The following is a 56,833-nucleotide window of genomic DNA, read 5'->3' on the forward strand; positions in this document are numbered from 1 at the left end:
GCAATGATTCTGACTGGTCTTCCTTTTGACTTCAAACGATTGCAATTTCCAGTTCGCCTTGCGTTCGCAATAACAAGTCGCAAAGCCATCGCTTAGTGTTTGCGGGATAAATTTCAAATAGATTATTTAGAAAATCATTGTTTTTCACATGGGCAGTTATACGTTGCCTGTTCACGAGTTGGAAAACCATCCGCTTTGTTTGTGTTGACGTCAGACCAAAAACAAAAAATGTGGTTTACCAAAGAGCACTTCAATGAAACGGATAATTGCGGATTCACTTTCTTTTACTTATAGAAGTTCAACTAAAAAACACTTCATTTTTGTAATCGAAATAAATTCATTACTGTTGTATAATAAAATCAAATTTTTCCTTTTCAAATATAAAACAAACAAAAAAATTCTTCATCTTTCTCACGAAACCATCTGGTGGCGAAACGGAGTTCTTTCGGGTTTGCTAGTAGGTATATAAAAATATTCAGAAGATCTTAAAACAACTGTGCCTTAACCTAAGGCCCTTAAGGCAATTGCTTGTACTTGCCGTACAGTATTAAACATCCAGAGAATAAAATTAAACGATAATTAATATAAACTCAATTGATGAATGATTATTAAAAATTGAATTAATTAATGATAAATTATAGTAATACTGTAAATTTTATCATTTGTATTTTTAGATCTAAAATATTTGCTAACTAACATTCTTATACTAAAAAATAATTAGAAACGGTTATTAAAAACGCATAACATGATAAGAAGGCTTGTGTACCTGGAAACCGTTAATATTCATATATATCTCTATATAAATAATTTATAAATTAATCATCTGCACCCAGTATTTCTGAAATATTGAGTATAATAAATAATCAATAAACTAAACAATAAGAAATTTATATATAATAAAATGATAAAATATTGAGAGAAATAACTAGTAACCAAATAGTTCCTTTCAATTTCGATTAGAGCTTATAGAATATTTGTTCACCAGTTTCATATTTTACAATATTTCTTCTTTCTTTCTCTTTCTTCCCTCATTTAATATTGAATAATTTGCTACAAATTCTTTAATTACGAATATTAATATGGCATCAGATAAAAGCAGAGCTTAACACATTAAATAATTCAAAGAAAGTTTGTTAATGTGTATTGTGAGTTTGATATTGATCCGGTAAGTACATGTAATTAAGGAAAATAATTGCTGTCTAATATTCCATTAGCCAAATGGTAATGGTTTTTGATGAATGATAAATGATTTCTATAATGTCTTTTTATTATATTTCAGCAATGTGAATAGTCGTTGCTTTAAAAGATTTAAGAAAAAGCACTTCAAATTTTATTATAGCAACGGAAATAAACAATGAAAACAATCCCAAATGAAACATAAGTTAAAGTTTTTGAGAACTCTACATGAATCATTATAAAAGAATATGATTTTTACACATTTTTCTTCTTTTTGGACCGTTTTCCGGCTTCATGTAAAAAAAATACTGTATTCTATATTAAAATGCGAAGTAATATTTACAAATACAGTGGTACCCCGCCTTACGAGCATAATTCGTTCCGTAACCACGCTCCAATGTCGAACTATTCGTATCTCGAAGCAATTTTGTCCGTATAAATGCATTGAAATGCTATTAATTCGTTCTAGCACAGTGTTTTTATTAATAATAAAAATATAAGAGACGTTTATTGCTAAGTTCAAGTATATATTCCGCAAAAACATAGCAAACTTCTAAATAAAAAATGACTAAATTATCATTATACTAGTTTTTGAGTTAAAAAAAAAAATATACAATGAACGCTATTAACTTCCCGTGGTGCAAGTTATAGTAATCGCAAAAAATCTAAAATGAAAATTTTTATATATCTTTACGTTTCAAAGATTTCTGAACATTTTGGCATACCTTAGAAAAAATGGAAATAAACGTATGTGTGTGTGTGCGGATACAAATTTTCGTGGACGATTTTGGGAACACGGATGAACCGATTTGAATAATTTAAAAAACATTCGACTAGTATTGAGACGGAGACGTGCTGATTAGTTTTTGGCGGAAGCAGGTCTAGCAGTTCCAAAGATACAGAGCAAAAAGTGCCAAAAACAGTAACTAATTGTCAGTTTCTAAGAGAATGGGGCGTCCGATTTTAATAATTCTTTGTTACATTACTTGTATTGACAACAACTGATTAAATTTTTGAGAAAGCAGGTCCAGCGGTTATGGACTCTCAATAAAATAAGTTAAAAAAAATCCTTTGGCAATCAAAATGTTTATTGAACATATGTACATCCAATTATCAGATATTTTATAGAGATTTTAATAATGTGTACACATTTGCGTAATTTTTTTTGGGTTTCATACCAAGATTTTTAATTACGTTATGGGAAGTTCCAGCAATTCGCCCTAAGGCACAATGCCATGCACCCCACTAGTTTTTCTCTTCGACTCATTTTAGTATTGCAAAATTAGTTGGACATGTCTCGTCAAACAGCTCTGATTCTCGACCAGCTGCATTTGTAATATTTAGGTAATTTTTATCCACGAACATTTCAACTTTGTCCACATTGCACAAACAAATGCATAACATTAAAATAAATTATTTGATCTTGTTAACTTCAAAATAATTAACTTCCCGTAGGGTAAGTTATAGTAATCGCGAAAAATCGAAAATTTTTATATATCTGAATATTTTGGCATACTTACAGAAAAAATGAATGTATGTGTGTGTATGTTTTTTTGTATAGCGAAGGAAATGCCTTTATGCAACCCAGACTGGTCTTTTGTCTGGGTATGTCGGACTCAATACCGCTCTGGTATAATACCGATTAAAACCTCTGCTTTGCCCTTGCCTCTGGTCCCCATGGAAACCGCCGTTAGGCATTACTTCGTGGGGGAGGATCTAGAATGTTATAATTCTTAACTTGTTTAATACTCAAATTTTAAGTGGGCGAGGTCTCATTTGTCCTTTCTCTTCCCATAGAGCACAGGTCAATTAGTACCTCTCTCGCAAATCTGTCTATGGTGTTCCAAGCTGCTTCACTTCTCAGCATCACTTCAACAACATTACCTGGGGTAATTCTGCGGCTCAATGTCTCTTCCACATCGTCCCGTGCAACACCAAATCGCGAGCACACAAAAAACATGCTCAGCACCCTCGATTTCGCCCAAACAATATGGGCAATCCGGCGAGCTATCGTGCTTGAAGCTACACCGCACGATAGGCTCGAAAACAGCCGTGCCCAGATAGAATTTGCGTAGTATAATAATTTACTTCTTCATGCTTGCGACTTAGCCAGGCTTTGATGTTAAGAATGAGACGATGCGTTCATCTGCCCTTCACTGCGACATCCCACAGTTGCTGCCATCGGTCCGCTGTTCTGCGGTTCTAGAATCTCTAGTCTCAAAAGGTCATCATACATAATATTCCACAGCAAAAAGGGCCTAGAATAGCGCCCTGCGGCACACCTCCTGTTATTCAGCAACTTTTAAAATTGTGACGATATAAATATGAAATTTTAACGAGGCCCATTATTCAAAATTTTAATGATTTTGTATAATTAAACAATTACTCTTAGGTTTTCAATGATAATAAGCCTTCTTTCTCTTAATGAAAAGTTTCATCAAAATAGTCAAACGAACAAACACACATACTTTTTCTAAACTTAGTCTTATTCAATTTAGCATGACTTGAAACATAAAGAATTAGCCAAATGGATTTTCTCCTGCAAAGTTAATAGTCTACTATAACAATCGATCAGGAGTGAGATTTAGCTATTTAATGAAGTTTTCAATAACTACTTTCATCACTAATCAGCACGATATCCAAATGATGTCTTTCAAATAGTTTTTGAATTCTCAAAATGGGTTCAGATTTTTTTACAAATATGTAGACAAAAATTTTTGGCACTTTTCTGCTCATTCTAAAGAAATGGCTAGGCGGATCGTCACGCAAAACTAGCCGACGCAAGTCTTTATCGATTCTATCGAATGCTTTTAAGACGGTTCAGTTTTTTCAGAAGTTTTTGAAAAAAAAAATACTTCGACTAGAGGTAAAAATTGGCTAGCATAAACACACACACGCACACCCATACATTTTTTCCAAATATTGCCTCATTCGGTTCAGAATGAAACGTCGAGAACACGTTAACAAATTAGATTTTCTGGCGAAAACAAACATTGACGTTTATTGCCAAATTTGGTGTGTGTATGTATGTGAGCCCATTTTTGACCCCTTTCGTCGAAGTTTTCTCAATAATAACGACTGGACCGATTTCAAAAATTTAAAAGCCATTCGATGTAACTCTGTGAGGACCAGCGTCAATTAATATTCCTCGAACATTTCGTCACGGTACGGAAAGTTCCAGCAATTTGTCTTTAAGCCACGATGTCAACACCACTTGTTTAATTTTATTTTATTCATCAAAGTTTGCAAATATGGTAATCAAAATTTGTGTCAACTAGTGGGGTGCATGGCATCGTGCCTTAAGACAAATTGCTGGAACTTCACGTACCGTAATCAAAAATCTTGGTACGGAGCCCAGAAAAACTACACAAAATGTGTACACATTATTAAAATTTCTATAAAATATCTGATAATTTGACGTACATATGTTCAATAAACATTTTTGACCGCCAAATGACATTTTTTACCTGCCTTCCCAAAAATTTAATCAGTTTTTCATCTTGTCAATACAAGTAAAATGTTTTTTGAATTATTAAAATCGGACGTCCGTTCTCTTAAAACTGAGTTACCGTTTTTGGGACTTTTTGTCCCGTATCTTTGGAACAGCTAGACCTGCCTTCGCCAAAACTAATCAGCACATGTCCTTATCAATACGAATCGAATGTTTTTTGAATAATTTAAATCGGTTGATCGATGTTCCCGAAAACATCGACAAAAATTTGTATCCGCACACAGAGACATACACATCTGAGCAGGGCCGGATTTAGAAATTTGGCGCCCCGGGGCACTGACAAAAATGCCGCCCCATCCCTGAAATTTTACGAACTTTCGCACTTTTTTTTAAAGCAATCGCGCTGCTTCAGTTGCGTAGGGACAAAATATAGAAGCGCGTAAGCGCCGCGTCGCACTCAACTGATAAACAATGTTACAGAACGCATATAAATGTAAACAAAATTTATGCTTATTATTATAATATCTTTAAAATATCTGATAATTTAATGCGCATATGTCTTATGATCACTTTTGTCCGCCAAATGTTTCTTTCTCAAATTTTTTTATTGGATCATCGAAACCGCTAAACCTGCCCCCCACAAATTTAAGCAGTTATTTATTCTGTAATAATGATATTGGACGCATTTTTTCTCAAAAACGAAACTATCATTTTTGGAATTTTGACCCGTATCTTCAAAACAGTTGGATCTGCCTTAGCCAATAACTAATCAGCACGTCTCCTTATCAATAGGAATTGAATCATTTAAATAGGTTAATCCATGTTCTCGAAATTGACTAGAATAATTAAAAAATATTAGATTTGTATTTATGGAGAGACGTGCTGATCAGCTTTTGGGACAAGCAATTACGAAAAATGGTAATTGAGTTTCGATATTTCTTCTCTGAAACAGCTACGCAGCGCGATTGCTTTGGAAAAAGTTCATAATTTTCAAAAAATTTCAAAATACGAAAAATGTCTTTTAAAAGTCTGTTTTTTCATTTTTCAAAATGTTTCAGTAATTTGTCAGACACAATGCCATGAGTCAGTAGTAAACTTGGAAGTGCACAAATTCGTCATTTTAACATATTTTTCTTAAACTTTCAGCTTGTTTACGGATCTTTATATTAGCCAAATTGCCAATTTTAATAACTTATTAACCACTTTGATAATTTGCGTTCAGAGAGGGAGGCAAGGCAAAATAATAAATTTTAGTTATCGGTTTTTTCAATCCAAATTTTGCATTGCAATCGTATTATATTTTATTAATTATATTTCTTGAAATGAAAAATGTTGTTAAAAAAAGTTGATTATATTGTATAGAATTTTTTTTCTCACTGTCCAAATTTTGCCGCCCCCCAAAATTTGCCGCCCTGGGCAGTAGCCCCGATTGCCCCTACTGTAAATCCAGCACTGCATCTGAGGTATGCCAAAATATTCAGAATCCTTTGAAACGTAAAGATAAATAAAAAATTTCATTTTCGATTTTTTTGCGATTACTATAACTTATCCTACGGGAAATTAAAAATGGCTTTGTCAATATATGAGTTTCACAAATTCAAAAGCCATATTGGAATAACCTAGATATGGAGGAGCCGCGATTAGATTTGCAAAAAGATCGGCCAAACTATTAGAAATGACTTTGGATTTAGCAAAGAGTAAGTGAGCAGTCTACAAAATTTCTTTAGTATATTATATATCGTATTTATGACATGAACATAGAAAATGCAAATTTATAGTATGTATTTTAAAACCGAAAAAAAGTTTTGTAAATTGGCTACGCCCATGACATAAGCCACGCCCGCCACGCCTCTTAAACACTGCTAACTTAACTCGACACCGAAAGCGCGGTGAACAATGCTGGTTTACACTTGTGTTGTGCTTGTTGTCATAAGCGAATGCAAAGGTATGCTGCGCATGGTATTGATAACAGAAAATATATTCTTAAAAGAATTCACAAATACAAACATTTATGCATGTATGAATTATATTAAATTCCGTATATCATATTTGATTAACCACAAATACTTTTCAGCACTTGGCATCAAGATTACGAAGACTTAGGTTATATAGTTCGGCGGTCGAGAAATTTTTCATTTTTTGGAGGATATACTTACTTAAGTATACAACAAAATGGTAAGATATATATATATATATATATAAATATATATATATATATATATATGTAATTATTGTTTTATTAGCAATACATCTTAATTACTGTCATCTACTTTTTCCTAAATTTTAATTAAGTATTATACATATCTGCATGATGAACATGAACATTTCATAAAAGCTTTTTTATCTTCTATTAATTTATATTTTCGTTTTATCAAACATTTTCAAAACACAAAACAGACTTAAAGCACAAATCCTAGTTATACTACTACACCCTAGACAATATATTATGTATAATACCCTACACACAATGAATTTTAGTATTTGTTTTCATAATGCATCTCGTAACAGGTTAAACTATTAATTACTAGTTAATATATAACAAATTGTCTATGGTTTGTAACACAAAAAAATAAATTCAACATAGCATATGTCGATGTTTCAGGAAACAACATCCGAAGTATCAAGGTCTCCACAAAACAACATTCAGCGTATTGTGCCATTAACAAGAACAGCAAAGAAAGCCAAAAGTAGAAAACTAAAGAGAATTCGTTCAAAATCAGTTGCAGCACGTGCCAAATATTTTGTATCATTTAATGAGAAGCTATCAAAATTTCATAATTTCATCAGACATTCAGACAAACGAAGACCCGACAAAAAAGTTGACAATGTATTGTCCAATAGTTTCAGGTCTTTGAATGTTTCATCAATCCGTGATGAAATTAATGAAACCATTGAAACAGTTGATGATCTGCATATTGATTCAATGCCTATTGAGAAGGATCATGATAAAATTGTTCCAGAAGAAGCGTCCGGAAAATTAAATGTCACATTACGTGATTTTAGTTTACCAAAGAATAGATATTGTCATGTTGAATTGGAATCGATGTCAGAAAATGGTCAATATATAATAAAAAAAATTGAAAAAAGGAATTTAACTAAGTCATCTAAACATGTGAGTAATGTGGTGCATAGTTTGGATTCCTTGAGCCTACAATGAGAATATTATATTTTGCAAAATTATATATTTTTTTGTATAATCGATGGTAAAATTTAAAAAATAAAAAAATTTAAGGAATTTGTTACAACTAATCATTCCATCATCCTAGAGAGACAAAAAATGTTTCAATTTTTACCTGTTACCATATGAATTTGTATTCCTTAGTCCTTTTTGATCTAGAACATTGAATGTTTTTATTTTTCTTCATGTCATAGTTTACATAAATAAATTTTCTAATATTACTATCTAAGTATTTTGTTTTATTTAGTGATCTTTATACATTATTAAATTACTTAACACTTTATTTAATTTGTTGATTCTTTTTTGGTACTCTAAAACAATCTCTTTTAAAATGTTCACACATTTGCCTGACCTGCAACAAATTAATGAATTAAATATATATATATATATATATATATATATATATATATATATATGAGTAAGTTCTTCAAGGGCATACATCAAATAAAAGGCACTTGCCTTTTATTTGATGTATGCCCTTGAAGAACTTACTCATATTTCTCAACATCAAAACTAACTTCTTTAACATATATATATATATATATATATATATATATATATTAAATGTTAAATATGAACAATACAACATTCAGATTTATAACACACACTATTTGGAAATTACAGACCTTTCGAGACCATGGTATGCCTCATCTTCAGTGTAATCTCAAAACAGTTATTATATACTAACACATTCTTTAATATTTTATTTAAATTACATTTAATTTTTGAAAATACAAAAAACACCAACTATGTGAATAGATACAGAAATATTTTAAACAAATCTTAAGTATCGAGATGAAGGAACAGGATGGATATTATTATAATGTAAATTTGGGTTGTAATTGTTCTTATATTGGCCAGACTTGTCAGAACTTAGATAAAAAGCTCAAGCATCATGAATTGCAATGCGAAAAAATAGATAATAAAAAATTTAAGAGTACGCTTGTGGACCATGCTAATATCAACAACTATAAGAGTTATTTTGATAATCTCCGAATCTTATTCCATGAAATAGACTTATTTAAACGGAGCATAGCAGAATCAATGTTAATAGTTCGGATTAACAATATCGTAAATTTGAGAACCAACACAAATATTTTACACGACTCTTATATAAACATTATTAACAATTTATATTTTTTTTCATTTATCTTATTCTCTTCAATAAATTAAACTGTTTTCACATTTGTTGCTTTTAGTATGCGATCGCGCACTCCATTTGTTTACATTATAATAATACCCATCCTGTCTCTTCATCTCGATACTTAAGATTTGTTTAAAATATTTCTGCATGTTTCACATCTTTTAGTACTGTGTCAAGCTTTGCAAGTGATAGTTGGTGTTTTTTGTATTTTCAAAAATTAAATGTAATTTAAATAAAATATTAAAGATTGTGTAGTATATAAGTAACTGTTTTTAAATTACACTGAATATGAGGCATATCATGGTCTCGAAACGTCTGTAAGTACCAAATAAAGAAGTGTGTATTAAAAATCTGAGTGTTGTATTGTTCAGATTTAACATCTAATATATATATATATATATATATATATATATATATATATATATATGCAGGGCCGGTCCTACCTTGAATGCAATGCATGCAAAAATGCAGGCGCACGTCTTAGGGGGCGCCAAAACGAGGTTCGGAAATCAAATTTATAATATATTATTATATATATTTTTTTAATATAAAATCCAGAATACTTAATAGATTATAATAAACAATCCAACTTAACTATGAGACACAAAAAGCATATTCAGTTTGCAATGTGATATCAATAGAAACAATTAACCAAATAATAACTCTGCAAATTTGTAAATTAATGTTTTGCTTATTGTTTAATGTACTTATTAATTTTTTTCTTCGTTTGAAGTTAACGTGGAATCAAAAAAGATATTATTTAGTGCGGTAAGAGCAAACTTACGAAAGTTTAAATTAATTATTGGGCGTTATTTGTGAAAAATTGCAAGCTGACTTAGTTGAAATGGAACTTTAATAAAGAAACATATAATATAATTATACTAAAGAAAATGGAAAAAGGAGAGCCTTGATTTTCTTAATAAATTTAAATCAATGTATTTTATACGCTTTTAGATTTTATCTATTTTCTGTGTACTAAATCCATAATGACTAAAAATTAAACAAAAAAATTTGACGTAAATGTTTATATAATTTCAACGAAAAACTGTTAAAATAGTTAAAATTATTGGGGGGGGGCGCTAAAACAAATCTTGCATGCGGGCGCTGAGAACCCCAGGACCGGCCCTGTATATATGTATATATGCATGTATTTTTCTTACCACACACACTCCATAATGTATATGAGCCACTGTCACTAATACGGTAATGGCATACAGGACAAATCGTTCTTGCGCAAAGGACAAAGGATTGACTGTGCAAATATATGATGCTATAATTACTGGTAGAAGTAACCAGTTCCACAGATCGCAGCGGGTGTCTGTCATTTGAGCAACAATAAGGCGACACTATATAAAAAAATAAAAATGCAGGATATTAAAAGGAAAAATATAAAAATATGAGATCACCTACTGTTGCAAAAAATCAATATATAAATATTTTTATATAGTAAATATAATATGTTATTACTTTACATATAGATATATTTACTAAATACTGTTACCATTAAATTAGTAATGCAATATTTGATACGTTATGTTTGCATTGTACTTAAAATACACAGTTTATTGTATGACCAGATGCACCAAAGGTACAGAATATTGTAACGATTTTTTGGTCAAATTTTTAATAGTCTATTCCACATTACAGCAAGAAATACAGAGTAGTATAAATTTGATTCATAGAAAAAATAAAATAAATCAGAGTCATTTATATAACCCTCGACTTGGACATTATATTGCAGGAACCCTAGTAGAAGTAGGTGGGGAAGTCCATTTGCACTGGGGGTTGTGCAACCCTTTGACGACAATACCAATTGTCGTTACAATATAGTAGCCAACGATATGTTGTTCTCATAAAGGGTTCAACTATACTCTTCATATTTGTCACTTATATTTGTAACTTAAATCGGAAAAGATAACTTGCATGCTTAAACAATTTGATGTCAGGGCGAAAGTTAAATTTGTGTGAAGTCAAAAAGGTTAATTAGGATACTTATTTTCAAAAAGACTTTGCCGAAGAAACCGAGAAAGCTCGGAAGTGAATTTCGAGCAATCAGGCCAAAGGTTTGATGGTTTTCTCTATAATTATATTTAAATTTCAACCCAGAAAAAAGTAAGATTTACTCATCTGGGATTTACTCATAAAATTCGTATAGTTATAGCGTTGATTGTCAAATGAAGTTTCTTAGAATATTATAGGTTTATGAGAAGTATGGTTCAATTAAAAAAATGAATGTTAAAATATTGATTAATCAATCAATGGCGTTCGAATCCCGCCAGCGTACAATACTTTTTTCAAACCACTTCTCACAGGCCTATAATTATTTGTTTTACTAATAGGAGTTTCGTTTTGACTATCTTTTTGTAAAGTTTTATTAATCAAGTCAACATGAGATATTATTGTGAGATGATATTTAATCATCTTCATATAAGTAACACGAAGAAAACATTTATTGAAAATTTCGCTGAATCGACATTTACATCCTGGATATAGTTTCTTCAGTGAAATTTTTTGAAATAACCATAGATTCAAAATCGTAATGTACTAAAATAAAGCATAAGAAGAAAAAAAAGTACAAATTATAGTGTTCAAACTAAACTGCTAAACAAGACTTTTAAATTGTACCAAATATGTACTTAATTATAATTTAGCTTTCAAGTTATAGGTTGAATAGGCATAAAAAATAAAAATGCTTTTAAAGCATGGAGAATGAAATTAAAAAAAATCTCTGTGAAACAATTGAACCACTCGAACGTGACCAAATCCAAGGCCTAAAAGGTCTTACCTTTTATATATATTGGTACAAAATATGTAAAAAAACTATGTACTTATATTTCATAAATATGAATCTAGTAAATATTTAATTATAATGAAAATATATATAACAAACTGATATGAATCGCAATCGCACACGGAAGTTTTTAACTCACAATAAGCCTAATAGATGAATTATGAAAATGGTAAAATTAAAAAAATCCATTGCTTGTTCTATAGTAATTTAATAATGTAAAATCATAAATTCACACTTCATTCTCCTTGATTTAAATACTCACGCAAATATTTGAAAAAACTGTGCCAGTCATAATATAAAGGGCTCGAGGATCTATATCCGCGACTTGATTTCGAGAGTATGTTGCCCAGTACGCACTGGATACGAAGAGTAATATCAAAGGCCAAAGCGGCCTAACTGCCTCCAAAGGCGGCCTCATTTTACCGGTACCTTCTTTGTAGGACCTATTAGAGAGAAAAAAATAATAGAATCACATAGAAAATGTTATAAATTACATCAATTTTTGTCTCAATTTTCATCTACACGAATTTATAGAGTTAAACAGTGAACAATTATCTTTATATAAATAAAAGATTTCATAAAAAACACTATCTCAAGATTTTGGTAGAACGTGAAAATTCACCAAAATATACACTTTTCTTATGTAAGTACTTCGTTTATCAGGTTGTTAGAACTTTTATATTAGTTTTACTTCTAATCGTTAGAAGGTACATATTCTGACGTTATGTCCCTTCAATGAATTATGTGTGAATTAAATTTATTTCGTTTAATTTCAAATTGATGGGGCAATTCTACCATAACACGGCCCATAACATAGGGTTGTCGTGGCATGCTTGTTATTAGTGAAAATTATGAAAATGGTTATCTATTTGCTGTGCGATCAGGCGTATTTTACATATAAACAAGTAAAAAAAGAATGTTATGATAACAGAATCTCGATCATGCATTATCATAACATTCTCCGTGCTTTGTTCCTTATTTTACATATAAACAAGCAAGGAAGAATGTTATGATAACAGAATCTTCGATCATCCATTATCATAACATTCTCCCGTGCTTTGTTAATATGTAAAATACGCCTGATCGCACGGCAAATAGATAGACATTTTCATAATTTTCAATATAAAGAACAAGGATAAGAGCGCGTTGCTTTGATATTGTTATGAGATCTGTTATGGCAGAATTGCCCCATGAATATATAGTTTGCTTAAATATTTGCTGTTTTTGATTATTATCATATGTTTATAAGATTATAGATAAAAAAACAGTATTGTAAATGAGCATACTCAAAAGACACAAAATACCATGTATTTTGTTATTACAAAAATTTATGATATGATAATATTCATTTCATCTTCATTTATTTTTGTATAATTTTAATAGAATTGAGAGTCAAAAATACTGCCATAATAGTATATTGTTGGTAGTATTGCCCTAGAAACAGATCTGAAAAATGAGTTAGTTCCAACTCGATTCAGGGAAGAAAAGTGTGAGAGATTTTCCATTGCCATATCATACCGTAGTGCCCGAAATTGCTATTTTCAATTGGAAATACTGCAATATTGGTATTGGTAGCATTGCTCTAGAACAGGTCCGTGAATTGAGTTAGCTCCAACGCAAGGTGTTGAATAGTGTGAGTCCATTGCCGTATCACAAAGTAGTGCACTAAATGGCTATTTTCAATTGAAAACATATTTTTGATCTATATTTTCCGGTGAAAATTAATATCACTACCCCATGATATTATGTCGTCCAGAGGGGTGGTTCACACTTACAACCCTGCCCACACAGTGCGCTTAATCGTTACTCCATGAAACAATATTTTAACAAACGATCTATTAAAGTCGATTTTCGATGGATATTTCTGAAACATTTGTTTTGTATGGCTTTTGTAAAAGAGATTTCAGTTATTTGAAGTTTCGTTTAATAATATTACGCAACCATGACCTCAAATCTAATTGTAAGTGATTTTTTTTAATTTGTACGCCGCACATCCAATGAGGGGAAAGACAAAGATTTCTAAATGCACTTAGGGCACTGTATTCCTTTTTACAAAATATTTTTTCTATCCATTTTTTAATACAATATTCTTATTTAAAAATGGGCACCCAGTAAGAGCAATCAAGCTGAAAACTTATAATTGACTTAGGGTGTAACGTTCAAAATTTATTTTTATATTTCTACATAAGTTGTCTTGATCGTCAATAAACCTGAAATCTGTATCTATATGTTCAATAAAATTTATTTCTTTAATAATAAAAAACGATTGTAATTTAGTTAAATTTTCAGGCTGACACTAAGAAAAAAAGGGCTAATTTAATTTGTTGACTTACTTGTATATATTCCAAGCTATCACAGTTTGACTAGAGAGCATCGCCGAAAAATAAAGTACAGATTCAAATATAAGCGAAGGTCTTAAACCTAATGGCAAAGGGATGGTCCAAATCCACGTGCCCACAGCCCACGTTAGTAGCAGAACAAACGTCGCACCCTAAAATGTGTTACAAATTTTAGAAAATATAAAACTATTTTATTTAAAAGCATTTATTATCTATTTATTAATCATAAAATATATTCAAAAAATTGTGATTAAATATGATAATTAAAGGATAGAGTAAAAAGGAGCCTGTGGTTACAATATTTATATATGGTCTACTTCACTTGATTGTTTAATAAATGTTCTGGCTTAGAAACAATCGATATTTAAATAAACTTTTTGAAGAAGTGAAAAATCTTGCAGTTCCATTCAAAATAAATAGTTAAGCATTAGTTAAAGTCATGAATTTACTCAAATTTAACAAAAACCAGATAAACCGTCGACACATTAAAATAATAGTACCTAATTACCAAATGAACCAAACACTTTAAAAAATGTTCAAAAGAAGATTTAATTAAATTGGATGTTGCTTAGTTGAAACACAAACAAGAAAAAGTTAAAATAATACAATAAATTTAAAATAATAGTATGCAGGGAAACTTCACTTTGCATTGCTTATGTATTTTTTCTTGAATAAAGAGTTATTTTTTATCCAGAAAAAAATCAACACAATTTACATATTTTCTGGTGACAGACAGTTATTAACTTCCCGTAGGGTTTATCCGCAAAAAAATCAAAAATAAAAATTTTTGTATATCTTTACGTTTCAGTAGTTTCTGAACATTTTTGGCATACCTTAGAAAAAATGGATGTATGTGTGTGTGTAAACACAGATGAACCGATTTGAATGATTCAAAAAACATTCGATTTCTATTGATAAGGAAAAAGTTCTCTTTGTTTCTGGCCTTTTTTGCCCCGTATCTTTGAAACGGCTAGACCTGCCTTCGCCAAAAACTGATCAGCACGTCTCCTTATCAATAGAAATTCATAATTTGAATTATTCAAATCAGTTAATCCGTGTTCACAAAATCGTCAACGAAAAATTGTATCCGCACATATATACACACACACATCCATTTTTTCTAAAGAAAGCCAAAATGTTCATAAACTCTGAAACGTAAAGATATTTAAAAATGTTCATTTTCGATTTTTTTGCGATTACTATAACCTACCCTACGGTAAGTTAATTGAGAACAAAATTAAAACAAAAACAATTTTTTTAAAAATTTCAAAATTATCAAAAATCTAATTTTTCCAAAGTTTTCAAAAAAACATAAAGCAATTTTAAACATTTTAATTTTCTCCATGGAAAGTTTCGGTAATTTGCCTTAGGGCACGATGCCATGCACCATTAGTTATTTATTACAATCATTACTTCATCAAACAATGATTCAGTTGTTGGAGAAATTTAATTCCAAAATTATATCTTCAACTTACCACCATAGTAAAATCATATCCCCATGGCAAGAATAATACACCGGTGTTGTACTTTTCCCAATGCGTCAAATAAAAATTTACAAATACATTCCACACAACAAAATACATTCTATACGCCGAGAAGTCTTGTCTTCCAAACATACTGCAAAAAGAAACAAAACACATAATTTATAAAATGTGAATTAATAATACAACATTATAATTTCCTAAGATATTGCTACAAAGGAAAATATAGAATTAAAAATAGAAAATGTATTTTTATTACATATAACATAAAATTTATTCGACAATTAAATTAATAAACATAGAACAAATAAATTTGATTAATTTTCTTTAATTTTCGCAATATTACCAAAATACATAGCAAATAGTTTCGAAAAATTTAACTTGAATTGATCTTTATTCAATAACTATTTGGAATTCAATCTAATAAAAATATTCCAGATGTATGATATAGATAGGATAGGGCGGGGCGCAAAAGTCCAATTTGACTTTGAGCAATCATATTGTGCAAACCAGACCAATTATATCACAAAAATAACATATCAAACGAACAACTATTTGATTTTGTTCAGTAAAACCCCCAGCTAATTCATCAAGATAAAATTTTTTTTTTCGCTGTTCTTCAAAAAATTGTAATCTGACATCATAGACGGGATGATTTAGGACGGAGTTTTATAGGCATTTTACAAAATAATAGCTGCATTACTCAACCAGTACAAAATATAAATTTCATAGGTGCATTTTTTACAGAGATAATACTGGAAATATCCCTGAGCTAGTATTTCGTCAGAAAAATTCATCAGCAGAGTTGGAATAACTATTTATTTAATTTATCCCTTATAAAATAGCTTTTGTAATTTAACTATTTTTACTTGCTAGTTCTTATTTTTACAATTTTGCCAGGGTAAAATTTCAGTTGGTCCATTTTACCCGACCCAAGTGTAAGTATCTAACTTAAAATTAACAATGCATATTATAAAATTATTAAGTAACGTATACTAGTCCAGTCATTTGGTCGTTTTGCCGGTACAGTACTCCGGGAATTCTGAAAATTGGTAATTTTATAGATTTCGAGGTGCTCTTTACGAAAATCAACTTTGCCACCTCAAATTTGAACGGCAAGTTGCCGCCATATAGAAAAAATGGCGTCAAAAAACAGATTTTTTAAAATATCTCCTTTCTGGCTTATTCTACGATAAAAGTATCTATGTACGAATGAAACTAGATAAAATTTCCTACATTTTTTTAAAAAACCGTTTTTTGTAAAATTGATAGTTTGAGAGTACGGCCGCCTCAAAGTCTTTGCTGCTCTCGCGGTAGTATTAAATCTCTCCATATATGACAGCACTTTGAACTTGACCATATTCTTTCTAATAAATGAATATTTTCCATGTTAAATTGAGCAAATAAGATCTAGCAATAAAATAATTCAAATATTTTTCTGTTTTTTTGCTGATTTTTTAACACTTCAAGCTACTTACTTATAGCTACTTTGCCATTGAAGTGTTAAAAAATCAGCAAAAAAACAGAAAAATATTTGAATTATTTTATTTCTAGATCTTATTCACTTAATTTAACATTGAAAATATTTATTTATTAGAAAGAATATGGCCAAGTTCAAAGTGCTGTCATATATGGAGAGATTTGATACTACGGCGAGAGCAGCAAAGACTTTGAGGCGGCCGTACTCTCAAACTATCAATTTTACAAAAAAACGGTTTTCTAAAGAACTGTAGGAAATTTTATCTAGTTTAATTCGTACATAAATACTTTTATCGTTTTAGGAAGGAGATATTTTAAAAAATCAGTTGTTTGACGCCATTTTTCCAATATGGCGGCAAGTTGCCGTTCAAATTTGAGGTGGCAAAGTTGATTTTCATAAAGAGCACCTCGAAATCCATAAGATACCAATTTTCAGAATTCCCGGAGTACTGTACCGGCAACAGCCTTTTTTTGCACCAAATGACTGGACTATACAGTATACCCCGCCTTACGAGCTTAATTCGTTCCGTAAGCACGCTCGCATGCCGAATTGTTCGTATCTCGAAGCATTTTCTCAATATGAATACATTGAAATGCTATTGGACCTTTAAGCCCTGCCCTACCCTATATGTAATCTATGTAATTCAATAATTTTCCTCATTAATTTTAAACAAAATAATAATGTTAGTATGGCCAATTATGTAAACTAAATAAAAATAAGCAATAATTTGTTTATATTTACCTATACATAAAAACTGGTATTAATACCGAAGACCAGGAATCTAGGCCATGATCAAATAATTCTCCTAATGGACCACTAGTACCCGTCCGCCTGGCTTGTTTTCCATCTATGCCATCTAATAAACAAATTCATACATATTGAATTATGACTATTAACTTTAAAATATATGTACATTATATAAAACAATAACAAAGCTTACATACTAAATATAATCAATTAATAGCTACATTGTCATTAAAATAAATATAATATTCGTTTATCTACAATCGGCTTGAAACTAAAAATATAAAGTATTGCTAAAAATTATTTGCTGATTTCATATATGCAATAGTTTTTTAATTATGGGAACTAGAAAGTTAAAAAAGAGTGCGCGTAAGGTTTACACGCGATTGAAGTAAAATTTATTTGCTACTGTACAATAACAATTTTGAATAATGATTATTAGTAATATGGTAACACTCGTGATGCACATATTTATTAGTGTCAACCATTATACCCATTTATATAATGATAAATTATAAATTATATATTTATAATAGCATTAAAAATATGTATAATGTTTAAAAACAATAATGTAATTAAAGTCATACTTCAAATATGACATGATCGGTTTGTCATTGTAATTAGCATTTAGAAACGACCCTTCATTAGACAAATCAAGTACTTGCTGATTAATAACTTCTATAATATACGTTCGCACAGTGGATTATGTTAAAAAACGCCTAAACAAATATTGTTTTTGCAACTTTACTCCACATGTAATAATTGTGTTTGAAGAACTTCATGTAATTTAAATTAACATACATTCATTGACTGATGGTATTGTTTTTACTTTTTCGAAGGCAATATAATCTCATTCTTTGAATAGCTGTAATATCTGTTACGCCTAAAAAATATTTTCCATTTCAATAACTTCAAAGATTTATAGAAACTACGAATAATATAGAAATTATTTCAATAAGCTTATGTTTCATACACGGCGCAAATGCTGCATTTGTTTTATTATTTTCATTATAATTATTTACGGGGACAGGGTAAAATATTCTTCTGATTCAGGCATTTTTCATTAAATCAAGATTTGTACTACGATGTAACTTTAAAATGTTTATTTATCTATGCCGATTTACTTGTTGATATCGGTACGCATACAGCGTTGATGCCGGTAGTACCGGCGTGTTTACGGTCGTTTTATGTGTACCGGCCCGGTCAAAATTAATTCTCGCAGAATGTGGCTGGTTTTTGAATATATTGTGTTAGAACATGCAATTATCTGTAACATCAGTTCTTGTGTAGCAGCCGAAGAGTACACATCGATTAAATAACTAATATTATTGTGATGTTCCCAGTGACTAACGGTTCGGGCGGCCGGCCGCCCGATCCGAATTCTGATACCTGCGTTTCTGATATCGGTGCAACGATACCAGAGGCGACGAACACTTACGTAAACAAATTAAACGCAGATATGGAAATTTGTGATATAGTGAGTGAGAATTTAAGTAAAAAGATCGCTAATGAGAATAAATTAATGAAAGAAAGTTTAAATTGTAAAAGTGGATTTAAAATTAGAAAGATTGTTAAAGGCGTCAAGAAAGCTAATGGTAGTATAACTAAAGCAAGTAAAAAAGAAAAAGGGTTATCAAAACAAACCAACAGTGAAACAAACAAGAAGGCAGTGAGTGTATGCGAAGAAATAATGGAAACAAATATTGAATCGAATAAAAATGACAATAATGCAGCTAATGATATTAAAGAAAATGAAGTTACAGTCTCAGATAATGAGGTGAATAAATTAACTAAAAATAGTATTCTGAATAATATAAATCGATTTGAAGATTTTGACATGGGACCATACATAATTTATGTCGAATCAACAGATAAAAATATAGGACGTCTACACCCTATGGCGTTAGGAAAAATAATACATAATTCAGGTTCACACTTTAAAACAGATTTGTTAGAAGTTTCAGTTGTGGGGAAAAACAAAGTGAAATTGCAATTTAAAAATGCTAATACTGCAAATAATATACTAGATGAAAAGATTTTGGAAAAGAAAAATCTCAAAGCATATATCCCGAAATATTTGCTTACCAGACAAGGTATAATATTTGATGTGGATTCTGAATTATCAGAAGAAGAAATTTTGGACGCGATTGAATCCGACATACCTGTCCTTGAAGTCCTACGTATGAAAGCAAAAAATACTGACGTAACGAAGGTTAAATCACAATGTGTTAAAATAACGTTTAGAGGTACAGTGCTACCTAACAAAGTGGCAATCCATTCAGTTAAATGCGTGGTCAGACCATTTATTCAAAAAATTGTGCAATGCTATAGATGCTGTAGATTTAATCATATAAAGGAACAGTGTAAAGGAGATCAAAGATGTATGAGATGTTCCGGCAAACATAATGTAGTCGATTGTAATGAACAAAAAGTGGAATGTGCATTATGCAGAGGAAACCACCCTGCAAATAACAAAGAGTGTCCGGTATTCATAAAAAATAAACAAATAAAAGAAATGATGGCATGGCAAAATATAGCCTTCCATGAAGCAAAAAACGCGTTAAACCAAAATAAATATGCTAGAGTGGTGAGAACAGGGTATGCTAGTAATGACTGGAATAGGGATTTTCCAGTTTTTCACACAAAACAGAGTGGTTATGCGGGCAAATCAGACAACAATTTGGACAAAAATAGATTTGAAATATTATCAGATTTAGAGGAAGTAGGGGAAGCTGAATATGCTAATACTATACAGTTTAGTAAACCAAAAAGATTTACCCATAAATCTTTAACCAAAACTAGGTCGATTCCAAAATTTACATCGAGAAATAATATTGAAAATGAACGAGCAACAATTCATAAACCTAGCACCGAACCCAAATATAATCCAAGTAAACGCTTGAAAACAAACACTGAACATGTACAGGAAGAAGATAATAGTAATATCATCGGTAATCAAGATAGTAGTAACATCATTGGTAATCAAGATAGTTCCATCGATTTACTCGAAGACTTTATAGATAACATTAAACGGATTTATATGCCGAACAATACTGAACACTATAAAATATTAGTTGAGATATTAAAAAGGATGGAGAGGTCACAACTTAGACTTGATAAAGATGATAGTGATTTATGAATCCTGTAAACCGATAATATGAGTGTTATTACCTTATACAATATGAGTATTTTACTTGTAGTAACCTTTGATTGGCATGCAAAAAAAAAAAAAAAAAATAAATAAATAAATAAATAAACGATTCTATATTCACATATCTCCTTATGATTAAAATTTTTCAAATTAATATTAGATCACTATATTCAAAGAAGTTGCAATTGGAAGCCTATATGAAAGCCAATCAAATTGATATTGTAATTTTATCTGAAACATGGATGAAAAAGGAATATAAATATGATATATCCGGATACTCTTTAATACATACCAATAGAGACGATGGATTCGGAGGTGTAGCTTTATATATTTGCCATAGACTACGTTTCGAAACTATAAATACCGAGATATACAGCAACACAAAAATTCAAATTTGTGGGGCCAAAATCATAGTCAATAATAGTACTGTGTTTAATATTTTTGCGATTTACTGTGCTCCAGGACACAGGACAAATCTTACTTATTGGACTTCTTTATTTGGAAACATATCGCCGCCTTTTTTAATTGCAGGTGATTTCAATGTGCATCATACGAGTTTTGGCAGCATTCATAATAATCATGACGGAATAATTTTAAGCGAAGCCATTAACTCAGAGGGGTTATGTGTTCTGAATGACGGATCGCCTACGTTATTGAGAAGACATGACAGAAATCCTTCTGCGATAGATTTATCTATATGCAATCCATCTGTGATGCTCAGTGCGGAATGGCACGTCACAGATGAAACTTTGGGATCGGACCACCTTGGTATATCAATTCGGATTGGAGTGAGTAGGGTTAATATGAATAACAATACTATTAGAAACAGGCATATTTGGAAAATTAAAGAAGCTGACTGGAAGAAATACGAGCAAGTGACAGATAAGCTATTGTCAGAATTGATATTTGATAAAGATCCATCGGCTACGTACGGTAAGTTTGTTAAATGCATAAATCAGGCGGCTTTGTTAGCAATTCCCATGTCAAGACCTTACTTCGGTAAAAAAGATAGATTTCTGTCAACGCCTTGGTGGGATGAAGAGTGTGAGAAATTCAATAAGATGAAGCTAGAAGCTATTAGAAAATACAAAAGGTCTCCAGTTTTGGCTAATTACATCGAATATAAAAGAATTTTAGCGAAATGTCGTATAACGTTCAAAAAGAAAAAACGGGACAAGTGGATTGAATTTTGTAATTCTTTTACAAGATCAACTTCATCTAAATACATTTGGGATAAAGTAAAAGCCTTGAAAAATAGAGTAGTGCAAAGAAATCCTTTTCCTATAGATGAATCAGATAAGTTCCTTAACAATATTACCCCGGCCTCAGCAACAAATGAAGTAATTATTCCAAGTGCACAAGAAATGGATGTACTGGAAGGTCCTTTCGCAATGCAGGAGCTTCTTTTGGCACTAAAAACAAATTCGAACACTACACCGGGTGCGGACAATATTCACTATCCAATGTTGAATAAATTATCCAGTTTTGGCAAGAATATGTTACTACGGGTTCTTAACGAAGTTTGGACCACCGAAACAGCTATTCATGAGTGGAAAAATATAATTACAATTCCAATTCTTAAACCAGGCAAAGATCCTTCAAGAGCAGAATCATATCGTCCTATATCGTTGTCTTCATGTATAGCGAAAACATTCGAACGACTGATCAAAAGAAGATTGGAATGGTGGGCGGAAAGCAACAGGATATTTTCTAGTTGCATGCTAGGTTTCCGTAATAATCGGGGCACGATTGACGTTATCACATCCTTGGTATATGAAATCAAAATTAATTTAGCAAAAAATAATCTCCTGATTGCTGCAAACGTGGACTTAGTTAATGCTTATAACTGCGTTCAAATACCTATATTAATGAAGATTCTGTCTGATATCAAGATGCCAAGAAGATTTATTCTTCATATACACCACCTCATATCAGACCGCAGAATCAATCTCAGGTGTAACAATTTACAATTCGGACCACGTAAAATGAAAGAAGGACTACCTCAAGGATCCGTTCTTAGTCCGCTATTATTCAATCTATATACCTGCAAGTTACAATCCGCGCTAGATCTGGAAGTCAAAATTATGCAGTACGCGGATGATATTATACTTCTACATAAGGCTAATACTTTGCATGAGGCTATTGATAAAATGAATATAACAATGCAGCTCTTCCATAATTGGTGTATATCGTTAGGGTTTTTAATGTCAGAAAATAAAAGTACAATAAGCCTCTTTACAAGACATAGGAAGTCTATAAATCCAGACTATATCAGCATAAACAATAATGTGCTGAAGGTTGAACCTACAATTAGATGTCTCGGGCTACTTATTGATGACAAATTAAAGTGGAAACCACACATCGATTATCTGGTTTATAAATGTGAAGAAGCACTGAATATTCTCAGGTTTCTTAATCACATTAATTATGGTGCTGATATCAAGATTTCTCTTAGAATATACAAGCAATTAATATTATCTAAGTTGGATTACGGTAGTTTCATATATGGCGACGCATCCAAAAGTGTACTTAGCAAACTAGACACAATCCAAAACAAAGCTTTGAGGTCTTGTTTGGGGGTCATGCGTTCCACTCCTATCAATGCATTACATGTTGAAGCTAACATATATCCTTTACACTTGAGGAGGAGATTGTTGGCTTCAAACTTCATCATAGATAGAATGAAATATAATAACGTAGTATTAAAGAATGTGAATCAGATCAATAATGAACTCAACAGCCCATACTGGAGAAATAGGAAGAGCCCTATTCTAGTAACTGCGTATAGTGAAGTGGTTGAAAAATGTAATCTCTTACAAACTTGGACAGCAACCTCAAGATTTCATTTCAAGTACAATGTTACTTCTTCTAATCTGAAAAATATAATTCAAATCGATTTCGCCAATGTGCACTATAGTGGAGATACCAATAAATGTAGGATGGAGATCGAAGAAAGTATACAGGAAACATTTGAAGACTATGATATATTTTACACAGATGGTTCGAAGAATTCAGATGGTGTCGGTGCGTGTTTTTACCATCAGGGGACAAATTCCTTAACAAAATATAGATTAGATAAAGATGCGTCAATATATACAGCGGAAATGTACGCTATTAATAGGTGCGTAAAGTATATTGTTGAACATAATGTGAAGAAATCGGTCATAATCAGCGATAGCAGGTCTGCTCTTGAGGGCATGTTGTCGTTGGGAAAGGACCCGTCATTATTAACGATAGACACATTAAATGACATACATGCGATATTATTAAAAAAATGGGAGTTACGCATTATATGGGTAAGAAGCCATATTGGGATAGCTGGCAATGAAGCGGTGGATAACGGCGCCAAAGATGCTATAAATACAGGGACTGTTGTTGCGGATGGAATATCATATAGTGACATAAAAAGATGTAACAGAGCAAACATTCGGAATATTTGGCAATTGGATTTCCAGTCATCGATAAGAATTAAAGGAAGTTTTTATGGTATGGTACAAGGAAAAATTCCAGCCAAACCATGGTATGACGGATTCACGGAGTGTCGGCCTTTTTATGCTACACTATGTAGATTAAGACTAAATCATTCATACGCTCCGTTCCACCTAAGCAGAATTGGGATCAATATCGATCCTAGTTGCTACTGCTTGGGTGAAGCGACTAGGGCGGATGCAGAACACATCATTATGGAATGTAAACGTTGGGAAAAGGGCAGGCAAAAACTATGGGAAGAAATTATTAAACATAAAATCTGCCTTCCAATTAATTTCATAACAATGTTAACAGATGTAAGACTATATGGTGCTCTGTATACTTATATAAAATCTAATAATATAAAATTATAAATAAAATATACATAAATACATACATATAAAATTACAAATGAAATATACATAAGTCAGTGATATATATGTAAGACAAGACTAAGATATAGTGTAGATATGATATGATATAGTAAATGTTTAAATAAGTTTAACTCATGTATATGGCTAATATACTAGTTTATAAAGCCAATAAATCATAAATAAAAAAAAAAAAAAAATCTGTAACATCATGAAAAATCTGTTCGACCTTTGATTCAGAGTCTGTCCTATATTTTTCAACAACAGTAATTACTATCTGTTTATCAATTTCGGTAGAATAGTATAATGGAGTAATTCACATGATATTTTGCTTCCGATGATTTAGGTCCTACATTTGTCAATAACATGTCTTATTTCAATGCCTGTATGAATTATAACTAAATTTTTTGATATTTTAATTTGTTATTGTATTCGATACTGATAAGAAGTAAACAAACAAAATATTTCGAGACATTGTTTTTTCTACCTTAATTATGATTTTACTGAAGACACAAGACAATAATGATGGTGTTCAATAAATTCACCTTACCTAGAGTGTAGGCTACAAACAAATTCACTCCTACAAATAGCCACACCCATGGAGGTATGCCTATTGCCGAATCAAAGAAGTAATCATACCAGCAAAAAAAATTCAATACGGTCAGTAAGAATCCGGCAAATGTGAGGAGATTTGGAGCTATCCATCTTGGACAATACTAAAAATATAAAAGATACTTGAAAAAATTGTTAACAATTAAAATATTTCATATTTAATAGTATATTTCATTTACCTCTACACACCTGTCCCAAAACGGATGCATTACATGCACGCTGAAGATGCTCGTATCTTTTGAATTATACTAAAATTAAAAAAAAAAAATTTTAATAAAACAAATTAATAAATAATTATGTATTGAGTCATGTCATATTAAAGTATGTTAACTTGCTGATTGATTAATATCTACAAAAAGATCATAATTAACAATTATAAATTTCATATTTTTGTTATTATTTATAGATTTTGGCATATCTGGGCGAAAGCCACAACACTGACTTAAATATTAACATTAACAACGCTTAAACTTAAATATTAAAATACCATTTGATAAATATTATATTAGAGTGCTCAGCTTTGTGTAAATATTTTTCAGAAGATTTTCAATACTTATAGAAATGTCAAATTAGAGTATGAACAAATAGTTTAATAGGATATTAGATTAAATTGCCATATTTCTAATAAAATAAGGTGCACAGTCTTTCAGTTGGTTTCTATTGATTTCATAAATAGAAATTCTATGAAAAATAAGATTGTTATAACTCCGAAAGTGGAATGAGTTAGATATAACTAACAAAAATAAACACTAACGAATGTAATCAAAGTTTTACATTCATAACTTCGTAGATTTATCAGCCATTTAATATACCTAATTCACCTAATTCTACCAAACTAGTCAATGTGACAAGTCTATAAGAAAAAATGTTCTATATAATAATAAGAAACACAATTGTGGTTTTAACGCCTTATTCAATTCAAATTAATATAAAACAAACAAAATTAATTGCAATAGTTACAAAAATGTATAGATATTATCAAATAATAAATAATTTAAAGTTTAATAGTTGTATTTTAACATTACATTATGTACATTTGACACCATTTTCGTTCAGAAGCCGTGCCATTTGTATTTTTTTTTTATATTTTTATTTGGCCTCGCTTACTCTGAGCATTTAACCACCTACAACATTTTTAATTATTTACTAATTCTATACTAATTTGTATATCATATTCATTTATATATATACCCTATTCTATTTTTTTTATTTTCTTCAGTTCTTGCTTTTTCATATCAAATTTCTAATTCTTTTCAACTTCTATCTTCATTCCATTTTTTTCTTCATTCTTCTTTTAATATTAGCAAATTCTACTATGTTTTTCTTCTTACTCAATACAATTTAGCTATTCGAATTCTGTAATTCCTATTTTTCTTAATTTTTATTCAATTTCTACTTAACAAATACAATTTTATTTTATTTCAAATTCAAACACATATTTTTTTCATAAATGCTAAGTCGTTGACAGGAATCGATCCAAAGATCCCTGTCGTATGAATCGAACACGCTACTAAGTGAGCTATGCTCGCCACCTTGTAATTGGTTAATAAGGTTCTTGAAGTTTTTGCTTTGTATAATTATATTCCGAAGCAAATTCTTCTGCTAATCAAAACATGAAGACTTTTCTTGATATATTTTCTTCTGTTGTTCTTTGTATAGTTTATCTACCAATTCCGGCCAATCTACGAACACTTAATGGCCACCTTCTGGAACTTAATTTCACCGTATACTTTTGCGCCATTTGATCTGTGATATCGACTTCCCGTAGGGCAAGTTATAGTAATCGCAAAAAAATCGAAAATGAAAATTTTTATATATCTTTACGTTTCAAAGGTTTCTGAATATTTGACATACCTTAGAAAAAATTGAATGCATGTGTGTGTATGTGTGTGTGTGCGCGTGTGTGTGTGTGCAGATACAAATTTTCGTCGACGATTTCGGGAACAGCGATCAACCGACTTAAATAATTCAAAAAACATTCAATTCATATTGATAAGGAGACGTGCTGATTAGTTTTTGGCGAAGGCAGGTCTAGCCGTTCCGAAGATACGGGGCAAAAAGTGCCAAAAACAGTAACTCAGTTTTTAAAAGAACGGAGCGTTCGATTTTAATAATTCAAAAAACATTTTACTTGTATTAACAAAATGAGGAATTTTCATGAAGGCAGGTCTTGCGATTTTGGAGATCTAGTAAAAAAAAAGTTAAAAAATGCCATTTGGCGGTCAAAAATGATCATTAGACATGCACATCAAATTATTAGATATTTTATAGAGATTTTAACAATAAGTATAAATTTTGTTTACATTTTTATGGGTTCCGTACCAATGTTTATCCGTTAGACGGCGACGCGGCGCTTCGATATTTTGTCTCTATGCAGTAAAAGCAGTACGATTGCTTTGTAAAATGTTCAGAATTTCCAAAAAATTTCAATATAAATTTTTCTTCAAAAAGTCTTTTTCCTTTTAAAAAAAAAAAAAAAATATCAAAATGTATAGTTTCTCAAAATCTAATTTTTTCAGAGAAATTTTTTTCAAAAATGTTAATCTTTTTTCGAAAAAAATTTTTGCTGCGGGAAATTCCAGCAATTTGCCTTAAGGCACGATGCCATGTGCCCCACTAGTTTTATTATAAAACGCGACGGTTTCAGGTAATTTTTTAGAATTATTTACACTTTCAATGTTTTTATGTGTTGCACTTTTGTACTCTTTAGTTTACTCTTACGTATAAACGGTAAGGAGCATCTGTTGTGCCATGATGTCTTTTTTTCAATTTACAAATTTTCGGCAACTCCCTCTGTTCGTGCGTAAAGTTCCAACTAACGAAGTATTTTTAGGTTTTAATTTTAAACCAAAATTTTAAGCAAAAAAATATTTGTAAAAAAATTATCCGTTGTTACAGTTCTACCCTTCATGGTATATGGTTCGAGAAGTTTCATTACGACAAATTCGCATAGAGCGGTTGGTGCATTTCGAGCTTCGCCTTTTGCTAATTAATGGCATTTACCATATATTTTGTCTGCCAGCAAAATTTAATGCCAAATTTATGAAGTTTATTTGGCATATACTGAGTAAATCTGCATTTGACCTTCGTTGGAAAAATGTGTTCATTCATGGTAAATGAGCTCCAGTTTGGAGCATTTTCAGCTATATTTCATAGTTACATACTGCTGAAACTAAAGCTTTGTCTGTTTGCAGATTCCTGATTTTTTCGAAAAGAATGTATCGCAAAATTATGCTCTCCACTTGGTGTTCCACAAATATTGAAGCCTCAAAGTATTTCCTTCGTACGCGCCTGGTGCGTGCAATATTGCAAAAAATGCCATTAATTTTGCTTGCAAAATTGACCAGTCTTTGGTTAAAATTCGAGTGGCTTCCAACTATGTACAAATTTTATTATGCTTCAAAATATGTTTGTCAATCACTAACAGAAATGCACTATTTGGGTTCCTGTTCATAATGTTTCTTTTTGCATGTGCCGTTAGCCCAGGTGCATAATTGAAAGCATTATGAACTAATAATCTACCTGCAACACCCCTTTCTTCAACTCACGTCCAACTAGTTCTTTCTAAACCAATTTCGGTTTCCTGAATTCAGAATTAGTACAAAGTCGCAAGCAGTTTGGAATATTGTTTCTATATCATTTATCTCTACTGTCTTCATCAAGAATTTCCTTATAACTACAATCTCTAATGCTGCCTTGTGGATCGATTTGTCTATCTAACTAGTGGTGTATGGCATCGTGCCTTAAGGTAAAAATTGCTGAAACTTTTCATTCCAAAAACTAAAATTTTTTGAAAACTGAAAAAAATATATTTTTGAAAATTTTTTTTAACATTTTCGAAAAAAATGAATTTATCTAATATCTAATATTTTGAAAATTTTGAACTTTTTTTTCAAACTATCGTGCTGCGTAGCTGTTTTAGAGACGAAATATTGAAGCGCGTAAGCGCCGTATCGCAGTCTAACGGATGAATATTGGTACGGAACCTATAGAAATGTCAATAAAATTTGTACTTATTATCAAATTTCTATAAAATATCTGATAATTTGATGTATATATGTCGAAAGATCATTTTTGATCACGAAATGGCATTTTTTTTACTTTTTTTATTCGATCTCCGAAACTGCTGACCTGCCTTTCCAAAAACTAATGAGCTCATTCTTATCTACAGGAATCGAACGCTTTTTGAATCATTCAAATGGATTGATCCGTGTTCTCAAAATTGCCAACGAAGAATTGTATCCGCACAAACCTACACACACACATAGACAGTGGCAAGATTTGGAAAATGAGAAAAAAAATCAATATAATATATTTAAATAATTGTTCTTAATAACATTTTTCATTTAAAAAAATGTAATACGGTAATTGGCTAATAGAGAGATTCGTAAACGAGCTGAAGTTCAAGAAAAATATATTTTTCAGATGTTATCCTACGGGAAGTTAAAATGTTCGTCGAATTTGTCTGTAAAAAAAGTCCTTAGGGCAAAATTTATAATTTTTATTGTTAAAACAAAAATGAATATTTTGTTATAATATCAAATTTCTGTAGGATATATTATAGTATTTGCAAAAAAAAAGAATGTATGTGCGTGTGGGAATATGTTCGGATACAAATTTTTGTCTCAAAATCGTTGTCGACAATTTTGGGAACACAGTTCAACCGATTTGAATAATTCAAAACACATTCGTTTGTTTTGATGGGAAAAAGTGGTGCTGATTAAAAAAGTATATAAAAAAATAGTAATTTAGTTTTACAGATAACGAAGCTCCCGATTTAAACAAAGAACTAATTAAAATTTTGAGAAGGCAGGTTTATTGATTTCGGAAAATCAATAACAAAAGTAAACAAAAATGCTCTTTGGTGGTTAAAATGAATCGTTAGACATATTGCTTTCAAAAAGGTCAAATTTTTCAAAAATTTCAAAATTCTAATTTTAATTTTAGAAAAATGAGAAATAAAAACTATTTAAGTAAAATTTCAAGGATGGGGCGGCATTATCGTCAGTGCCCCAGAGTGTGGAATTTTCCAGTCCTGTATTTGATATACATACAAACATACATTCATGCACACACAAATCAGTTTTTTAACTTCCCGAAGAAGAAGTTTATGTTTTCATAAAAAATCCGAATCGCTAATTTTATGTTTTCTCGACGTTTCAAGCCATTCTGAATCGAATGAGACCAAATTTGGAAAAAGTATGTTTGTGTGCGTGTGTGTGTGTGTGAACAGATTTTTTGCCGTAAATCGACGTTTTCTCGCAAACGGCTGAATCGATTTCAAAAATTTAAAAGCCACTCGATGTACCACGATGAGGACTATTGTTTGTCAGTTTTGTGCACCGATCTGCCAAGCCGTTTGTTTATAAATCGCAGAAAAGTGAAAAAATCTACGTTTTAGCCCGCAATTCTGAATCGATTTTGAAAATTCAAAAACCATTCGAAAGATATTGGATGGGAATCGTGCTGATTAGTTTTTGGTAGAGATCGGCCGGGCCGTTTTCTTGTAATAAAGTTTAAAAAAAAAATCGACGATTTTTATGATTGTTTTTTTTTTTTGACGGTAGATACCAGAGTCTTCTAGATCATACTAAAATATTACGGCCCTACAACTGGTTTAGCTTTAAAAATTCGTCAAAGTTCGCAAAAATTAGTATGGTCTTTTTGGCATTTGTCAAAATTAGAACTTTCATCGACGTTTTCTCAAAAACGCCTGAACCGATTTCAGAAATTTAAAAGCCAGTTGATGTATCTCAATGAGGACTATCGTTTGTCAGTTTTGTGCAACGATCTGCCGAGACGTTTCTTTGTAATTTGAAAAAAAATGTTAAACTTTTCGTCCACATTCAACCTCAAACTACCGAACCGATTTTAAAAAATCAAAAACTCAAATCAAAATCAAACACTTCGAAAGATATTAGTTGGGAATGATACTGATTAGTTTTAGGTGAAAATCTACCGAGCCGTTTTCTTGTAATTAACTGTTGAAAAAAAAATATAAGCCGATTTTTATGAAACTTTCTTTGGCGATATATATCATGGTCTTATAGAGCTTACTGAAATATTACGGCCTTACGACAAGTAGTTTAATTTTAAAAATTCATCAAAGTTTGAGAAAATGAGTAGTTTTGTTGACGTTTGTTAAAATTAAAATTAGATGATTTACTTGGTATAACGATAGAGTACTTGGTCTTAATGAACATACTAAACCATTAATATGTTACAAAAACTGGTTCAATTATAAAAATTATTGATTTTTGGAAATTTGCTTTTAGAAAATACTCCGAGTTAACGTGTTCGTTCGTTTTCAATTATGTGTAATAAATCCTCTTGAAATACTTCTAATCACTCATAAATTAATTAAGTCAATTATTTACACATATCGGGAAGTTCATGTAACTTGCCTCAAGGCTAAATACCAATACCAATTAGTTTCTAATGTATGCCAAAATGTTCAAAAACCTAAAACACAGATAAATAAAAACTTCATTTTCAATTTTTTTGCGATTACTATAACTACCCTACAGGAAGTTAATAAATGAGAAGCCCCTCAGTGAGAAAACAAAAATTAAAGTAGCAATAATCGATTGCTTTGCTTTTAATTTTAGAAAATATGACTGAAAATGGAATTTATCCGAATATATTCGAAAAATCAATTTGAATTAAATATGATCAAATTAAATCAAATAAACTACTAAAATCATATGATCAAATTGCATAAATCGATATTTCATTGATTACAAAGCAATTAATGCTGCTTGATTAGCATTTTATTAAATTAGGATTTTTCACTAAATTACTAATGTGATATAAAAAAAAATGAACATAAAATTTGATCAATGCTTTGTGTACATTAAGAAATATGTTCTGATAAAAGTTTTTGACTTATCGCATAACTCGAACTATTGATGTTTTAGGATACAGCAAATAACAATATCGATTAGAGCGGTGTGGAAACTTTCCGATACGAATTATAAATGTGAGATTTCAAACATCTGCTCTATTGTATGAAAAAATAATAACGGGTACATAACTGGGGTGTCCTCACATAATGTTTCCAAATAACTAACAAAATAGTACAACTTACATGACCAAACGCATAAACGCACACACACACATGCATATAAATGCATTTATATAATTATGTATGTTATTCATTATTTAGGTCGGTAATTTTGTAATTTTTTTTACAGATGCTTCCAAATATATGAGTATTTCTTTTTTAAGATTAGCATTGCATTGTATAATAAAAAATAAAGCGCTAGATTAATTAATTAATCTAATAACAATAAACAAAAAATAAAATTAAATAAAATATGATAAATTGATTAATTAATTAACTAATTAATTAACTAATATATATGTTAAATATATTATATAGAATAAATCTATAGAACATAGTCATTTATAACATCCCATTATGTTATGCATTATTTATGTTGATAATGTAAAGTAAAAAAAATTATAATATTCGTAAATTTTGTCAACTTGAATGGTAAGAATGATTAAATAGCAATCTCTTTTTGAAATTGATTAATTGATTGAATACATTATTATTACTATAATGATATAAATGTTAAATTATCCTGCGTTTCTAGTTTTAAAATTCTAGTAATAATATAGATTTAAAATCAGTAAATAAATCAGCAAATTTAGTTTCAAGATAATAATTTTTGTTGAAGACTGATCTTAACACTAAATTTTACTATATTGTACTATAAAAAAATCAAAAGAAGTAACTAGATTTGGTAAATTTTTATAATTTTTATGTATCATTTAGGCATATATATTTATATATAAATATATATATATATATATATATATATATATATATATATATATTCTCGTATCATGATGTTCGTCGCAATACTCCTCGAAACGGAAATTTTAACGAAATTTCATAATCGCGATCAGTATGCCTGAGAGACGACTCTTAGGATTTTTTTTAGTTTTTAGAACAATTTCTTCATTTCATTTTTGTATAATTTGTAGTTTAAAAACACATACACCCCTAAATTTTCACCCTCTTTCTTACCACCAACTTCTATTTCGTAAATGTCATTTTAGTAATCGAACAATTTTTTATCTCCAGTGCAGTCAATAAATGCTTTTAACTTGTGTTTATTTTATATTTTTTTGGGTTAATGAAAAAGCTTAAATTTTACCTGAAAAATGATTTATTTTTATCAAGGGTTGTCCAACCCTAATACTATTTTTTAAATTTTGATGTCAATTTCTTCATTTTCTTTTTTTTTTAATGCGAAATTTGAATAATACATGCAACTCCAAATTTTCAGCGTCCTGCCATAAATCCCTATTTCATTTAGTCATTTTAGTAGACCAATCAGTAATAATCAAAGCTCAATAACTAATAAATTATTGTCTTTTTGTAAACGTCATTCATTGAATTTTGATCAAGATTTTTCTGAGCTTATGAAAAGCATAAATTTATTTGCTCTAGCCACTGAAACAGTTTCAAAACAATTCTTAGATCGATAAAACGAGATAGTCAAATTGTCGATTGATTCTTGCATAATTACAACAATTTTTGAGAAGAAAGGTACCATACAAATCTACGCCAAAAATGAATGTTCAGGTTCTGCTTCATAATCAAAAAACAAAAATTATTGAATGAAAACCTTAATTCTCAAAATATGCTAATTCAATTTAAATTTAATGAGTTTAAAATATAGCTGGAAATATCAATGACTATTAATAGCCATCCGAATATTAATATATATTTCTATATAATTTAATACGTTTATCAATTTAGTATTACGCAAGGATTATCAGAAAAAGTAGTTCAATATCAAACTCCATAATACCTATATTTCCTATGTCGTTATCTTCGATACAAATTTTATCAGTCTTTCCCGAAAAAGATAACTTTAATCAATTTTAATTCTGTAATAGCTTTATATGCGTCTGATATTGTAAAAAAATTCAAAATATCTTTTATAACAAATCTCAATTTTTCCTTGCATTAATTATTATTTTTAATATTTAATATTTAATTTAATAATAATAATTGTTAATCATTTAATTTTAATAAACAGTACATAGTTATTTTATTTTTTCTAATTCACAAATGATCAAAAAATAGTTATCTTTTTATGTAATGTCGCACTAAAAGTGGTGCCTTAATTGAACCATTTTAATTTGCTGTGTCAATGTGTTAAAGAATCATGTTCAACACGAAGTCGAAATTTCTTAATTAGTACTATAGAAACTAGTGTAAGAATTATCACTATTTAGTTGTTTTATAAGATGCATTGGTAATTTTAAATTAGATTCAATACTTCTTTATATATTACTTCTATAAAAGCTTACACGTGGATGGGGAAAAAGAACAAACTGGCCTTTTACCCTGGCAAAGAAGTCAACAGTAAAAAATAGTAAATAAAACAGTAAATTAAGTTAATAAAAGAAATTTTACAAGAGATAAGGTAAATAAATACCTATACTAACTGTGCTGATGATTATTTCTGACTAAATACTTGATCAAGGTTGTATACAGTGTTATCTCTGTCAAAAATGTATCCATGGAATTTATATTTTGCATTGGTTGAACAATTTAGCTATTATTTCGTGAAATCCCTTTAAAATTAAAAATGAGTCATTAGATCTGTTTGCCCAATTCCTGTCCCGTTTTACCCAACCTATAAGACTAGATGACATATTTTTAAAAACAGCAAAAAAACATATTTCAACAATGATGAATTAGCTGGGAGTTTCACTGAACACAATCAGACAGTTGGTTTGGTTTTTACACTATAATTGCTCACAGTCAAATTCGACCTTTGTGCCCCGACCTCCTCTATGAAACTTACATTGTTCTGAATGTAATATAATTAAAAATGACAGTTAAATAAATTCAGGTAAAGAAGTAAAAAGGCTTCGAAATTTAAGATCTTAATAACAAATTTTGAATTGTGAAGAAATACCTAACAAAAGTAAAATGTTCTTAAGTAAGTAAAAAGCAAACTTTCAGATATAATCTTATTTTGATTATTTAATAATATTATAAATAATATTTTATTAATTAACTAATATATCACTTTTTTGAGAGAAGAAGTTCATCTAATCGAAAGGTATTTATGTCAGGTGTCGTGCGAAAGTCTTGAGTTCAATTTTTGAATTTGTCTTTTATATATATATATATATATATATATATATATATATATATACGTATATATCAAAGCAGTCGAAAGCAAATAACATTAATCCATACGAAAATCATTTAAAAACCATTAAACCTAGATTTAAAATAGGCACACCGGATAGTCATCATCAGAACGACCCTATTATCCTAATTGTAAGTGCCCCATAAATATATTAATTTACTTAAACGTACTAAAAATACTAACTTTACTGTTTAGTATACTAACCCCATATAAAAATCATTATCTTAGTACGAATTTTCTGTTCTGTTAGGAATTTTACTCTTAGTTCAAATCAAAAGTTAAGTTTCTGAACTCTATTCTATGAATTTAGAATACAAATAGACTACAAAAAGAGCAAAAAACTATAACAATACATAGTTTTTCTAAAAATTAAAAGATCGCTTCTTTTAATAGAATTATTTGTAAAAAAAATTCTATTCTATGAGTTTAGATTAGAATATAGAAAGTTGAAAAACAATAACAATAGATGTCCTAAAAATTATAAAATTACTTCTACTAAAAATAAATATATTAGTAATAATATTTATTTGCAATATTCCAATATAAAGCAATTTTCCAAAATGAAGCAAACGCTAGATCGTTATTTTCAATTTTACCTATTGATAATTGAATAATAATCTCATTATGTTAAACGACTTATATATGATTTAAATGGTTTAAAGCACACACGTTTTCTAGGTAATCATATTAGCAGGTACTGATTTTATTTGTGCTTTTCCATTTATTAAATTTCCATGGTGGACGAGGGCTCAGCCGAGAAGTTTTTGCTTACTAGTTTAAATGATTAAATATTATCAAAGATTACGTATTTAGTATCAGTATTTTCTTATAGCAGATATGCTTGATATTTTACAAAATGATTATTAAGTTTCTTGAGTAATTACAGATTTCAGTATTTGAGAAAAATCAATTGGAAACCGCAATATTTAAATTTAAGTGAAAGCACAAACTATTTTCCAAATAAACAGTTAAAAATTTTATCCAAATATCTAAATCTGAATTCCGATTGATTAACTCAATTATTACACCTATCAGGAAGTTTTAGCAAAGAACTTAAAGCAAAATGCCACTGTCAACTTGTTGATAGTTAATTTATAGTTTATCCTGTGAAATTATTTCATAGTGTCAAAGTGTTGACTTGCGTATCTATTTTATATATCTGACGATATATAAAACGCGACGCATGATTTTTAACTTCCCGTAGGGCAAGTTATAGTAATCGCAAAAAAATCGAAAATGAAAATTTTTATATATCTTTACGTTTCAAAGGTTTCTGAACATTTTGGCATACCTTAGAAAAAATGGATGTATGTGTGTGTGTGTGTGTGTGTGTGTATGTATGTATGTATGTATGTATGTATGTATGTGCGTGTGTGTATGTATGTGCGGATACAAATTTTCGTCGACGATTTCGGGAACACGGATCAACCGATTTGAATAATTCAAAAAACATTCGATTCGTATTGATAAGAAGACGTGCTGATTAGTTTTTGGCAAAGGCAGGTCTAGCCGTTCCGAAGATACGGGGCAAAAAGTGCTGAAAACGGTAACTCAGTTTTTAAGAGAACGGAGCATCCGATTTGAATAATTCAAAAAACATTTCACTTGTATTGACAAGATGAAGAATCGATAAAATTTTCATGAAGGTAGGTCTAGCGGTTTCGGAGATATGGAGGAAAAAGTAAAAAAATGAGCCATTTGGCGGTCAAAAATGATCATTAGACATATGCACATCAAATTATCAGATATTTTACAGAGATTTTAACAATAAGTATACATTTTGTTAACATTCCTATGGGTTCCGTACCAATGCTTATGCGTTAGACAGCGACGCGGCGCTTACGCGCTTTATATTTTGACCGTATGCAGTTAAAGCAGTACGATTGCTTTGAAAAAAAGTTCAGATCTTTCACAATATGTCAAAATAAAGGAAAAAAAATATTTTTTTCAAAAAAAAAATTTTCAAAAAAAAGTTTCTCAAAAATCTTATTTTTTCAAAGTAAATTTTTTTCAAAAATGTTAAACGTTTTTAAAAAAATAATAATTTTTGGTACGGGAAGTTCCAGCAATTTGCCTTAAGGCACGATGCCTTAATTGCCTTAAGACAGAATTCCACTTACAGCTAGTTTCCAATTTACTTCTCGTTGGCATTTACAACAATCGGCGACCTAAGCTGACCCCGTTTGATAAGAGGCAAAACACGCCACTTTGATGATCAGGATTTATTTCATACGTTTTTGTGCGTCTGATATGAACTTTTCCACAAAAATATTATTCGATGCATATTTGGTCAGAAATTGAATCAATTTAGGTAACGCAGACAGAAAACAAATTCGTCAGTTTTAGCAAAAAACATCGGTTGCGTCAAATATAAATTACTTGTTGGCACTAAATTGTATTAGCTTATTCATATCCTAATTAACTTCCCGTAAATTTGGCATACCTCAGAAAAATTGTATGTGCGTGTGTCTATGTGTGGAGACAATTTTTCGTCGACGATTTCGGGCGTATGGATGAACTGATTTAAAAAATTCCTATTGATAGAAAGATTAGTTTTTGGCAACGGCAGGTCCAGCCGTTACGGAGATACGAAGCAACGAGTGCAGAAAATAGAAAATAGAAATAAAGTTTTTGAGAGAACGAGGTATCCGGTTTGAATTATCAAAAAAATATTTTGCTTGCGTTGGCAAAACAATTGTTTTCGGAAATTCCAATTCCAAAAAAAAAATTGTATATCGAAAAATAATTCCGATTTAATTTTAACTCTGGCTTAAACTCTGAAGCTCACTTATATACTTCAAATAATTTTAACTTTGTAATTCTGTTTATATAATTTCTATAAGAAAATTTTACAGTATTTATAATAATCAATTTGAAAACATTTAATATTCCTCGATTTCATTACGGTCCGGAAAGTTCCAGCAATTTGCCTCAAGACACGATGCCATACAACACTAGTTTAGAAGTTAAAGAATTGTGAAAAACAAGTAGAACGGCAAGTAATGGTATTCACTTGTAAATTTGTATCAATACATATTTATTCGATTTGATGCCGAAAGTAAATTTCTGATGAATAAACAAATATATATGGCTACCTAATTTATAAATGTGTTATGCAATATCAGCGATTTCACATTTCGCTACCATTGCACATATTTTTGGAAGTGTTATCACAATTTTCAAAATATGTGGCGGATACAGCCATTGATCATTGAACTAATTAATTACACTATAAATGATAAATGTCATAATGCTCTAAAATTTTAATAAAAAACTACAGAAATATATATTTATTGCAAAAAACGGTGTGGATGAAAATAATTTTGAAAAAAGAAGATAATTTATTTAACAAGGGAAAAATTGGAAAAATATATTACTTCACTTTTAATTAATTCATCCTAATATCCTAAATACTTCAGTAAAAGTGTGCTGATCAATACCTGAAAACTTTTTGATATTGAATAAAGACCATATCTCATACAAATTTTGTAAGTTACTCATAAGTGTGTATATGGTAATTGATAGTAAGATCAGAAAGACTAAATTTAATAATTAAACATCACTAAAAAAATATTCAATAATTACAAAATTTAATAATCCTGAACAAACACTTTGAGAATTATTAATATATTATATGAAATTTTTTTTTTATTAATTTGTGCACTAATATAAGAATATAAAAAAAACTGTTTTTCTTTTCGTCCTACAAAATTACTTCTTGGAATTTAATAAGAGTTAAATATTCATGAAATCAGTATGATCTGCACCCGCATTTTTTCTTATCTGAATAAGATCTTTTGTCGTATTTTAATTATGCAGGATAGTCGAATTTAAGTCACACTAGACATCAAAATTTTAAAAGTTTCGCTAATAATTTAATACAATCTATATACAATCGGTTATAAGATACAGTATTAATAAAGTATATACTTAACCGTATACACTGTTTACCGTTTATTTTATACGCTCACCGTAGGCAGAATATTGGCTCAATTAAAAAAAAAACGAAAATAAAATTTGACATATCTACAATGCTACAGGATACAATGTTAAAGGTAAAGAAAATTAAGGCCCGAAAAATGCTCCGAACTGAGCTACCTTGTAAAAAATGGTTTCTAAAGTTGGGTTTGGGGTCCAGTAGATTCCTGGTTACGAGAAGGGTTAAATACTCATATACTAATACTCCAATTTATTTATATCTAAAGTTCTTTAGAATGCTATAATAAATGCTTTAAAACATTACACAGAAACAATGAGAAAATTTTACTTACTTTATACTTTTCAAAGCCCTTCAGGTGCTCCTCGCTTAAATATTTATACGACAACATTTTGATAAAGTTCGGCTAGTCTCCAGTAGAAATTATAAAAAAAAAATTAGGAATGTCACAAACTTTGAAACTCTCATTAAAATTTTGAATTTGAAACCACTTTTTACTGTGAACGTCATTATATAGACGTTATTTTCACTTCTCACTCATATTGTAGAAATTTCTTCACATTTTGTTTCTTGGATTATATTTATATTGTAGATACAATTGTTCTATCTGTAAAAAATGAAAATACATGTACATTATTTTAGAAAATAAGTAACAATGAAAACGTACATCAGCAAAACAGACCTAAACTTGCGTATCATGATATAAATTACAGTAATTCGGTAATAAATACCACGTGGTTTATAATAGAAGAGGGGTTCACAAACGTTTGCTGGAGCTTTATGTATATATGTATATATATATATATATATATATATATATATATATATATATATATTACATATATATATTAAAAAAAAATTATTTGTAAGGGAATTTTTCAGCAAAGTATCTTATCTTGATCCCTAGAATCCGAAAATCATATGTGCCTAAGTGACCCCTAAATCGACCCGGCCTATAGTTTTAGTGTAATTACTTTAAAATAATTATTTAAATTATGTGCATAGAAACCACGCAAGTTTAAATTTATATTCTTCAAGTTTAATCTGCTAGTTTCAAGTTTTGATTAAAAAAATAGCTAAATGTGTTTTTGCATTTTATGATTCACTTCAACTGATGTTCTAATTTCTAATTATGTTAGTCTTATTTTCTCTAATTTTGATAATTATATTCCTAATTATTCCAACTGGGTTAAAACAAATATTTCAAAACTCAAAGTTTTGTTTTTGCTGAATCAAAATAATGAAGGGACCGTTCATTAATCACGTGTAGCTTGAAGGTGGAGGTGAGGGTGGACAAAAAATCAAAAATCAACATGTGACGTGGGGGGAGGGTCTAGTAAGATATCACATATAATGTTTACCTGAATTAAAAAAAATTCAAAATTGAAAAAAAAAAAATAAAAAATGTTTATGAATTTTCGAGGTACTAAAAATACACTTCATTTTTAATGAGGGAGGAGGGTAATTTTGAATATAACGTTCAATAAATAATTCGTTATAAAGTTTTGTTTATGCTGAAATAAATCAAAATATCAAGGGACCGTTCATTAATCACGCGAGGCTTGAAGGCGGAGGTAAGGGTGGACAAAAAATCAAAAATCAAAATGTAACGTGGGGGGAGGGTCTAGTAAGATATCACATGTAATGTTTACCTGAATTTTAAGAAAATTCAAAATAGGAAAAAATAGTCCAAAATTTTATGAATTTTTCGAGGTACTAAAAATACACACGTGGTGTTTGGTAGAGGAGAGGGGTAATTTTAAATACCACAACATATATTCAAGAGGGAGAGGAGGGGTCAAAAATCCTTAAAAATGGGTCAAGTGATTAATGGATTAATGCAATAAATATTGTATAACAAAACGTTTTATAAAAACACTGAAAGTTGCAAAACCTCAAAATGTAAAATCAACAAATAAATATTCCCATCCACAAACATTGGCCCATACATAAAACATAATTGTGAATCGGAAACAATTGTCTAGTAATTAATCTGAATTATTTTAAACCAACTTTATACAAGAACTAAATGTCAAGAGTAAAACATACGCATGCTAATCAATATTGCGGCAGTACATAAAATAGTTTTTTCTACATAAATAAATATATAAAATATTTTTTTAAAATTGATTGAATATAATACAGCTAAATAAATTGTCACTAATATAAAATATCTATTACTAAAATTAAAGATTAAATAATATATATTAGTATCTTACATTATTTTGCTTTGTGTTATATATCCAAAATAACTTCACTACCACCTATCTTTTTTTGACTAAATTATATTATTAATTCACGTGTCAATATACTTTTATTAACTTTGTTGGATTTTCACCTAACCGATTCACCGGTATGGTTCGAACGGCAATTGAATGTTAGCACGGACGCGGCGCCGTACCATATGACAGATTGCCGCGTTATTGATTTTGGATTTCCAGCCTACGGCAGCGCTTCGAATTAAATCGGCGGATGGGGAAATAGAACTCCTGTCTGCAAACGAATCGAAACGTATTGTTTTTGTTTCCGTCTTACGTACTAAAATTCCCGAAAATAGAATACTAAATAGAACGAGCTATTTGTATTTAGTAAGCATATCAAATTGTCTATAAATTAATAATAAACATTATAATTAATAGAACGGTAATATTATTAACTTCCCGTAGGGCAAGTTATTGTAATCGACCAAAAATCGAAATTGAAAATTTTTGCATTTCTCGACGTTTTGATGGTTTCTGAACATTTTGGCATACCTCATAATCAGAAGATATGGATGTGTGTGTATGTATGTACATTAGGGTGGTCCTTAAAATGGTCATTTTCGAATTTCCTTGCTCCCAGGGGCTCAAATGGTTTCAAAAATTGATAAAAAACAATTCTCTGAAAGTTTTAGCTCTTAATATTAACGTTTAGATAGAGCGCAAATCAATCAAAATTTTGTATGGAAATAGTATGGAAAAATTTTCAAAAATTTTAAACAGTTACGGAGATAAAGAGCAAAGAGAGCAAAAAATAGAAATCGAGTTTTTGAGTATCCGATTTGAATGATCTAAAAAACATTCAATTTGTAATGATTGGAAGAAGTGGTCATTAGTTTTGGCAAAGGCAAGCCTAGCCACTTTGAAGACACCGAGCTAAATGTAGAAAAAATGACAGTTTTTGAGAGAAATAAGCATCCGATTTGAATAATTCAACAAACTTTCTGCTTGTGTTGACGAAACAATTAATTGCTTTTGGGAAAATAAATTTTATTTCAATTTTTTTTTTCAAAAAAAAAAAAATTTTTTTTTGTATATAGAAAACAATTCAGATTTCAATTTTAATTTTGGTTGCAGTTCTAAAGCTCAATTATATATTTTAGGTGAATAATTTTAAATCTGTAATTCAGTTTATATATAATTCTTATAAATATTAGACGATATTATCGAATTTATAATAATCTATTTGATAACATTTAATATTCCTCGAACATTTTGTTACGGTACGGAAAGTTCCAGCAATTGATCTTAAGACACGATGCTATACACTACTATAGTTTTATTCAGAATTTACTTGTTAACTTCTCATAGGGCAAGTTAGCATAGTAATAGCAAAAACATCGATAAGGAAAAATTCATTATCAATTTTAAGTTCATATCGATGTTTTTAGGACATTTATTTTGGCATACCTTAGAAAAAAAATGAATGTATGTGTGTGTGTTTGTAGTTTGTATGTTCGGATACAAATTTTCGTCCACGATTTCGAGAGCGCGGATCAACCGATTTCAAAAATCCAAATAACATTCGATTTCTATTCATGGGGTCTGGACATAGCAATGGCATGTGGGGCCGTTAATCACTTTATATTCGTTTCTTCAGCATGAATTTTTCTCCCAAATTTGTGTTTCCATACTTCCTGATCCTCCGTGCTTCATCAGCTTTCAGTTCTCTGTATTTCCTCTTCTCACGTAAGTCGTCAACCGTCTGTAGGAACAATGACGTCGTGTAGGAGTCATTCTTTTTGCAGAAGGGGTCCGATCCAGTTTCCTTTTCTTTTCAGGATCATGCTCAGTATTGGAGTACTTTCTTCGCACACTCTACTCAGGACTTCTTCATTTGTTATCTTGTGAGTCCACTTATGTTCTCCATTCGCCTCCAGCTCCAGATTTCAAAATTCTCCAGATAGTTCTTGTCGGCTTTTCTTAGAGTCCATGTCTCTGATCTGTACAGAACTAAGCTCCAGTTCCAGTTATACACTTTATCAATCTCTTCCGCAAGTCGAGACTAAGTTTGCTCGTCAGTAGCGTCGTCTTCTTCGTGAACGCCGCCTTGGGGCTTGGCGATTTGCGATCCTTGACTGATCTTTCTCGTGCAATATCCGTCTCTGATCAGAAGGCTTCCTAAATATTTGAAATGATCAACGTCTTCCAATTCTCGATTTTCCTACTATTATCTTCAGAGTATCATCTAGTTTTGATACTCTCATCACTTTAGATTTCGATTTGCCTATGTCGATTCCATAACATCATAGACAAGGAAAAATGAATGAACTATTATTTTAAGTTTTTTGGGTTCCTTATCAATATTGATATCAAAATTCAATTAAATGACCTCTCGTTATTTTCGACAGTATAGATTTTTTAAATAAAAAAACTTAAAATTCTCCCTGAAATCTATTTTTTTTTCAAATTATTATAGCTTTAAGAAATTATAAATTACTGTGCAGAAAGCTCTAGCAACTAGTTGTAAATGGCACTTTGCTTAATAGTTACAAAAACTTTCAGATATGTGTAAATAATTGGCTTAATCAATAAGAATTGAAAATTAGAAACTAGAAATTCTGACGATAAAATTCTCAACGGTTTATTTTAAAAATAAAGATTTCACGTGCCATTAAATAAATATGTAATGTAACTAATAAATATGCCGAGCAAACATAAAATAATCAAATTGGTTTTTAGCGAAAATATAAATTCCTTTGGGAAGTATATATATTCTGAATAAACCTCACACAATATTAATAATGCATCAAAATAATCATTTCAGTTGTTTGAAGCTTGCTCATCGCTTATTTTCGTATGTTTGTGCTAAACGCTAAATTTCTTAAAGGCTCTCTCTCTCTATAAATTTTCTAAATTTCTGAAAAAAGTTTGAAAATTTATTTCACACATAATTCGTTAAATGTATGTAATGTGTAAATATGTATGTATGTGAATAAATTTAAATTATCCATTTCATATAGTTAGTTATTTACATAAGCTCTTTAAATTTGTGAATGCAATTAAGTAAAGAGATGAACATTTTTTAATACACAAGTAAAGAGATGAAATTTTTTGTACATTTTCGTACAAAACCTTGAATTTAGTAGAAAAAAATTACACGTTGTTAAAATCTCATTGTTAAAAAAATGTTTAGTGTATAAATATATGTTCAGTGCATTTCTGTTATGCATCTCCAACATACCCGCATAAGCCATTCTTAAAATCTGAGCTCTTTTCACAATCAATATGACTCGAATCAGTTGCATCAATTATTGTATGTTAAATCGAATACAATTTTTAGACACATTTTTCGGAAGAAAGATCAACTGATTTAATTGGTTTAAAAACCATTCAAGCCCATTGATGCATTTAAATCCGGTTTATCGGTTATTTTGTTGTTATTTGCTCATTTCTAAATTGCTGAATTGTTTACTTCAATATGAGAAAAATTGCATACTGTATTAATAATAGTCAAATTATATACACGAGAGTAAACTTCAAGTTTTGCTCAAGACTTATTTGCATCAGTTTTTTACCTTTCAAATTTTAGAAATAGACAAAAAAAATGTAATATATTGAATAATCGATTTGAACTTATAGTTCAGAACTTTCAATTGAAAGTTTTTCAATTGAAATCAAAATTGAAATATTTTCAAAATAGAAATTTTAAATTATTAAAATCGATCAACAAAAATGCATACATTCGGGATCTTCAGGAATACTATTTAAAATAACCATAGTTTTGCAAAAATAATAATTTTATAACTTAGATTATTTTATTATCTTCTATATATATAAAAATATGTCGGGTTTTCCTTCCTGACGAAATAACTCCAAAACGCACGAACCGATTTCGACAATTTTGTTGGAAAGGTCTCGGGCTCCGCAAGGTTTATAGCTAAGAAAATTAGTGGTGCATGGCATCGTGCCCTAATGCAAATTGCTGGAACTTCACGCACCGTAATTAAAAATTCGAGTAATGATATTAGTGAGAATTATCAGAATTATGCTTGGTTAAGGGGGTATTCTACTGTAGAAGCATGAATTTCGCCCGGTTTTTGAAGCGCAAAACAAATATTTTTTATTTTTTTATCATATCATTTGTTTATTGATATTTTATTATTACATAAAAAAATATTAAAAAAAAATAATCAAAATTCACAAAGTTATGAGCAGTCAAAGTGGGGGCTCAAAAAAAAAGAGGGTGTCCTGGCGTGTATGATTCCAACCCTGCTGGTAATCCGAAACATAAAAAATAGATGGATTCTTAATTATTATAGATGCCGCTATCGTAAGACCCTTGGATAAGTTAAACAAAAATTTTTGTTTGAATGGCGGCAGTTTGAAAAAAAATATTTTTTTTTTCATGTTTTTTTTTTAACAATTCCAAATTTTTTAAAAATACTAAATAAAAAGTTATAGTTTTGGCCAAGGTCTATGCGATAAAGCGATATATAGAGAAGATCCTCTCCAAATTTGAAGTAAATCGGTTCATTAGAACTCGAGATATCCTTACCGCCAACTCGAAAAAAGTAGTTCCGAGAAAAAAGCGTTCAAAGTTTTGAGACTCGTTCGGACCCGAACCGAGATCACGTCACTAAAACGGATATAACTCAGGAAATAATAGTAATTTTGAAAAATCCTTTTAATGACATATTTTTGAATAACTAAACTTTGAAAATATAAAAAAAAAAATTTCGATTTTTTCAAAATTCTACAGTAGAATACCCCCTTAAGTCAACGAGCATTTCTTGCCGCCAAGAAATATGATGTACACGCACTGAATTTCACCGTTCTATCAAAAATTGCTGGCGATTTGGTGACATACCAATGATTGTGACTGGTCTTTCCGGTCAAACGATTGCAATTTCCAGTTCGCCGTGCGTTCGCAATAACAAGTCGCAAGGCCAATCGCTTAGTGTTTGCGGGATAAATTTCAAATAGATTATTTAGAAAATCATTGTTTTTCATATGGGCAGTTATACGTTGCCTGTTCACGAGTTGGAAAACCATCCGCTTTGTTTGTGTTGACGTCAGACCAAAAAACAAAAAATGTGGTTTACCAAAGAGCACTTCAATGAAACGGATAGTTTGCGGATTCACTTTCTTTTATTTAGAGAAGTTCAACTAAAAAACACTTCATTTTTGCAATCGAAATAAATTCATTACTGTTGTATAATAAAATCAAATTTTTCCTTTTCAAATATAAAACAAACGAAAAATTTCTTCATCTTTCTCACGAAACCATCTGGTGGCGAAACGGAGTTCGTCGGGTTTGCTAGTTATTTATAAATAATGGTATAATCGAGCAACAAAGAAGTAAGTGGAATTCTGTCTTAAGGCAATTAAGGCATAGTGCCTTAAGGCAAATTGCTGGAACTTCTCGTACCAAAAATTATTATTTTTTTAAAAACGATTGACATTTTTAAAAAAAATTTACTTCGAAAAAATAAGATTTTTGAAAAACTATAATTTTTTTTTTTTTAAATTTAATTTTTTTTTTTTTTTTGAAAAAAATAATGTTTTCTTTATTTTGGCATATTTTGGAAGATCTGAACTTTTTTTCAAAGCGGCGTACTGCTTTAATTGCATAGAGACAAAATGTCAAAGCGCGTAAGCACCGCGTCGCCGTCTAACGAATAAACATTAGTACGGAACCCATAGGAATGCAAACAAAATTTATACTTATTGTTAAAATCTCTATAAAATATCTGATAATTTGATGTGCATATGTCTAATGATCATTTTTGACCGCCAAATGGCATTTTTTTTTACTTTTTTCGTTAGATCTCAGAAACCGCTAGACCTGCCCTCATGAAAATTTGATCAATTCTTCATCTTGTCAATACAAGTCAAATGATTTTTGAATTATTAAAATCGGACGCTCCGTTCTCTTAAAAACTGAGTTACCATTTTCGGCACTTTTTGCCCCGTATCTTTGGAACGGCTCGACCTGCCTTCGCCAAAAACTAATCAGCACGTCTCCTTATCAATACGAATCGAATGCTTTTTGAATTATTCAAATCGGTTGATCCGTGTTCCCGAAATCGTCGACGAAAATTTGTGTCCGCACATACATACACACACACATACATCCATTTTTTCTAAGGTATGCCAAAATGTTCAGAAACCTCCAAAACGTAAAAACATATAAAAATTTTCATTTTCGATTTTTTTGCGATTACTATAACTTGCCCTACGGGAAGTTAAAAAAAGATTATTAATTTAAAATACTATCCCATTCGCATAAACTATACAGACAAGTAAACTTTTTTTTTTACAAAATACCGCCAGTCTGAATATTTTTTTTTTTTATTTTTTTATATTCTCGAAATTTTTAAAAACAGTATAAATCGGAAAGAAACAAGTAAATCAAGCTCAAACAAAATATTTTAGGTTTTAAAAAATCCGCCAAAGTTTATAGACGCTTTAAATGAGTTTCAGTTCAAAGTTTATGAATGCGATCTAGCTTTAACCGATTTCCACGTTTTTTTTTTACTTACTCCATTTGGTTCTTCAATATAACTATTGAATATAAATATATTCAACAGTTTTACTCCAATGAAAATGAACAAAACATTTTACCTTAATTTTTCAAAGCAAAATATTCAGTTGTTTCGTACCTAGACAATATTAGAATACGATGTATTCATATGATGATTTCGTAACTGTCATACATTCGATATCCATCACGCTGGCACGCTCTTTCCTCAAAATGATGAAAATAATAGTATGTATATTATTATCATTTGTATATACTTGATAGCGCTGATATACTTGATGACTTTAAATTCAGTCTCTGCATGAGGAGAACTAACTAGACTCCATTTGTGCTCACAATGGCAACTGAATAATCATTGATTCTAAAAATACTTTTAGGTGACTTTACTACATTCAACTCCTCTGGTACCACTTTAAAAGTTACTTTTGCAAGCTTTATAAAGTTTTGTATCTTTTGGCAATTGCATTCTTATGACCAATTGTAACACGCATTATAAAAATAATTCAGCGGTTGTAAATCTTGATTTTATTTAAATGTTATAATATTTGCTCCAAACTGTTTTAACACTATTCCTATCGGAACCGGTCAAATGGCCGTTTTTGAACTTTCGATTAGTATTTTTCATATCAAAAGTAATTGCGAATGGTCTTTAACCTTAATGCCTTATCCTCATATGTAAGTATAATACATTTTTCAATGTTTTTTTGATTTTTACAATTTTTATTTTTCGAAAAAAATGTGTACACTGTTCAACCTACCGCAAACGGTCATTTGACCGGTAGCTCTAAAGGCGATCTTAGGACGGCATTTTTGTAGTAAATGTTAAGAATATAATCGGACTTATAAGAAAATGTAAATGCAAAGGCATTTAGAAGGTTGAAACTGCAAATTTATATGCATTTTTTCAATTCTGTATGCAAATACTGAAATTCTTTTGCCTGACACAAAAATAGCAAATATTTGGTATTGTGGTCATTAGACCGTTTTTTTTGTCAAGCGCAACAAAATATGTCTACTTAACATATTTTAAAACTAAGTTCTAAAATAAATTTTCATTTTATTTTTCATGGCCTGAGTTTTATCAAAAACGATCATTTTTGTAAAGAGAAGTAAAAAAAGTAAATGCAACAACGTCTTACATTACTTTCAGTATTTGATGTCAATTTTTAACTTCAAGTTCTATATGTACCTGTGCAAATTTTCAAAATGCTAATATAATTGCTGCAATAATCTTGGCATATTATTTTTTGATGCTGTATAGAAGAAATGTGGTATGTAAATTCTACATAGATGAAATAACCAAGAACTACTATAAACTTTCTTAGATCTTCAATTTGCCTGAAATAAAATTGTATTACTTAGAATGGAAAATATTCACAAAATCATAAATGTAATTATTTAAATATACTAACCTGTTGTCAAATGCACTATTATTGTAATTGCTTGATGAATTTATTAATTTTTAAACTTGTGCAATTTTTTACGAGGTTTTGATAAAATATGAGCAAATGAAAGACTGTATTAATAAGAACTTATTTGTTTTACATAATTATACAATCTTTCATATACATTTTTATTAGATTTATTTGCGCTAGATTCATATACCTAAATCTTCATCAATTAAAAATTGTTTCACACTACGACAATATTTTTCTGGCAACTCTTTATATAACTCTGTACGGTCCAACCATTTAGAAGATTTAACTTTATCATCAGCTAGAGATCCTTTTAAATATATTGCATTAAAAAAGAAAACCTACAAATTATAAATATTATACTATTTTTAAACATAATCTTTTTATAATATTAGATGAAGTAAATAATTGTAAACACTTTCAGTACTAAATATAATTAAAACTCATCGTCAAATAGACTAGACAAGATAATGTTTTTCAGCAATCTAAATCAGGTTAGACTATATTTATTCACAATAATCATACTATTACTTTATATTTAACTATATATTTTTACCTTAACTCCAATAGCATCTTTCTGAGCATCCTGAGGATACTTATATTTATAAAATCCACATGGTGCATTACCTAAAATTCTATATTTAATATTACTACCACAGGCTTCTTTTAGAACTCTTTCCGCTGTCTAAAAACAAGTTAGTTCAGAATTATTAAGTATTCATATTATGCAGCATATTTAGCAATTGTATAAATCTTACTTGTTTCATAGTTTCTCCTTCTGTTCTAATGCCTTGAGGCATCAAAAAATAATCTTTGGCTCCAAGTTTTTGCTTGACTAGCAAAACTAAGGAAGAGGCTAATTTGCGGTCAGTAGAAGTCAAATCATTTTTTTTGTCGGCTTCTGCAAGTTAATATTTATTTAATAACTTATATAGCTCATGTTAAATTTCATCTAGTTTAATTAATTATAAATAAGTCAATCCTTCCAGCAACACTACTAAAACTGGTAGAAAATAATTTATCTAAAAAATAAGTACTTTTTAAAAACTTTTCAGAGTAATTTCTAGACAAACATCAATTTGCTTATTGTTGGTTTACATAGTAAAAATAAAATTGTACAAATTATTATATATATAATTTTACCTAATTTAAAACAGGCAAAGAATATTTGTTCTAACGATATTATTAGAAGTAGCTTCTAAATCAAACCTCATAGAATGTAAATTTTAATTTATTCTTGATTCGAATTAAATTAAACAAATTTTGAATGAAAATTGAAAGACATCGATATGAAGATTTTGTATTTTTATTTATAGTTCTAAATACTACCGTTTAATTCGTTGTCCATTTCAGAACCGGTGTAAAAATTACTACATTAATACAAATTAAAATTTTTATATCCACATTTTTAAAAACAAAATATACACAAATACCTACATTCAAAAAACTTATGAATATAATTACTATTAAATTTAACATTTTTGTTCAAACCAATTAATAATTTAGAAATAACTAACCTGATACTCTTGGTGCCAATTTAAATTTACTGAGTTCTTCAACACAGGCATCTTTAAAATCTTGAGCTGTCTGCGATGATACTGCATCTAAATCAATATCGCTAGTATCACCCTTTTTCAACAATTCTGCTTGTTTCCTTAATAAATAAAGTAATATAAATAATGAATTTATGTTTCATGACAATGATAACTATTAATTAATTTACTTGCTATCAAATAGCAATGCTGTCATAAACTGAGTTATATATAAGATTCCATTCTTAAAAAAACTATATCTTATCTATTGAGTATCATAAGATAAAGATCTTTGAAAACTTTTCCTTAGGTATATTATAAAATAACATGCCCCATCTCTTTCCCAAATTAACTATGGCCTTTCTGCACAAAGGCTAAATGTAAATTGCTTAAATGATACTGTTTCATTCTTAAAACATTGACTTTAGCAATTATCTAAAGATTTGGAATATTCATAACTTTCTCAATATATAGGAACAATACTTAATAATTAATAATTAAGACTAGATGGTATATATGGATAAAATGAAGCACTGGCCTTATTTAAAAATTTGGTAATTCTAATAAAGTTCCAACGATTTTATAATATGAAGAAAGCTATAAAAATAATCCTGTCAGATGTCGAGCGTCATTGTCACAGTCTTGCCGGAGTAATCAGTACTAACGAGTTTCGCCCTTTCAAAAGTTTATTTTGAGGGTGCTTTTCATATGCTTTTTGGAGCCTTATTTACTGTTATTTGAAATTATTTCAATAAAATTCAACAAACTCATGCCTGTGCTAGTGATTTTGATCAATTTTATTGCAATAATAATTATTGCATATAAGGTTTTTTAATGGAATTTTATAATATATTCATTTTTATGCACTTACGAACAAAATGACAAACAATGAACAACATGACATAGTTTCATAAACACTACATTGTAGTTCATTCAAGACCAAGAAAAAAAAATAGAAACCTGTCAAAGGCAACAGGTTACTTCCACTCCAACTACTTCTATAAACAGATCAAAAGATGCAGAGGTAAACAGAAGAGACTTGCATTTATTGCAAAGACCTCTTTTCCATTATGAACCCAACCAAGGTTGGAACTCGAAGAGGACTAAACGATTAATATATTTAAAACTAGCTGATCCGGCAAATGTTGTTTTGCTAAGTAAGGTATTTTCTAGATGAATAACTAATAATGAAAATAATATCTAGAGAATCAAAAAATCAATACTCTAAGTGTGTAATAATGAGGTGTTATAAGAACAATAAACCCCATTAGTTTGTCTATATTTTGTCAATACAATCAAACTGGAAGTTTTATACACTTTCTATAGAAAACATGGCATGATCCAATCCAAGTCTTTTTTGGTCTTTCGACTTATATAATCATTACAAATTCCATTCAATTGAATATTGATTATGTTTTAAGTTTTTCGGATTCTTTTTGAATTCTGGATATTGTGTATAATTATAAATAATACTACTGAGCTTAGTCAAACATTTCAAATTTCTGCAAAGAAAGATAGAGAATGTATTTCTTCTTTGACCAGCTTTTTGAAAAATTTCAAGTAACATTCCATGAATTAAAGTAAACTTAATAAAAAGTATATATGTAGAGCAGGGCGGGGCACCAAGGTCTAATTTGACTTTGACATAAATTTCATAAATTATATTATGAACACCAAACCAATTATATCCCAACAAATAACACATTTCAAACAAACAATTATCTGACTACATTCAGTAAAACTGCCAGCTTCATTATTGTAGAAATGTGCTTCTTTTGCTGTATTTCAATCTAGATCATTTTACCCTATAGGCGAGGTAACTTGGAACGGCCAGGTGGCAAATTAGTTTAATGTCTTATTTTAATTTTAAAGGTATTTTACAAAATAATTACATTTTTAACTAATGCCAAAAAACTACCAACAGAAGAAAAGACTTTTAATATGGATTTTCAGATGCCAAAAACATTTGACATTTAAATTACGCTTCAACAAAAATGTTCAAATTTAAATAAATAATACCTCACCTTTTCCACAACCTACTGATTAGCACGAATTTTTCAAGACTAAGACTGGCCAAATCCATACAGCCATTTTAACGTTTTACCATCCCTAACATTTAGTCGAGCTCCACTATTATATATAAGAAGATTAGTATCTCAGCATATCCTTTACTTATGTCATTTTGTCCATATGATGTGAACAAAATGGTTTCATGCAATTAGATGATTTTTTTTAATAAATTCGTTATTATAGTTCCTACTCAATAAAAAAGAACATGCTACTGGTAGTCGAATCTAAGACAACAAAATCATTGATACTGATTATAATACCATTGAATAAATATATATCGATTGAACAAAACACCATGTCATTTTGTCCGTACTTTGCCTGTAACTATGTTGAAACATAGTTGAAACATAATATGTATATTAACAGTTATAAAAACAAGTTCATGTTATGCTTATATTCAAAGGATATATATATATATATATATATATATATATATTTATTATTTAATGTGCGTACTTGTCATTTTCACGCCTGATTTCGAAATCTGATTTAAGACTGTTCTCAAATTCAACAGTAGAGAGATATTCTTGAAACTTGTTCTCTAAAGGGCCAAGCTCTCTTGTTACTATTGGAAGCCTTTCTAAGCAAATCGCACTTGCTAAATCCCAACGCAGTTTATTTTCAACTTGTGTACTAAATTCTAGAAAAGTCATGTATAAATTTATGAACCTTACTACTCAAATTATAACCTATAAGTTGCACAATACCTGTAATGAAAAGCTTGGTGCTTGTTTTAAAAATAAAAGGAGATAGTTTCAACATTATGTTACACTTAACTTCAAAAGTCAGATACAAGTTTTATTGAATATCTAGCATTATTTGAATGTATAAGCATATATTAATACTGTATTTTCTCTTGAATTATATATTTCAGAATTCAGACTTTTATTGGAACTGTCAATTTTAATTTAATACTTCACTCTATCGGCGATTTACGATACTAAGTCCAGACTGTTTGATTTAAAAGTGTGAATTTGAAATCAAAAACTTTAAATTTAACTGGTGGAGAAATGCAAATTGCTAGTACTTCCCGGACCCCAAATATACATTCAAGAAATAATATTAATAACTAATAAAAATTATTCAACAATTAATAACAATTGTTTCAAATATTTTAAAATAGATTATTAAATACTGTAATAAATATTTATTATATATGCATATGCTTATTAAATGAAGTTTCTAAAATATGATTTTTTTAGAAATATTGAAATATTTTTAAATATTTGAACATTTTTGAAAAATAAGGATATTTTTTATTATTTGAAATTTTGGAAATTTCTGAAAATATCGATTTTGATTTTAGAAAGTGTATGGAAATAATTATGTATATAAAAATATAAATTCCACTTGTATACAAAATGTATACAATTTATTGATTATAAAATTTCATGATATAAAAATGACAATTGTCACTTAACAAATGACTTAACAAATGACTTAAGTCATTTTATTTTATTTTGTTTCTGTCTCAATTGCCAAGCTTGATCCCCATAAATGTATATGTATATAAAAGTCGAATGATTCGTATTAGTCGTATCAAGTCTAACGATTGGGTTGAGTCGTATAAATGAAGTCTGAAAAAATCGATTTTGATTTTGATATTTTTGAAAATTTCGAAACATTCTAAAATTGTTGGAAAAAATCGATTTTAAAAAATGTATATACATATATATATTTAAAAGACGAATGATTCGTATGAGTGGCGCATGTATGAGTGGCGTATGAGCGCATTAATGTCGTATAAATGAAGTCTGAAAAAAAATCGATTTTGACTTTTATATTTTTGAAAATTTCGAAACATGATTTTTTGAAAAAAAACGATTTTAAAAAATGTATATATACTTGAAAGTCGAATAATTCGTATGAGTCGTATTAAGTCAAGTCGTAGAAATGAAGTCGGATGATTCGGTTGTGTGTTGTATTAGCTTTTGGTCGTATAAATCGAACGATTCGCATGAAAATCTACGAATACGGTTTATTTTAATTTGGATCAGAAGTCAGATGGCACAGATAAATTATAGTTTTTTTTAAATCTATTATATTAATAATTTTATATTTTAATGTATCAAAATAAAAATATATATATTATTAAAATATATTTTTATACATATATCAGACAGACAAATTGGCTGGTATAAAAAATCAGGGTAGTTATTTTTTTTATACGAGTTGATTCGAATCAAGTAAAATCTGATCTAGTTGTTAAGAACTTGATTCAAATAATTTGAATCACTTTATTCGACTTGGAACATATCACTATTAACTACTTTTATATAAAAAACAATGAATAACCATATATTTTGAGAAAAATATATATATATTAAAAAATTTAGGCAACTAAAAATAATTTCTAAATCAATCTATAAGAAATTTTCAAAATTTAGCATAGTAATCAAAATTAAGCATTTCAAAAAATGCAATTTTTTTAATTTCCTAAAGGATATTGAAAAACTTTCAATTTTAAAAAAATGAATAATAATTTTTGTAATTTATTATGCTCCTGTTTATTATTTTCCTATGTCAAATGAAATTAAAATTTAGTTATTTTTCTGAATTATAGCAAAAAAGAGATCAACTGCAACATTATAAATTATTTGTGAAATAATTAAATCAAAAAGGGTGCAAAATGATTCAAAATTAGTTTTCGAAAACTAAACAGCACAATTACGCTTAATAAAAATTGTAAGTTTTTACCAATTAATTTTACTTAATATTTTTTCTCATGTATTGTTTTTGAATATTTCAACCTTTAATATCTAAAAAAAACAAATGTAATGTACATAGTTCATAATGTATTTTTATAAAATGTTGAATTAGATACACCATATCTATGACCTATATTAAAATTTAATATCTTTATTAATTATCAATTAAGATACATAAACCAAAAATATAAGAAAACAAATTCTATATACATTTAATACAGAATATATTTACTTTCACTTTCCAAATTGAATTAATAATATAAATTATTAAATGTTTTTTTGTTGGTTCATAATTTCAACTTGAGCTTGCGCAACAGTTTTCATTGCCTCTTGTGTGACACTTAAATTTTGTTTCCAAGAAAGAAGAATATCCCTAAGATTTTGCCATTGGGCTCTACCAAATGTCCTGTGCATTGTGGAAGAAATGAATACTTTCTTTGAAGTTTGATCTATGCGCACTCGTTTCAACACTTGGATGATAAATGGTTCTACCTCTTCTTCTTTAATTTGTTTTCAACACTGGATGATAAATGGTTCTACCTCTTCTTCTTTAATTTGCAATTCGTCTTGAAGAGTTGCATAAGATATTTCTGAATGAGTTTCAGCCAATTGCATGAATGATAACAAATCTTTTTTTTGCATGTTTTGCTCATGATTCAAACCTTGTGAATGCACAAATTCTTTGTGATTTTTATAGAAGTAATATAGCTTTGCAATTTTCTGAAACAAATATTGTAGCAATCGTGAATCAAATCTCCTTCTAAGAACCTTACAGGCTTTAAAGCAAGTAAAGGATCGAGCAAAAATGTATTGGATCGGCTAATGCTGCTACGACACATTTTATTGCATCCTCCCTAGC

At 29.6% G+C, this 56,833-nt stretch overlaps 2 protein-coding genes across 2 annotated transcripts; both read right to left on the reverse strand.

Annotated features, from left to right (window-relative positions):
• Positions 1–8,085: 8,085 nt before the first annotated feature.
• On the reverse strand, positions 8,086–40,014 carry LOC113367158 (ethanolaminephosphotransferase 1-like). The gene is made up of 9 exons (XM_026608788.1): positions 39,842–40,014; positions 25,566–25,634; positions 25,325–25,490; positions 17,782–17,896; positions 15,555–15,696; positions 14,074–14,231; positions 12,003–12,183; positions 10,110–10,295; positions 8,086–8,157 (listed from the first exon to the last, which is right to left on the reverse strand). Exons 1-9 carry the CDS (start codon positions 39,896–39,898, stop codon positions 8,086–8,088), a joined length of 1,146 nt encoding a protein of 381 aa, XP_026464573.1. The 5' UTR covers positions 39,899–40,014.
• Positions 40,015–49,843: 9,829 nt separating this feature from the next.
• On the reverse strand, positions 49,844–54,139 carry LOC113366591 (39S ribosomal protein L46, mitochondrial-like). Its single transcript, XM_026608223.1, has 6 exons — positions 53,974–54,139; positions 53,723–53,906; positions 51,182–51,318; positions 50,423–50,565; positions 50,221–50,349; positions 49,844–50,005 (listed from the first exon to the last, which is right to left on the reverse strand). Exons 1-6 carry the CDS (start codon positions 54,026–54,028, stop codon positions 49,847–49,849), a joined length of 807 nt encoding a protein of 268 aa, XP_026464008.1. The 5' UTR covers positions 54,029–54,139; the 3' UTR covers positions 49,844–49,846.
• Between the last annotated feature and the right edge of the window lie 2,694 nt (positions 54,140–56,833).

Source organism: Ctenocephalides felis, unplaced genomic scaffold (assembly GCF_003426905.1).
Source record: "Ctenocephalides felis isolate EL2017-DRISC unplaced genomic scaffold, ASM342690v1 CF-g0.4_SCAFFOLD_01170, whole genome shotgun sequence".
In the NCBI taxonomy this organism is placed as follows: domain Eukaryota; kingdom Metazoa; phylum Arthropoda; class Insecta; order Siphonaptera; family Pulicidae; genus Ctenocephalides; species Ctenocephalides felis.

Bases quoted from the DNA above. Each gene is read 5' to 3' on its own strand.
- LOC113366591 (XM_026608223.1), bottom strand. From the start codon at position 54,028: ATGTTGAAACTATCTCCTTTTATTTTTAAAACAAGCACCAAGCTTTTC. The intron at 50,566-51,181 runs GTTAGTTATTTC...ATTAACTTGCAG, and splicing joins ATTGGCACCAAGAGTATCAG to AAGCCGACAAAAAAAATGAT. The intron at 50,006-50,220 runs GTAAAAATATAT...TATAATTTGTAG, and splicing joins AAGATGCTATTGGAGTTAAG to GTTTTCTTTTTTAATGCAAT.
- LOC113367158 (XM_026608788.1), bottom strand. From the start codon at position 39,898: ATGTTGTCGTATAAATATTTAAGCGAGGAGCACCTGAAGGGCTTTGAA. The intron at 12,184-14,073 runs GTAAGTCAACAA...TCTCTCTAATAG, and splicing joins ATAGCTTGGAATATATACAA to GTCCTACAAAGAAGGTACCG. The intron at 8,158-10,109 runs GTAAGAAAAATA...AATTTGTTGCAG, and splicing joins TACATTATGGAGTGTGTGTG to GTCAGGCAAATGTGTGAACA.